The sequence below is a fragment of the Galendromus occidentalis genome, unplaced genomic scaffold (assembly GCF_000255335.2).
Source record: "Galendromus occidentalis unplaced genomic scaffold, Mocc_1.1 scf7180000076951, whole genome shotgun sequence".
Lineage (NCBI taxonomy): Eukaryota > Metazoa > Arthropoda > Arachnida > Mesostigmata > Phytoseiidae > Galendromus > Galendromus occidentalis.
In genome coordinates, this window is record NW_003804940.1 from 934,757 (window position 1) to 990,682 (window position 55,926).

At 51.3% G+C, this 55,926-nt stretch overlaps 3 protein-coding genes across 3 annotated transcripts; 1 reads left to right on the forward strand and 2 right to left on the reverse strand.

Moving 5' to 3' along the window:
• Positions 1-1,245: 1,245 nt before the first annotated feature.
• Positions 1,246-10,075, forward strand: Khc (kinesin heavy chain). Its single transcript, XM_029110667.1, has 10 exons — positions 1,246-1,643; positions 4,669-4,756; positions 4,861-5,144; positions 5,308-5,590; positions 5,697-6,935; positions 7,098-7,329; positions 7,785-7,905; positions 8,038-8,178; positions 8,716-8,932; positions 9,051-10,075. The coding sequence occupies exons 1-10, from the start codon at positions 1,479-1,481 to the stop codon at positions 9,122-9,124; spliced, it is 2,844 nt and encodes a 947-aa protein (XP_028966500.1). The 5' UTR covers positions 1,246-1,478; the 3' UTR covers positions 9,125-10,075.
• A 4,594-nt stretch (positions 10,076-14,669) lies between these two features.
• Positions 14,670-30,697, reverse strand: LOC100897766 (cAMP-dependent protein kinase catalytic subunit PRKX). The gene is made up of 9 exons (XM_003740468.1): positions 30,662-30,697; positions 29,109-29,296; positions 18,890-18,987; positions 18,484-18,545; positions 17,745-17,924; positions 17,467-17,612; positions 15,611-15,789; positions 15,382-15,495; positions 14,670-14,888 (listed from the first exon to the last, which is right to left on the reverse strand). The coding sequence occupies exons 2-9, from the start codon at positions 29,185-29,187 to the stop codon at positions 14,763-14,765; spliced, it is 984 nt and encodes a 327-aa protein (XP_003740516.1). The 5' UTR covers positions 29,188-29,296; positions 30,662-30,697; the 3' UTR covers positions 14,670-14,762.
• Positions 30,698-46,445: 15,748 nt separating this feature from the next.
• Positions 46,446-51,685, reverse strand: LOC100897913 (AMMECR1-like protein). The gene is made up of 5 exons (XM_018638411.1): positions 51,437-51,685; positions 48,370-48,559; positions 47,947-48,172; positions 47,679-47,823; positions 46,446-47,562 (listed from the first exon to the last, which is right to left on the reverse strand). Exons 2-5 carry the CDS (start codon positions 48,531-48,533, stop codon positions 47,447-47,449), a joined length of 651 nt encoding a protein of 216 aa, XP_018493927.1. The 5' UTR covers positions 48,534-48,559; positions 51,437-51,685; the 3' UTR covers positions 46,446-47,446.
• Positions 51,686-55,926: the final 4,241 nt, after the last annotated feature.

Genomic DNA, 55,926 nt, shown 5'->3' on the forward strand with positions numbered 1-55,926 from the left:
CGGCCGACACACATGCTTAATCAGTGGCCTAAGTTAGTCCAAGCGAAGTCATATCGAGTTCTGCGTCGACGGGTACGAGGAGTAGTGGGAAATTGCATGCTGAATTAGGAGGAAATCTAGTATATTCGAAGGGGGGAAGAAAGCAGAACTTCCTCCAGAGGCTAAACACTCGTTGGTGCCTGTCTATCTGAGCGGTCAAATCGTAAATGCTGCATATCGGTTTCCGTGCAAGAATCATGTCGGACTCGGGATTCTTCCGGTGAACATCCTGTCCAAAGCAGAACGTATATGCGAGGATGAATATACGAAGATGTCCAGCGAAGATCCTTGCCGCGATGATAGAGTTCTCAATGATTCGCTGAAATGGCCACGTCCTCAGAACTCTCGAAATTCGCGTCGGACTGCAGCATGCGTGCACGAGAAATGTCCGCAAAGGAGTCAGACAGCGCAGGCGGCCACGACGCGACCGTGCTCCGTGGCGCATACCCAACCCTCGAGACAGTTTCCTCCATGGATGTACCGAAAAGAGACTTCATATGATAAGTAGGGACGCCTCCGAAGACGCTAGCGGGTTCTCGATCCATTGCAACTTATTTCTCATTGAGGAGCTGAGCCAGTGTATCTCGGGTTTCTCGCTCCGTCCCACGTTTCACATGTTTTCCTGGCAAGCATCCTGGCAGCATTTGCCCTGCCACCAGAGGTAACGTGTAAATTCCAGTCAGCTGAGAGAACGAAGACTGGCCTCTTCAGAAAAATGGCTAAGAACCCCGAATCGATCGTGGACATTCCTCCCGTCGAAGTCACATGACCTTTACCACATCTTGTCTGAGCCCTTCGATATGGAACGGCGCCGATTTACTGCGTTTGGAGGAGCATAAAGCGGACAAGACGAATCTCTATCTCGGCGATTTTCCCCCCGGGGCATAGCCCTCCGGATCGCGTCATCCTATCTTCTGTTCGACGGAGCAATCACCCGTCAAGATAAGCCCGCCACCGTATTCATCGAGCGCTTTACGCGGATTGACTCATCGAAGACACTCCGGCCGGCGTTGGATCATTGCATTCTCATTCGTGAACGCGCGCTCGACTATGTCCCCAGTCCACCGTACTCGGAGCGCAGCGATCGAGGCTGTCTCTTTCGAAATTACCGCGCGTGACTCACCCCTGGGCGTAGCCGAGCGCCCGGCAAGGATCATTGTGTGTGGTACCACCACCACGTCTTCATGGCCGCCTTGTTGTGTTCGTCGTCGGCTGTGGTGCGGCAGCAGCAGCAGCAACAGCAGCAGCAGCGAAGAAAAACCCAACCCACCCGACAAAGAAAAAGCAGATTTCCGCTGGAAATCTCGTAGCCTGTCTTCGGGCGGAGAGCTGGTGTCGCAGTGCTGAATGCTGTGTCCGCAGTGCACGCGGTGAATCCGGATCGAATTAGTTCACATTCTACAGAGGCGCTACGGCTGCCCAGAGAGTGACTGACGAAAATGAATGTTTCTGCCTTGGGGGCCCTGCCGGGCTCGAACCCCGGTGAGGACTGCAACATTCGAGTTGTGTGTAGAGTACGGCCTTTGAACGACATCGAGAAGGGCAAGGAATCCAAGTTCGTCGTCAAGTTTCACGATGACAACGAGGGACAGATCAGCCTCAACGTAAGTAGACAGCAGTCCACCGTCATTTTACTTCATGATCTCATTCCCCTCTCGAAGCCCTCGCCTCCGAGGCCTAGGGGCGCGGAATCTCGGAATTATCTCGCCGCTTACCGCTAGATGCCCGACCGCTATCGTATGCGCTGAAAGGCTTGGTTTCCGGCGATTTGTCACTTGCGCCGGACGGAGAAATCTGTCTGGAAGCTAAGATGCGGTCATCTCATCCGTCCCAAAAGCAGATGTCACATTACCTCTTTTGACGGTCCTGTCTTCCTACTGCCCAGAGACAATCCCGATGTGTCGGGCAATGCCCTGAAAAAACCCAGGGACGATTGATGCCCATTTTCGCAAGCCCACCCGCTCGCAAGATCTATGTAATATGCATCGTCTTCAGTGCTCTCATTCGATGATCAGATTCGAATCAGAGCTGCTCTGCATGCTTGTCGGTTAAGCTCTCAGAAACAATAGATCGCACGATCGCGACATCCCGAGTGGAGTCGAATACGGGGTGTGTTCACTCTTCTGAAAACGCCCAGCCTCTCATGACAACAAATCGTAGCGCTCCCTGCGTGGGTCCAATCGCTCGATGTTCCATTGCATTCCTACAAGGGTCAGTGGTCATCGTAGCGATGAAAGGGGGGAGGGGGTTCCGACATTAATCTTGCTTAGCACAGAGTGAATTATTTACACAGCCCGCAAGCCGAGCTCTGAACCGTAATCTGACAAGTGTTTCACCGGGTGCTCGCTCAACTCCCAAGTCATCCGAGTGTGTTGCCCGTCGATAGAGAATGATTGTCTGCGGATTGTCTCTGGATGAGCATGCATCTATCCGACATTCCATGATTTTGATCGCACTAAATCCTGGCGGGCAGATCCGAGTCCCCCGATTCGATGACAACGGATGCGGACAGTTTTCGGACGGAACTATATGACGCGGATGAATCTCTCAGCGGAGGAGCGTGTTCAAGACGGAGCCGCGTGCGAATTCGATGCCTGCAGTCAAGTCTAGTCGGGAGGACCCTATGAATCATCTTTGAGAAATCGAAGAATAAGCGAAAACGTCTCGCTCTTCGAGAGTGGTACCTTCCTAAGGCTTAAGGTATTAACCCGGTATTCGGGTCTGCCGTCATGGCAGCTTCCCCTATAGAGTTTTGGGCTTAGCTACTGCCGCTACTGAGGAGAGCATTGCAGTTGCGGCGGCGACGGCTATTCTGTCAATAAGAAAAGAAGGGCTAGCGTGCCATGATGCAACCGACGAATCGTTGTTTGATGTGTCTCTCTCAACTGCGCCGACAAGTCGAGGGATTCTTCTCTCGTCTCCGTTCGCTCCCCCTCATCTAGATGGTAAAGACCACGGGGCGCTCATCTTCATTCTGTCGAGTGTCCCGGAGCTCTCCAGCGGATTACGTCTGCTTCCAATGTCATTGCGGTGTTTCCCAGATATTCTTGGTTGTCGCGGCGTCCGTTATTCTAGTACTAGCTCAGCGGAAATGCCTGGGTGAGGTTCGCCAACGCGGCGTCCAGCGTTCCACCAAGCGGCATCGTCAGAGAGCAGAAAGCAACCATTTACGTCGGACATCTGGACATTCATCTATCCACGGTCAGCAGCAGCGACCGAGACACCGGACGGAGTCTATGGAGCGTGCAATTCAGCCGTCGACTTTCGGCTCCAGCCCGCTCTTTCGTTGTGTAATTGTCAACGGAATGATTTTATTCAGAACAAGCGACATGAAAGTCGATCGCATCGTCAAACCAAGCTCCGTCGCTCAATGGCTCTCCCAATTGCGGTTGGATAGGCCACCGGGATCTGCTGGGATCTACACCGGGATGCCTAATCCGCGCGGCGCTATAAAAACCGACTTTCGGTTACCAAAACCACCTTATCGCCAAAGATAAGGCCACTGAGGAACCCGCTACGCTAGTATTCGTTCCGAGCCTTGCTCATGGAGTCCTAATGAGTGAGTGGGGAAGTTCCACGAGCTGATTGAAGAACCGACATTTAATCGAGCCTCTGAAGTAAAACGCCGCGCCGTGTAGAAATCCGGAAAAATAAAGTTCGTTGGGCTCGAGCTTTCCAAATTTCCCATGCAATTCAATGAACATCACACCCCCTCGATCGCATGATGATGTTTCTATACGAGCGATACGCCTCGTGCGGGCTCATCATGAGATAAGGGATTCCGACACGCGTTCTTCTCCGACCCGATGAGTCTTTCTGCCTGTTTTTTATCTCTGTTTTTCATGGCTGTGCTCCATCAGTACTTCTTGACGAAGCCGCCCGAGACTCCTGTCGTGCGGCCGCAATACTTTCGTGGCGTGAGTTTATCATCGTTTCGGTCGACGATGACTCATTTTCTCGGAAAGTTGACGAAAGAAATTCTAGATGGGAGCCGCAAGAAAAGTCGTCTCGGAGGTATGTAAAACTCGAGTCACAGCTCGTAAACGAACGTAGTTTCGAATCACCTTCGAGAGACCGTCATTCACCACGAGGTTTGTCGATGCGCTCCCATGAGAGAGCCGATCGAAAGATTTTCGTGGCTCGTGAGAGTCCTCGGCAATGGTCCGAGCCTTCTCCGCTGCACAGAAGTCGGAGTTGATTAGGGCCCGACCGATGGTATCGAAGAAGTTTCGAGAAACAGAAGATGCCGGGGCATCGCGCGGACACCACCAGAAATAACTGGAAACACTGTTTATACCTGCTCCGATCTTGATTTACGCCATGGTTCCTGTGAGATCAGGGTGTGGCACTCCGGCGACATCGAACGGGAAATCGGCTCTGAGTCGAAGTCACTCGATGGGCAGATTTTAATTGAGAATTGCGGCGCTCATACTGTCCCATAATAAACCTTGAAGACGTTGTTGGACGTTCTGGCCAATCGGTGATTTGGTGATCATGTCCGACCAAGATGAACTTCATAGAGGCAATAAATCCATGGTTAATACTAAGGCTCTCCGAATCGACCGCAACGTAGATATTCGGGATGTATACAACTCGAAATCGAAACTAGAGGACGCGTTTTCTCTCCAGAACCGAACGTACCAGTTCGACAAGATCTTCAAACCGTCGGCGTCGCAGGAATTCGTCTACAATGGTGCAGCCAAAGAAATCGTGAACTGTAAGTAATAGCGAGGAGTATTTTCTGTTCTGAAAAATATATTTGATAGTCGGGAGTACTCGATAAGGGAGCGCGAACAATTTCCGAAATCGTGAATTCCGCAGACGTGCTCAATGGCTTCAACGGAACCATCTTCGCCTACGGAATGACGTCATCAGGAAAGACCCACACGATGGAAGGCGTCCTGCAAGAACCCGATCTTCAGGGAATCATACCCAGAATTGTTCAGGACATCTTCAACCACATTTATTTGATGGACAAGGATGCGGTCATTACCATCTCTGTGTCTTATTACGAAATCCATCTAGACAAAATTCGTGATCTGCTCGACAGTTCCAAAACGAATCTCAGCGTGCACGAGGATAGCAACAAAGTGCCTTACGTCAAGGTGAGCTGATTACTCATCCGAGTGTTTGCGGATCTGTAGGCGAGAATACTCCGGTTCGAGCATGGTGATATGCTCTCTGTTGGAGTTGGAACGGTCCCCCGATTTGTAGTCTATCGACTATCCTTGGTCCCCTCGATTGATCAAGTTATTGTCCAATTTCCAGGGAGCCAGCGAGCGTTTCGTTGCAACCGCTGAAGAGCTTCTCATCACAATCGAAGAAGGAAAATCTATCAGAGCGATTGCAGGAACGAATATGAACGAACACTCATCGCGATCACATGCCATCTTCCAAATTAATATAAAACAGGAGTTCGAGGATGAGAGGAAGCTCTCTGGAAGACTGTACCTCGTTGATTTGGCTGGTTCGGAGAAAGTCTCGAAGACCGGAGCTTCGGGAACTACGCTGGATGAGGCCAAAAATATTAATAAATCCCTGCACGTACTCGGTGGGTATCGTCGAGTCCGTAGATCGACAGGAATGATCGAGCTGACTCTTCCCGATATGTGGGGTGCAAGTCACCGAGCTGAAATTCTCCTTTGCCAATCTTACAGGTCAAGTAATTTCGGCTCTAGCCGACGGGAAACCTTTCGTCCCCTATCGAGACTCGAAGTTGACCCGAGTTTTACAGCAGTCTCTTGGAGGCAATTCTCGTACAACGATCATCATTTGCATTTCGCCCGCGTCGTTCAATGAAGAAGAATCTCGGTCAACCCTCGACTTCGGTCGACGGGCAAAGACCATCAAGAACGTTGTGGTTGTGAACGAAGAACTCACAGCCGAGGAGTGGAAGCGACGGTACATGCGAGAGAAGGAAACATCGACGAAGCTCGCAGCGCAACTTGCGCAAGTACAGGCTGAACTGCAGAAATGGCGGAATGGCGAAAGCGTCAACAAGGACGACCAGGTCAGCATCGAGATGGCTGCTTCAACGACCAACATCATCGAGCAGACCAAGGCGATGGTTGCCGCTAAGAATCCCCTGGCGACGGATGAAAGAGCCGAACTGTACCGTCAATTGGATGAGAAGGACGACGAAATCGCTCAGACGTGTGTGCTGATCGAGAAACTCAGAGAACAACTCAACGAGCAGGAAGAGAGCGTCAATAGCATCCGAAGGGAGAAGGAACAGGTTCAACAAGACATGAACGAACTCCAAGGGCAGTTCCTGCGCGCGAGAGAAGAAGTCGAAGATGTGCTCAAAGCGCTCGAAGAATTGGCCGTGAACTACGACCAGAAGAGCGAGGAAGCCGCCTCGCAAACCAAGCAGCTCGATCAACTGAACGAGGAACTCAATACCAAGAGCCAGCAAGTGACGACGTTCCAGAACGAGTTGCAGCAGCTGAAGGATTTCTCAAACCATCAGAAACGCAAAATCGACGAAGCTCTCGGAGGTCTTCTGAGAGACCTCGGGGAAATCGGGGTTGTGATGCGCGTTGGCGAGCTCAAGGTTCCGGCTTTAGAGAGTGGTAAAGGAATCGAGGACGAGTTCACGATGGCTCGGTTGTACGTGACCAAGATGAAATCAGAGATCTCCGCGATGTCTCAACGTTGCAAGGAACTTGAAGACAGTCAAGGGGATACGAACAAACGAATGGAGGACAATGACAAAGCTTTGCAGGACGCAAAACTTCTCATTCAACAGCACGAGGCCAAGCTCAAGAGTCAGCAGGATCACGTCAAGGAATTGGATAGTAAAAAGAGAGAACTAGAAGAGAAAATCGACGGCTTGACAGCGGAAGTGTCCAAATTGAAGGCAGCCGAAGAGATGAACTCCAAGGAGAAAGCCAAGGGTTCGTTCACACCCATACGTATCATATCTATCTATCTGTCTATATATTGTATGATCCGTGTCGATTCCAGAGTTACGAAAATAATTTTCTCCGTGCTATTCCGCGAATGGATCACCCTTGTCCCGTCCCGAATTTTCCAAAACAGGATCTTTCCCATTACAGGGAGCTCGGATGAAATCAAGGCCGCCCTTGAGGAACAAATTGAGAAGCACCGAGAATCCTACCAGAAGCAAATCGCTGCATTGCGTGATGAGGTCAGTCAACATCTGATAACCATCGGTAACACTTCCGACGAACTGCAAAAACTCAAGTTGGAGCACGAGGCGCTCAAGGAGCAACACCAGAAGCTCGTCGAAGAGGAACAAGCCAAGGCTAAGCAGCTGCAAGAACTCCAGTAAGTTCCCCGATTCATCCGATCGTTTTCCGATTCCAGATGACGTTCTGTTCGTTATCCAGCTCCTCATTCGTCACTATTCGATGGAGTTCGGTTCATAGAATTCGTAAAACGGGTTCGCTCGATCGAATTCCGCACATTCCCCTCATGATGGTCGGCGGGCGCCCATGCATTTTCAAAAGACGGGCGAGTCTCTCTTGGTGTCTGGGATCTAACTCACAACTCGAGCGAGGAATGAGGTCGAGTCGTGCCTATGTGCGAAGTTTCCGAAGGTTCAATCGACCCGAGAATTATGAGAGAAGAATCCGATGAATACTAAATTCGCACAGGGGTAGCACTTTTAGAGAACGAGACTTGTCAATGTCACCCACCTCGGTCACCTTTTTTTCACGTCGAGTTTCCTCCCTCCTTCGTCTGCATGTGCTCGTTCACTGACAGAAAGGTTCCAACCTTAGATTCTCCTTCAGGTCGTTGAATGCTCGCCGGGAGCAGGCCCGTCAAGACCTCAAGGGTCTCGAAGAGACGGTGTCGAAAGAACTTCAAACCCTGCACAACCTCAGGAAGCTATTTGTACAGGTATGTGCGTCCGAGGCAACGGACGTCGCTCCGGGGATCCTTTCGGAAGCGAGTCTGGGGTCCGATATCGTCAATGAGGGTTCATTAGCGCCTCTTGAAGGGTGCTCAGACTCTCACTCCATGAATTTACAGGATCTTCAGAGTCGCGTGAAGAAGTCGAATGTGATTGAGGCTTCCGACGGTGAAGCAGATGCTGGAGGATCTCCCGCGCAGAAGCAGAAAATTGCTTTCCTCGAAAACAACCTCGATCAGTTGACGAAAGTTCACAAGCAGGTACGTTCGTTTCTGACGTGTTTTTTCCTAATCTCCCTATATACCATCCTCACCCATTGGTTAGCTCCTGCACCGTCAGAGTGCCCCTGGTCGGGTGGATACACTCCACTGGTGATTAATTCATCAGACGAAATTCCGAGGCGATTCTTTTCAAGTAGACTTACGTTTGACTGAACGACCCTGCTCGTTGCGCCCAGAATTTATCGTTGCATCCTCTACATTATATTTTTTCGTTCGAGTTGAGCCGATATTCCCGAGCTCTTAACCAGAAAGTGAGAGAATGAATGAGGTTGTGCACATATTTTGGTTGAGAATGAGCTGTTTTGCAAGGCTTATGTGTTGGATATGCAAGAGCGAATAAATTGATTTTTCATGGAAGTCGTGCCTGCCTCCCCCTGCCTCGGTCCGAGGCTCAATCTCAATAAACGCTCTGTTCCTTACTCACGCTGACGAGAACCCCACAAAACCCCCTTCCAAAACTCAGTGAGAAACGTCATTAACGACGTCGGTTTTTCACTTCCTTCCTCCTCACCGTAGTTGGTGAGAGACAACGCAGATCTCCGGTGTGAGCTCCCTAAATTGGAGAAACGTCTCCGGGCGACCATGGAGCGGGTCAAAGCACTGGAAAGCGCCTTGAAAGAAGCCAAGGAATCAGCTATGCGGGACCGGAAGCGGTATCAGACCGAGGTGGACCGTATAAAGGAGGCCGTTCGACAGAAGAATATGGCACGCAGAGGACATGTGGCGCTCATCGGTGAGTCATTATATTCATTTCCGGTGCACTCACGTATACATAGCGTCAATCGCTATTCGTATGGTCGTTTCTAGCAATGAAGCACCGGAAGAGGAGTATAAGTTTGTTTTTCTTTCAGCGAAACCTATCCGTGCTGGACCAGGGTCTGGACAACCGAGCATCACTATCCGAGCGGGTGAAGGAGCTTCATAGGGACCCATAGATGGTGGTTGAGGGTGTCGAGCGTAGGTAGAGTAGCACAAAAATCAACCGAAGCAAGCGAAGGTGAAATGGACTCAAAGCACGGACGGGGAGCACTGACTGTTGGAAATCAGTCATGCACCAACAGAAAAAACGCATTCAACCTCTAAGCAGGTTGGCGGAGACAACGATGACGACAATACAGCACCGAGTCACTTTTTAGATTTGACGTAACGGGGCGACACGTTCAACATCTAATGAATGTCGGAACCATTCTCAAAATATATATTCACACAAAGGACCCGGGCTGCCAGGGGAGCGGAGATCATAGTGTCGTTCTCTCAAGATGCGAGGTTCGACCCCTTGTTTGCGGGCCCGATTCAGATTTCTTTGAGTACAACGGTGTTATTTATATTTTCGGAAGGACGCGACGAGCGGCCCCGAGTGGTCTGAATGTAATATACAAACAGTGACGTTGAATTCCGTCTTGGTGAGCGCGAACGAATTCAGTGAAACTCCAACCAAACTGTGGCCTTATACAGACCGAGGAGAACCTGATGCGTCCGAGCAGGTAATCACTATCAAACGTTGTTGAATCGATTCATTTCTATTTAGGCGAGAGAGATTTGTATTTTTTTCCTCTTGAACGTATTGTTTCTGATTCGCCGCGTCCCTTTGAACGCGCTGACCCCCTGCTAGTGGACGCAGCCGGTTCTTCTGTCGCAAGTCGCGCTATTGACTTTGCTAGAAAAACAAATAAAAAAAATCAAATTAATATACAAACGAAACCACTCCTCCGCCGCGTGGTCCCGCTCTCGTGGCTTCTCGCTCGGGAGGGGGCCTGTGTGCCGTCAGAAGGAGGACTACTCGGTAGTGAGCCAGAAGTATCTTGTCGACCTTCAATGCGCTTCGTCAGCGCGGGATGAGAGTCGACAATGAGCGAGGTGCTCGGAAGACGACCGGGACCCCGGGGCTTGGATCTTGTCCACCGTCCAAGAATCCACAAGCATAGGAACAAACGAGTATGTTGCGATAAGACCTCGCTAATTAGCTCGGCAAGCGTTCAGCCCTAAGGTTTCGGCACTAAGTTGCGCTTTAACTAATTTTACACACCACGGAAAGCTGAAAAATGGGAAGCGATGGGAAAAGAGAAAGGTGAAAATTCAATGGTATTTTAGCCTTATGTTGTGAAGTGTGATACCTAAGTGTCCGAGAGGATATTATGAAAATGATAATTGAAAGAGGGAAGAAATAAATTCAGAGTGCGGCAGATTTTCCTCTGTGCGCTTATCCAGGAGACGCGTCTTTCCATGAATGGTCGACACGGTTTATGGAAGAAGAAAGACTGACGTGACCGTCGGGTGGATCGGGAGTCGAGGGTTTCCGCCGGATGACGTAGCCTCAAGATATTTGAATCCAGTTTAGTCGTGAATCAACCCGGTGAACTCGTGAGTCGAGATTCACTTGAACCAGGAGCCTCGATTGGAGAAAACTTCCGGATCGGATGAAACAATGTCAGAAGAGATGAAACGATAGAATGTGCTGCCTCCGGGAAGATCGAGACTCTAATGTTCAGCCCCAAGATGCACTCGATACAAGTCGAGATCCGGCGTTTTTCATTTCTTATCCAATGTAGAATCAGTGGAAATCGAGTGTTCAGTCTCGCGAAACGAAACCTCAGAAATGAGAGCCACCCGATCATCTCTCCAGGAGAGCCCCTCGTTGCCTTCGAACATTTCATCGGTCGTGCGCAGAAGATTCTCATTGTTGCATTTCGACTCGATACCTATCGGAATGCTTCAGCAGCGGAGCAGACGATTAGAGTGGCTACTGGACAGTGTTCTCCAGTTGTACGTTCGGATTGAATGACTTGAATACATAGGATCAGATCACGCCTGAGAAATCAGGAAACTCCCGGATAGTTGAGCAGCCCATAGATCCACAGATCCGGATCCGACGAAGGGACTGAAAGGGACGAATCGATACTCCATTATTGCTAATGCCTCAAGAAATTCAAACTGTAGCACCCCTTGAATAAAGTGAGCATACCATAAGAGCGTCTTCTACGAAAAAAATGACTGTTTCCATCCTCCTGAGAAGAAGGACTCCAAGGAACGAGTGTGCTCTAACTATTAACAAATCTCGCTTTCGTTCTGAACTCTCAATTTCAGCTGAACTTACCTGAGTGTTGAGGATCGCCGTCCAAAAGGGTTTCTCTTCGGCTGAATTTGAAAATATGAGTATCTCAACCACGAATCATATCTTCGAGGTCCCGGCCGGCGGCCCTCGAGCTCAAGCTCCAATATCACGCCGGTAGTCCATAATGAGCGGCTTTGAAACAGCGACGAGTATTGAAGATATGCAACACATAGCGAGAAAATTTCAGATGTCAGCGTGAACTCAGATGAAATCTGCGAAAACTTGCTGCCAAGGCCCTGCACCGTCGATCGGAGGCGGATCATTTCCCCAAAGAAGAGAGGCACGCTCCAGTCAGCGACACTAGGGGAGATTGTCTATCCGTGCGGTCGACGAACGATGTCGTGAGCCTTTGGAGCAGGGAAAACATAAAACGGACCCGGAAGAGAATCTGAATGACGAGCCTCAGTCGACCCGATGACCTCACCAAGCTATTACTCTCGTCACGTTAAGGCCTATCGTACAGGTGTGCCGCCGAGGCCGCTGAAAGAGTCGAGACGTCCATTCCTGCGGATCAGAGCTCGAAATTGTATTTAGGCCCCGAATATAAATAATCGCCGATGTCTCCGCGGTTGCGAACACATTCGCTCGTGACTGATAGGTGTTGAGGCTCTTGTCACGCGAACCTGTCGCTCTCCCCCCCGAGGCGGTTCGGAGCTCCGAGCAGGGAAGTAAGCGGTGAGCAAGAGACATCTGTCGATCATGCTCTCGACCGAATGCTCCATGTTAGCCTCACCCCTAGCCCCGGAATTCCTCGGACATAAGAATTTCACGGACGCAGCTCATCCTTGAGCGATTTGAGAGATCCTGAGTCATTTCCCTCCACGCGCGGCGCATGCGGGTGCCCATGATCGGATCACGAAGCATCCGAGCAAGGCTCGGAGGGTGAGATCTCTGGGCCTTCGTGAGATCGGCCGATACCCTTAGGCCGTCAGGTCTACCGTGAACTTGATTTTGAGAATGTGATTGGAGCCGAACGAATGGATGAACGAGGAGCTTCTCTGGAACGAAAAGCTCGCAGCCGGTGCACTTCCAGGCTCGAAAGGCCCAGTTTTACCATGCATGAATCATTTATCCTGGCATCTCAATGAAATTCCCTCGCCTCTGAGGATTACAGACGGCTTGCGTGGCTGAGCCCGCGCAGCTACAGTCTATCACGATCCATGGGCACGGTCGACCGTCCGAAGGTGGAGCGTTTGCTCTCAGATCGGGGTCATCGACTCCTTCGAGACATCGCGTACTCAGGACCTACCGGGACAAGGATTTTCATGGACGAAGGTAGACTCCGAATCGCATAAACAAGAGTCGCATGCGAAAGTTTTGATTGCGCTCCGTATCGAATGCGACTCACGGGTATGAGCTCCGCGTGGACTTTCAGGGAAAAGGTCGCCGTATGTTCTACGTTGCGAGACGGGCGAACTCAAACAATGGATGAAATCGACACCATGGATATTGGAATCCTGCCCTCTAACGATCACAATAATTGTCTCAGCAGCCGAACGAAATCGTCGTCCCATCCTGGGGGTTAATTCATCGGAAGCCATTCTGAATGCTAAAACGGACGTGCTAAAAATTATCGTTAGCCTTGAGCCGAAGGTTATTCGCCGATGAATCGATGACACTCTCGTTTGATCGGATAATAATTACCAAAGTTTCCACGGTATATCCGACAAAGAAGGAGCCGTCACTCCTCTTCTCTCTGAATTCGATCGGATGTCATCTCGCTCTCGTCACATTCCGACTCTTGACCTGGTTGTCAGAGCGTATAGCTGTCGAAGGCACAGCGACATCATGTCCAATAGATATTTTTAGACTCAACTATGTTTGCAGCTCGTCATGTACGACCGGATGGCGGGAATCGGAGTGAGAATCCGAGAAGCTCGGCACAGATCTTCGGGAGAGGTTCAGCTCGGCAGAGGAACATTTTTGCATAATGAGAATTTGGAACATTTTTGCGTCACAGCTCAAGTCATGCCAAACGGAGCCCCGCTGATCCTGCGCGGATAGTCCCGTTGAGGTTTGGAATCTTAAGGGATTCGACACGACCGACCTAATGGCGAATCGGAATCTCGACGCGATGCTGAGCACATGGATCAGAGACTCGATGTGTCTCATTCCGGGAAGTTTTTCGCGATGGTCAGGAAACCCTCTTCGATGGGCCTGGAAGAATCGGATCGAGTCGCTTTTCAGCGTCACACGTGTCCGCCTCCGAACCTTGGTCGGGCTGTAGCGCGAATCAAATCACAATTAGTCGGAGTCCCGGCTGGAAACTCCTTTTGTCTCGTGACAGCTTCGGAGTTTCCAAACCTTGGGTTCGGGATGGAGTAAGGAACTTCGACGTTACTTACATACGTTACTACGACGTTCGGGAGGAAAGCAAAAACCAACTTTGTGCACGCTGTCTGAGGTTGTTGGCAAGAGCTTTGTCACTGCCCTCTGTTGCTCGCTCTTGTGAGAACATTTGCATCGCAGCCGCAAGGGATGACGTTCCGAGTAGCGACGGCCCGTGGACGGCGACTACGACAACAAGTCAGTCAGCAGGCGAAACGATGGTGAGAGAAAATTCGTCCGAGTGCAGAGAAATGAAAATAACAGTCGATTTATTCTGCTTCCTAGAAAGGCTCCTGCTCGTGGACATCCATTCCCGCGCTATCTCTTCCTTGCGGCTCTCCGTAAGCCCCATCCCTCGAGATCCGGTGGAGGGGAACTCGAGCATAGAGGCCAGACGTCTTCGGTCGGCAGCAACATCCGACGCATGGAGAACGTCGGCGCGCCGTGTAATTTAAATAGAGATTTTCTCCTGTCGGTACAATCGAGCCAGCGGGAATGTTCCCCTTTCTGGAAATTCGATCCTCTTCCAGAGAACTCATAACGCAGCGCTCACGCTACCAGGCTACCAGAGAGGACGAGACCTCGTGCGACCTCCATGTCGCATGCTCTCACCGGGACCGAATCAGCTCCCGCACTCCTTGTATCCCTCGAGTCGATCAGATCTCCTCATCGAGCCCGTTGGGCATATTGAGCTCAGATCCGAGACTTTCTGGCTGAGATCCGGCCCCCTTCCCGGTGTGCCCGAAAATATCATATGTCCAGTATCTGATGACGAAAGGAATATGCGTCCGGAAAGAAAGACGCTGGCGTTGCGAGGTAAGCATTGTTTATTTTAAACTGAGATTCACTCGTATCGCCGGGGATCATGCTCCGGTCGGGAACGGTAACAAACCGTATAGACGGAAATCATAACAGTTCGGAGACTCTCGTTCCCCAGAAAGAGTTTCACAAGGTCCTAAGACCGATCGATGTATTCGAAGAGTATGCATCGGTAATAGTAATAGACATTCGATTTCAGTTTTATCACAAATAGCCTCCGCTTTGTCGTTTCGTCTGCGAGGTATATAAACATATTTCTTATGGTCTTCTCCATCTTGTACATATATTTATTTATATTCAACGCCTAGAAGTCACCGAAAAACGAGTCGTCGTCACTGTCAACATCGTCGCGTAAGTCGACTTCTTTTTCGTCGTACTCGTCGAAATTCGTCGTGTCGCCATCGAACGAAACGGATGGCACGAAGGGCGGCTGTAAAGGAAGTATTATCATCATCATCATTGACAGCTTTCCGTGCGGCATCGTCGCCAGCTGTTGTCATCGTGACGAACAACGACACCTTGAGTGGAAGCTTCGAGGACTTCTGAATTTTAAAGTACGAGGCCGTGAGATGGCATTCCACCCTGGGGTTGCTCCTTATACCACCCTATCGGAAGCCCGAAGAAGCTCTGTACTTTTCGGGGTTTCCAAAGTTATGACGGAGACTTCGTGCATGGCCAAAACTTTGCTGCCCGGAAGCGATTTGCACCCCAGACCTCATCAAATAACCCGCTGCGCTCCATTGTCGGTCTTCCCGGTGGGAGCCGCGCGGAGCAAAAAGAGCAAACCAATTCACTAATCCATGACCTTGATCTCCATTCGCACGCAGTGTCATGGCGCTTTATCATAGAGACCAAGCGCTAGAACCTCCTGAGTGGATTAGACGAATGCGAAAGTTCTCCTGATGGCGAATAGACATACTTACTCGAACTCGTTTCATGTAGACGTGGTGCCAATTCACCAATGAAAACCACCGATGCCGTTTGACATCGTCGGCGCCGTTTTTCATCGATCCCAGCCGCTTCGATCGTTCGACAACCTTGAAGGAGTCGAGGTTTCATTGAATTCCATTGGAGGAGGAGCCTAGACCGAGCTCAGGCGCGAACTCTCTCTTTCGCCACAAAATGCCGCTGCGGTAGCGCTCTCGAACTTACCAGAAGTCTTTTGATAATGTCCCTAGCGTCTGCGACGAGATGTTTTGGCCAGTCGATATTTCCGGCGAGAATTTTCTCGTAAATCCCGAAAGGGTTATCGTCGTAGAACGGGGGATGCCCACATAGCATTTCGAAAATGAGAATGCCGAGCGCCCACCAGTCTACGGCTTTGTTGTGACCTGGAGAATGACGGAACGAGGAACGTTAGGCTCGATTCTCCATAGGATTGGCTTGGCATGGAATAGTATTTTAGAAACGAGGAGCTCCTCAGCGGCCTTCGCCTCCTGGATCGAAGTCCAGGCAATCGTTCAACGAATCGCCCGCTCTGAGCTGCCTTCAGAATACGATACGCAGAAACGACGAATCCACAAAGCCATCGATCACCCACAAGTGGATTCAGGAACGAACGTAAGAGCTCGGAGGGATATTCCTGTCTCGGGGAAATTAGCGCCTTTGGGCCCCGGGATCTCTCGTTGGATTTCTATGGTCACTACGAGAAGGCTGTCTTGTACCGAGAGTCCTGAATCGAGTCTCCTTATTCGTTTAGAATCTCAGGGCTCCGAGATGAGCCCAATGCACCGATCCGCAAGATGCGAGTTTGGCCCATGCGTGAGGAAATATACATAAGGCGATCGCGACCAGTCATTCGATCCGACGGTGACTGCTGCTTGGGTCAACACGATCCGCGCAATACAGCTTTGACGGAGCCGAGGCTTGGAGACCGAAAGTGTGAGGGAGCGCACAGTTTGGCGCCTTGTCAAGTAATTACTCGATAATTCTCGCGGCTCGGCTGCGTCGTTGGTACGTACGGAGACAATTACGTCTTCCACACGCGTGTACGTATGGATTATTTTCGACGCGGCGGAGCCAACAGAGAGTGCCCTCCAGCGACCCAGCCTTCTCTTCGCTCTCCGTTAAACCTCTCTTAGGCATCCTGCGGTCTCCAGTCCGTCGCGTTTCTCTCCGTCCTCATGTGATCAACATCATCGGCCTAGCCCTCATGTTTCTCTCCGTCCGGGAAACACCTAAGACCTCGCACATGGCACGAGAGTGACAAGCGAAGCTGGGAGCAATGCAAGTGAGATGACGTGGAGGAAGACCCTCGCAGACAGGGACTCTGTCATCCATCTCTGTTGGCAGTAATGCATACCCATCCAAAGGTCGGCGTCCGCCTCGCGCATGTTTCCTCATCGCATTTTCAAAGGAAGCAATCTTCTCGAAAACAACCCTCGCGAAACCCGATCAAAACCTCCTCGGGCTAGAAGTCCGCGAACGTGACTTGAATCCCCAGATCACCCCTACGATTCGGCTCCACGTGAGGCACATAAATTCAGCGGGCAAGCCTATCGCTCTATTCCCTTATTTTTTCTACTGTCAAACCCGAGAATCTACTAGAGTCTGCGCCGGGCCAGAAACACGATTCGAAGCGGATACCGTGTGGCCCACCCATCTCCTTTCCTGGGCCTGATTGGCTTCCTTCCTGAGCTGCTCCTCGAACGCTTCCTGCGGCCGACGCGGTGTCGGGTTAATCGTACGGCTCAGCTCGCGGAAAGTCGGATCGATAAGATCTTCAGTCTCTACTCTCTACCTTCGGAGCCGTTATCGTCGCTGGCGATGTCTATTTAATCACGTAAGTGCTGCATACAGTCCGGTCAATGCGTGCATCTGTCACGCCTATGCTCTGCTTTTTACCGTTTCCAAAGGGTACGCCCTTCCAACTCGGATGCCGCAGCCTGCTTATCTCGAAAGGCAGCTTATCTCTGCCATTGGAACCGGATGCCCGACTCGAATCGACGGTTCGCGGAAGTCGAAAAATTATCACATTTTATTCTATCTCCCGTCAACGTGGGACACACCTTTACTCTGGATGATTTCGGGAGCGAGGTACTCTGGTGTCCCGCACAAGGTCCATGTTCGGTCCGTAAGCTGCTTGGCAAACCCGAAGTCCGTTACTTTCAGGTGGCCGGCTGTGTCGAGGAGCAGATTCTCTGGTTTGAGATCTCTACAAGGGAAGGGGAGACGAGAGTCACGACAGACCTTCTGGCCAAGGAAAATATATTACGCCGACACTATTCCTCCTCCTTCAGAGGGGGACACGTCCAGCGAGACGGGCAAAATTTAGGGCGGTACCCACCGGTAGACAATGTTTTTCGAATGGAGGTACTCCAGGGCTAGAACGATTTCGCTGGCGTAAAAAATGGCCGCAGCATTTGAGAACTTTCCCGCATTCCGTAGATAAGTAAATAGTTCGCCGCCGGCGACGTATTCGAGCAGCATGTAGAGAGCGCTATTACTGTGATGGGTCCACAGGAGCCTGCAACGTAAGGGTGTATCTCTCAGAAACTGCAACTTTCTTCCGCTCAACGGCGATCGGCAACCAACGAGCGCTCGGAAAACCTTTCTTCGTCGCCGCCGAACCCAGTCTCGCACGCCTCCCTTGACCACTTGTATCACTCGCTACAGAGCATCCCCCGAGAAAAGCTCAGGCGGTGGGTGCCAGGATTTTGTAGCTGACAGATGCTCATCCCAGAAGGTAGGTACGTCCGAGAGCTTTTCAGCGATATAATCCGCGAGGGAGAATCCGTAGAGACGCAAATCTGGGGCAGGGCGGGCTTGACTCATTTTGATCCGTCGAGACTGCATCCCGCGAATAGCAGACAGCTCCGGTTGCGAAACCAAGTCTTATCCAACATCATCTACTTCGTCGGCCACGAGAAAGCTGCTCGAAAGTATCAATAACACTCTCCTCGATCAGACTATCGATGACTGGCCCCTTCCTAGCGACGTCCGATTTTAGTCGGAGGTCAGGCTCCCACGCTAAGATTATTCCCCTCCGCTCATATTCATTCCGATTCTCCCTGCCCGATACTCACTTTATGATGAAGGGGTGGTGCACATGCTGAAGAATCGTTTTCTCGCTCCGCACATGATCGACCTGCGGTAAAAATAGTCCAATCAATGCCTTCTATCAGTCGGCGATTGAAAATCTAATTTCAGTGGACAGTTCGACGAATTACGAGCAGAGATTAGGACACTCGGGATCGGGAGAGATGCGGCATTGTTACCGCCACGGCGAATCGTGAAGACTCCCGTAACTCATGAGTGGAGGGGAGGATGAAAATTCGATTTCAAGGATATCTGACTGCACGTGGAACGGGAATGCCGGGATCCAGAGATGTATTATGGCTGCCTATAGCGTATGGCAGCGTTGAAAAGCGCTGCGGAAGGATCGCAACTTCTGTGGGGAGCGGATTACTCCCGCCGAGAGCGTTTACTCACCTGTTTGAGGCGTATCACGTCTTCTATGCGCATTATTTTCAAAGCATAGAATTCGTTGCGGGCTCGGCATAGGCAAACTCTTCCGAAGGTTCCGGTGCCTGGAAGGAAACGCAAACTTCAACAATACAATCGTTGGAATGCGGGTGGAATCACATCCGGCGGAAGGGGCATGTGATGAGAGCGCCTCGACCGCTAGAGTTCTGCAGGAACTTTTATGAAAACAGAGGGGACGAGGGAATATTTGGAGAATATCTCAGACTTAGAAAAAATCTCAGAGCTCCCTGATCGTTCGAGCAACACACGCTGCTCGAGTCCCACCGTCTATTGATGGTCGCATGCCAAGCTCCGAATTCAATGAAATCTTCAAGTGTTGAGCTGCGACGAACTTTCCGACGCTCCAGCGGATTACATGCCCACCCAGACGGGGGACGCGCCAGAGAAGTCGTCATTCAGCGACGATAAACGAATGCCTTGTCTATCGTACGAACACTCGTCTTGCGGAATTATTGCCTCCGTCCATAGCCATTAAGGCGACCCACTCGAATATTAAAGTGAGCCCGGAGAAGGCTTTTGGTACCGCCGAGACCACTCGGCCCAGCCAGCCAGCTAGCCGGCAAGCTACGTTGTACCGTCATCGGTGAGAGACCGACGCTTTGAGATGCGAACAGTTCTACGAGGTACGAGCTTCGAGACGCCTGTTGTCAAAGTTCCGACTTGTGGCCAAGTGGGCCATACTAATTCAAGCCTCCACACAAATGAGAACTGTAGATGCTCGCGCATATGGCAGCACGTAGGTTTCGTATGAAGGCTCGAATGCCTATTTCCCGAGCCAAAGGCCGAAGCTAGACCCAGACGGGGACTTCTTCCGATCCTCGACATCAAACCACTCGAGACGCTGACGACGAGGGACGAGAGGGTGTTCGTCGTCTTCTTGTCGGCGTTGAGGAGTTCATTCCGAAGAACTGGATTCCCACGTCGTCGATTTTCGCTGTCTGCGACAATCTCTTCTCACGCTATGTGCGGCAGTCGGTATCAATCAATTATTCCCAGCTGGACGGGTACAGCGATTATCCTTCCCCATCCCCGCGGGATCTATCCGCGGCATTAGGGCGCACACGCTCCTATCATTAAACGAGCGCGGAGCCTGAGCCACGAGCTGTTAAGCAAGCGGCTGAGTGGATAGCGAGCCAAACTTGGTGAATGACCACCCGGGAGTTGCGAATTGTTCTCGGGAGGTCCGCTACGGCCTCCAAAAGTGTCTGACCTCGATGCAGATGTGGAATATCAGATCCATCTGCGTATTAACTACGCCCGCAAAGGCCACCCACATCTCGCTGCCGGAGCTGCTGCCGCCGTCGGTGTTGCTAGCGCCGAAACTTATTTACTCGAAGAATCCGATTTTGCTCATAACGTCATTTATGGAAACGGGGCAGGTACCTGCATATGTACGTATGAAGCACTCATTTTACGCACGGCAACAGTGTCTCTCAGCGATGGATGTATTTATTTTCGCTGCGGCGAAAAATCGGAAGACTTTCCCGCTCGAACATGGAGACGGAGGGTGACTGGCGAACAGATCGAGTAGCTAGCAGGAACGTCCTGGTGGACGGGACCACTCTCAGCAACAACAGGTAGCCTCGATTTCCGGTCCAGGGCCCCGACACAGAGATTTCTATTCATAACTCTGATTGTCTATCTCTCCCTGCATACGAATCTCCGGAAAGTCATGGGACGAGTCGGACATCCATCCCAGACAGCCTGATACACCCTTCAATCTGGGGCAGCCATATAAAAATACCCTATTCCCTCATTTTCACCCCTCGTGGAGGAGATGTTCGTTGTGCCAGAAGAGACTCGACGGGAGGTGACTTAATTGTGATCAGCTTAACAACTTGCGCTGTAATTGTGTGACCGACCGAATTTGACACAGCTCCCAACGAGCTTCCCTACGGCTGCAAGGTTCCGCTCTGTTTCTCTCGGAGCTCTGTCAGCTTGGTCTACGGCTCGACTTCCATTACCGGGACTCCGCGGCGAAGGACCTCCCCCTGGAGGTGATAACCGATGAACTATCTGACGTTCCTCTAGCCTCAAACTCAGGACCATCTTGAGCGTGTCCCGTTCGTGTAGACTAATAACGGAGCATGGGAGCCATCAGTGGATACCAGTGGAAATTGTCAAATTATTGCTCGGCCGCCTTTCATTGAGAGACTCGAGTTCTTCCAAGAGTCCCGACTGCTCCCAGGGCCTCGAGGGATTTTCTCTGCATCGCAGCTCGCGTGAATTCGTTTCCAGCCATCATTTACGATTCCCGCCCCGGAAGTCTGACACAGATCGTGGGTAGTCTCGGCTAACATCAGGTTCCCATAGAAATGCCGAGCGCGGGGCTGCCCTGAAGGATGCGGAAAAGTTATGGAATACGTCGAAAATGAGGGGATTCCAAACAAGTACGTCGGCTGGGAGTGATGAAAGTTCCTCAAGGATGCTCATTCCTCTTTATGAATTCACTCCGCAAAGCGAGTTAGCGTAAGCAGTACAGCGCGAATTAATGAACGCATCCTTGGAGATTCAGGTCGGGACTGCGCGAACTTCCCCGCCGTCCCAACTGGCGGCCTATCACCGACCTACCGGGAACTGCGGATCCAGACTGGGCGAAAACTTCTGAAAAATTCCACTTCATGATCATCGAACGTGCCTGGAACAAGCTGGGGCTCGAAACAGCGGCTCGTGTGACGCTCGGCTGATCTTCCACGAATTTGAACGTTTCCGCTTATCCATGGTTCAAGGGATTCGCTTGATAACTTTAGTTCGTTTGTTGTTTGGTCTGCGTGCGTTCGTGCATCGGTTCGTGTGTCTCGCGGTAAGAGCACCGGCCGCAGCACTAACTCATGCAGCGATGGGCGGTGCAAATGCACACTAAACGCTCTAATGGTTTTGTCGGCCAAACAGAGCGAGCTGATGACGCGGGCGTTTCATTCTCCAAGGCCTCGTCGCACTGCTCATTTCACCGGTCAGACTCCTTTAGCCATAAATTGAGACGATGTCTCGCTTTCCGTTCAACACGTTGTTTCGTAATTCAAGCAAGGAGGCGGAGCCCTCAACGTTCGGCGTCGTCTATTTGTTTGTCGCTCTGTACGTCTCGGGCTGCGCTTCTTTTGCGACGACAATGCTCTCGCCTCCAACTCAGCTATGTTCCCGATGTCGTCTTAACACTCGATATCATCTGCGCTAGCCATCTGTTCGCTTAGCGGCTTTTTCCATGCACTCAGCTGAAGAATTCCCGAAAGATATTTTCTTGACAAAAGCACTCGGACGATGCGACGTATACGCACTCCAGCTCTAGGATATTTCGTCTCGTCCCGGGTTTCCCGTCACTCCCTCCGCTGTCCGAGATTCCCAGTACGGATTGGCTCAAGGGTCAATCCCTGTCGAGTACACGTTTGAGCTTGTACATTCGATCGGCGACATCAATTAGTCGGAGCCCAGTGTTTGTCGGATTCGCTCTTGGATCTCCGACACTTTCTCTCGTCAATGACAGACCATCAGGGAAACGAAACAAAAAGGTGCAACAAACAAGGAGAAAAAACTCTGATCGCTCTGAAAGTGGGATCTAACTCCCTCGGAGCACCGTTCTGAGCCGTGGGTCTTCCCAGTCGGGGGAATTTATCGACACCGCGCGGAATGGATAAAAAATTTATTGTTCCTAAGATGTCCGAGGGTTTAACCCTCGTTGCCCACGCTTAGTGTGACGACCCGGAATCGCCCCTCGAATTGACGGTGAATCATCCAGAGCCTCCGCGGAGTTCCTACGATTTTCACCAGGCCGGAGGCCAACAAGGAGCTGCCCCGCGGTTTTCGAGTCTTATTTTCCTCATCTCCTCTATCGCCGCGAAACTGCGTAGCTGGTCGATCGATCCGACCAACCGACGGAGAGATTGTATCGATTGTGTGAATATTTCAAGAGTTGTTTCCTCATACGAGAGAAGTATGTGTACACGCCGGCGATGAAACCTTGTCGATAAAACCCACACTTTCCATCACGAACCTTTCCCAGCTTTTCCGATCAAGCGGATTTCGAGGCCAGACCACCCTCAAAGATACGAGGTGATCTGAATGAGCTCAGTGAATGAGGAGAAGAACAGCCTCATTAGGCTGGTTTGTTCCAGCAGAGCGAATCGTAGCACAGTTGTCTGGTTAGCACGCCACCTTGAAAGGCGACCGCAAACCCAGGTATCTCTTCCTGTGCTTCTCGACACCATTAAACAATTGCCAAGCTTCCCCGACGATGACGGTGATGACTACGACAGCCGCAGCGAGAAAGATGATTTTTGTGATCTGCTAGAAACGTCGCACTGACCACCACCTCTCGCAGCTCATCTCTCGGCGGCGGCTGGTTGAAACAACCACTTCTTACTCATTGGTCCAAAGATAGCGAAATGATGTAGCCTCACCCACCACTCTGAAGCAACTCCAAGAACACGGTCGCTTCTGCTTCCTGTCAAGCGTGTTTATCTTTACGCTTTATCGCGTGGTGGTGAGCCAGTGAGACCGCAGAATCGCGGGTGCTCGCTCGTCCACCCGCGACCGCTAGCTGAACGGGTTGGCGAACGGGTATAGGAACCGGTACGCACGAGAGCACGCTCACACGTACACGCAAACGTTCATTCTTTCGTCTGCTGCTCCTGCCTCTTCCACAAGGCAGCCTAAACGATGTGAACGATACATCGGCGGCACAAAAATCATCGCTTTGTATGAATCCGTCGATCGGTTCGGGTAGAACTACACAACGATTATTATCGTAAGTACAATATACTTCCCCAGCGAAGCTTTCGGCTCAGGCTCATCGTGAAACACGCGAGAGCTATAGAGACTGTACGAGAGTCGGGGAGTGGCTCTGATGAGTAAGAAGTGTCACTGCGAGAGACGTCTGTTACAATATATTTCCCGGCACGCGCGGACGAACGATGAGGAGCAATCGTATGAATGAACGGTCGAGGCACAGCAGACGTGGCATTCATGGGAGCGAAAATCATGGGGCTACTGTCGATGCCTCCCAGGTTCCCTCGATCCCGATAAGGCAATAAGGAATACAGCACGATATTAGGTCAGATGAACGAGATCGAGAGCGCGTGCAGGCCCCAAAGAGCTCGGGCCACAAGGAATAAGAACGATAAGCATAATGTCGGTCTCCGATGCCCGAGCACCTCTTGATATTTCGCGCTGAGCGCCATTCCCTTTCCTGTCAGTGAGCTTGTTCCCATCGTGGAATAATATCCTCCGAAACTCTTCAGGGAAGCCGGTCGATGGGCGAGCTCATTCGTTCGCTGGAGAGGAAGGGTGAGCGTTTGCCGTTCATTGGCGACAAACGATCAGCTCTCTCAAGGTCGTTCCTCCAGGCCTATCTTCTCCGAGACAGCGCGGTCCCAAAATACAGTGGAGGGCTCTGACCCACCGAAGAAAGCGGCTATAGCGATTGTTGTTCACCACCCACGGTAGAGAAGATTAAACCGCATCTTCTTCTCCATTGATCGTAATCTGCGGTGTTACCGACCCCCAATGCGATGTTCGCTGCCCGGTCGGATCCAGACGCCGCTCCACTGACGGGTCTGAGGCGGCACAAAAGGGACCTTGGAGGAGCTCAAGGGTCCTGACCTTAAGTTTTCTGAGCGTTCGCATCTTGCCCGATGTCTAGGTCCGCGAGTACTTCGAGAAAGGGTCCACGATCAGTTCATCTTGGGGAAAAAATCGCCGACATTCGATTTCATCCTATCTTTAGTATCTCGGATGGTTTTCGGTTAAGATTTAGGAGATCGCGTTTTTGTTGCTAGCTCAACACTCCCTGTATGATATCGAGTCGCCGCAGCGCCACCGCTGCCGCCATAGGAGAAGGCCGACCGCAGAAATGACTGACGTCAGCGAATGATCGTCTGACTGACTGAGACCTGTCTCACGACAACACGCTCGAAGCCGTGGGAACCCGCAGCGATGTTTATATGCAGTCAGTTCTACGCTTGCTCGCCAGCTTGGTCGATCGAACAATCACTTCGTTCCTCCATCCGTCATCAATCTTGCCGCTGACGAGCAGGTCGACAGGTCGATGATTTGGCCTTCGATCAGATTTCATAGGCAATCACGCAGCGAGAGACTGTAAAGTCGCTCGCCGCAGGCTCCCTTGTTGCTGTCAGATGTCCCAAAGGGAGCCTGATTCGGCGACGATCTCTAGCCTCAATGGCGTTTTAATCAAAAGTTTTGGTGACATGTCACGAGTAGGAATTCATTCTGAGATGGTCGCGTGCCATCGTAAGACGAGAAGCTGCCGTGGTTGAAGCCTAAATGTCAACCGCAAGGACCGAGACAATAATCGGCGCCTTGCACTTGATGAGCACACGAGACGAGCGACCTCGAGCGAGATCAGCAGCGGAAATCGATTTCCGAGGGAACGCTATCCGAACCTCATCGATGGTAAGGCAGCTCCGGAGATATCTCACTCTCGAGGCGAACTCCCGCTGAAACTAACACGGGGATCCCGATTTCAGCGAGAGCTTGACTGGAAATTTTGATGTTTGATTGACGGACTGACAAGTTTCATAGACACTTCCAGACCCAGAGGCGCCTTCTCGTTCTCAAAACATCCGGAGACCTCGGTCTCGATAGCGGGAGCCCGGGGGCAAAGCAAAAGCGCGACATGGGATTTTGCACTTTGCAGGTGTCCATTCCTTTGACCTTTCCGTCGACGGCTGGGAATGCCTATACGCACTCGACGCGAGACGCCATTCATCGGAGTCCACGTGGCATTGACGGAGAGCGCCGGCAGCAATGTGTAAACATTCTGAACTATCTGGTCTCGCTCGTTCGCTCCCGGAATTCCGTCTGAGATGCCGGTGGAGCTCTCGTCGTCTCAGAGTAGGTGTCACAGTTTCCAGTCGAGGATCCCCACCCACCCACGACGGGCGGCGCATTCCTCTCGACCCGTTCATTTATTCTGGCTCGGGAAACAATTCAAGAGTTACGACCCACGGTATCCGACAAGGGCTTGCAGCAGGCTATTAGGAATTCAGCGACGTTCCATGGAATTTACGTGGTCATATCAAACGCGCTCGTGATGGCCTTGGCCGTGGCCGCCACCAGAAGGGTCGATCGATACTAGCTTCAAGGTCTCATCAGTCAGAGTCTCTCTGTGCGGCGCAATTTAATGACGAAGTCATTCATGGATACGAACACGAACAAAAGAAGCTTCGTCTTCGATATCCGCTGAATATGACAAAAGCTTCCATTTAGATGATTGCCGAGAAGGCTATGAAGCCGAGACACGTAGCTCTGAATCAGTCGGTGAGACGAATGAAATAATGTTTGTGTTTGATTGACCGAGTGAATGAATGAAGAGAGAATGCTATTGACACGACAATACAGTCTGGAAAATTTTCGTTTCGTTCCGTCAGGAACTTCTTCCTCTTCTCTAGAGATTCCCCAACGCAGATCTTGGAGCCTCAAACCGATGACATGGTCGACGTTTTCCCTTTCGGATTCGTGTACCTATACGCCGGAAAGACTGACGACGAGCTCGAGGTTGCGAGGAAGTCGAGATTCGAACGAGTCCTCGACAGGACTCAAAGAACTTCAGTCCCATGCCACTCTTCTCCAAGTGGGCGAGAGTTTTCCGTTTTCACGCCGGAGTTCATTAGGCGAGTCATTTGTGGGGCTGATGATGATTTCAAGCGACGACGAGTCTGAATCGACCGATGATGTGAAACGGAAAAACGGCGCTTCGGACGCTCGAAAGACGCTCGCATTCGAAATGATTTCCGTGTGAAAAGTAACTAGGCATTTGTCAGGCCTCGGGACTCGGGTGGTAGGCAGAGAGGGGGTGAATGAACTTCACTCAGGTCTCGGCTCGCGACTTCAATAGGGACAATTTTGATGAGCAGTCGCGGATGTCTCACGTTTTAAGAAGCGATTCCGAGGAGGACCGAATGAGTTCCGGACGGCAATGGGAGCTGAGTCGAGTCGTGTTCGCTGGCGCCCATGGATAAGCTCCGTCTCAGTCATCATCAGTCTCCAGAGCTTCATCTTCTACGTCGATGTCGCCGTAGAGACCCAACGAACATTCCTAATGGGGATGGCTCGCTCGCTGGTGTCTTTTGGCGACTGTCGCAATCCGATTTGCGATCTAATTCTCTCGGACATCTTTGTTTTTCTCCGGTGGGAAGCTGTGGGCCCGATGCGCAGATTGTTGATTCTCCCCTTGTTTTCTTGAGCCTGACGAAGCAACGACCTGAGTGCCTCTCTGTCCCTTCGCCGGCTTGCGTGGTTGCTCGCATCGCCCAACCAATAATCCCTGCTCCTTTTGGACACTTCCGGGTGTGACGATGTGGCTGCTCGCGTCGGCGACGAAACCAATAAGAAGTGGCCAGATTCGTCGATTCTCTGCGGATTTGCTCTCACGCAAAAGGAATTATCGCAGCTGAAAGCCAGAGGAGGAATACCCGGAAGGCCACCTGACTGTCAGGCTAATTGAGCAATCGTCATAGCTAACCACGAGGACTGGTCGGTTATTGCCACTTTCGGGCACTGTCCGCGGATCATTTCTTTGTGTTCCGTCGAGTCTCATCCGGTTGTTGCACCCATCGAGACATCTCTCCGGCAAGCGTTTCCGGTGTGCGGCATAGCGGATAGATTATTCCGACTGCGAGAAGCCGCCTCGTTCCTTCTTCTTCTTCTTCTCCGTCTTGACGTTTGCGATGAGAACCCCCGTCTGCTGACACTTGCACCGAACCGATGAAATTAGATTCAGCGGAATAATTGCCGACAGCATAGTTGTGGTTGCGGAAGAGATTTTCTCCTCCGATGGAACTCTTCATCAGCCGAAGGGAAACAGCTCGCTCTAAGGATCCGTGGGCTAGTGCGTCAGCACAACGTTGGGACCTCGGGGCGCCACCAGCGCGAGACACGTCAAAGCCACCATTATCGCGGCGAAACCCGAAAGGAACGGTGTTTACATCAGCCGGCTCAATAAAGGGTCCCTATTGAGTCCGAAAATGAAATTTCCTCGAGACATGGATTTCCTTAGATTTTGTTCCGCTCCGTTCGAAAAGCGTGGGCTCGCGCTGACCCGCTGTACGCGCGAAGCCCTTCCTCGGATGTCGTGAACAGCGACACTGAATGAGACAGGCTGGGACCCAGTGGATCGATAGGCGAGAAAGACTTCTCTGGAACCTACATTGCGACGAGAGGAGAATGGGAATGAAAGCGGAGCTGCGAGATTCTATGGAGTGTCTCTCTTCTAGTGCGCCTCACTCTAGTCTGACCTCGGCCTTGTTTGGGAATAATAGAGACGACAGCAGAAATCGTCGTTGAAACAGAATAGAATGCATTCTCTGGGTGAATCTGTCTCAGCTGCGGCTCACTTCCACCGCGTGGAAACCGAATGTCGATTTTTCCAGCCGCCAGCTTATTAAAAAGGCATTATGCGCCTGGCTAGCACAGGAGTCGTCGAGCAGGGCTCTGAGGAGAAACAGCTCCTGTCTTCATCCGTGACCTCATTCACCAGCTCCCTGGAGGTCACTTGAGTCGGGAAAGACCACACTGGGAACGAGTTTTCCGCAGTTTTGTTCTTATCTGGCCTTCCTGAATCGAGTATACGTTCTGGCTCCGGGTAAGCCCTTCCCGTGCCTTCTCGTCGGCAGGTGGCAGGTCTGCTAATAAGGGCCCGTGATCTTCGAGATGAATGGATTAAAACTCTGGAAGCCTCCACCTGGTGTTCCGGCTCGGGAGAGAATCTGGAAACGGGAATCGCTCCCGCAGAACTCGTTCTTACTTTGAGGGAAGTTCCGCGGCACGCGTCCGCGTCGGTTGGCGGCCTGCGACTGGCCGATGTCTATCTCGGGATTTCTAGGGAAACGACGTCCCAGCAATAGTCGTACGGCGGGAGAGTTCATTACTCTCAGCGTTCGACAACTCTGAATTCAAACGATGACCGTCTATGACAGCGGGGGAGGGAACGCCATCTGCGCGAGGGCGACCGAACAGTACTCTCGACACTCAACACCTTCGTCAACTCTTCGCTACTTGTGCCCGAGATCTTCCCGCCGCCGCCGAGCTTCAAAGTTTCTCGTTTCCTTCGATTCAGGGAACGGTCGAGACGCGATTCTGAGTATCTGTAGTTTTCTCGAAAGTCGCCTCACCTCGTTCTTCCAGAGCTCTGGAAGGAGAAGAAAATACTCACCTATTGTTTTTATAATGCTGAGATCGCGTAGTCTGAAATCTTTTTTGTCCTCTGAGCTATCAGACGCTGTCTGTCCCATCTGATTCCCTTGCTTAACGGTTAGGGTGAACGTGACGTTGGCTTCACCGTTCGAGAGCCGAGGGTTCTCGTCGTCGTAGGAGCTCGACGATGATGAACTTGAACTGCAGCTGCAAGGAACAAGAGATCCATATATAACTGGAGCGAGAGCGCCATCACGGCCCGCTGAAGGCCGGCGAAATGAACTTATCTGGTGCAACATTAATGCTCCACTTGCTGAATCTTGCAGCAGGCAGCATAGCGATATTCTTAACGTCCGAGAGGTCGACCGCAAACAGTTAATAAGTAGTGGCATATTTTATTCATCAGCCGACGTCCTTGGCATTGATTCCTTGATTATGCCGGCACTCGGGAGACCGTTTTTCCGACGAGACGAGGGAAACAAAAACATCAGAATGCACTCGAGCGGCTGACATGCTGAAGAAACCGACGGATCGCCGAAAGGTCAGCGCGGTCTGCTCGTCATATCGGCATTGTCTCGTGCGGGGAATGGCTGGCGGGAATCGAGCAGCCCGTACGGAAGCCATGCGGGAACCGGCGGAACCCGACGGAGCAGAGGCTTCTCTAGAAGAGGCGACAGCTTCATGCTTTCATTAGATTTGTTTAAGAAACCAAATTCTGTCTCTGTCCAATCGGAAACGTGCTCCTCGGGGCGAGGAGCCCTCGCGATAAGGGCTCGTGGCAGATCCTGCTTGATCAAGTGGTGCGATGTCCCAGGGTGCTCTCCGAAAGTGTACACAGGTGCATGCAATGTGAATTCCGGCTCGGTCACTATTTAATTATCGTTAGCGAGCTGATTCCCGGAAATCGTACAGTATGCTGCCGTCAGGGATCTTAAAAGAGAAGGCATGCGGGCTCTGATGGACGGGAAGCAAAACTAGTCACAGAGAGCGGTCAGCTGTTCGGTCGAAGACAAGATTGGCTTTCTATTCCGCTAGAACCGCAACTAGAACGATGGAGAAGCGAGGGACGTCAGCTGTGTCAAAAACCACGCACAACACCTACATTAAATATAGTAGCTAGTTATGCAGACCCGAGCACTCATACATGGCAGTTCCTCCTACGTTCAACACGCCGAGTGACAGCTTCTCTGGGCCTAATCTCGAGATATCCACATCTCAACGAAAAGCAGAAGGGAGCCCACGAGGACTGCAGTCATGCAGCGTCATTCCTCCCCGGTTGAATTCATACAGATCTCACTCAGTCAGTCTCAGCAACGGCGTCGGTCGCGGCGACCTTCCTGCCGTCAGGGGAGCGAAATCCGAGGGGAAAGGCAACATCTCAAGTTCGTGCAGAAAGCTGCCGGCGATGAGCTAGACTTGGAGCTTTTCTGGACGTCGACGGGGGAAGGGCATGCGTGGGCGCGTGCAGTGCTGACGACTCGGCCGTGTTAGTATGACTAAGCATGCGCTTTGAGAGTTGGAAAGTATTATTATGACCTAGATATAAAGAATTCAATTGGGGCGGTTACGAACCTCACGGTGCTCGAGTACGCACTTCTCCGTGGCACAACCACTTCCTCAGGACTAAAGCGGCAATTTCCAGGTTTGTGTTTCTCTTTACAGCACGGCAAGTTCACCCAGCGAGAGCTCGTTTCTTCCGGACCAGCAGCCAGCCTGCGATTGTTGAATTTTGGTGAGCGGCGAATTCAGGTGAGACTGAGAATCAATTTGTTCCGACGACAGTTTTTTTCTTTCATCATCACGTACACGAGAGAATTATCCCCCGACTAGAATCCTTTCGATTCCCGTTTCCCAAAACGCAAAGACGCACGGTCAATGTCAATTGCGGTCGACACGCGGGCGAGCGTAAGAGGCTTGCTTTCTCCGCTAAACCAGTGAAACAGAGCAAGTCGCGCATCCTTGCTTTTTTTGCAGCGTCTCCGTGCAGGAAGTCAATCTTGCAGTTTTGACTCCGGTCGTATATGTAGCTGCACCCAGCGGCGCGTGTGCATTATGTACTGGGCCAGAGAAACACACACGGAGCCCGAGTCCATTATTCATCGCAGTCTCCGAGGCCAGAGCTCCGCGTGTCTTATTGTATTGGACATTTCGTATTCTCGAAACTCGAAATTTATTGAGCGTAGCGGTCTGAGCGCTTTTGTAGCGAAGCCGACCGCGGAGAGTGATCGCTAACGATGTACAAACAAATGTGAGCAGAAAAAAAAAGCCAAAGACACTCCACGCTTCGGGGCCACCGCTGTCCGGGGTCAGTGATCGCGTCACGTCGAGCGGTCATTCTACAAAGTACTGACATTGAGAGCGTTGGAAAGGTCATCCCGGTTATGATTATTCTGAACGTGCAACACGCTCTCGGAGTGAGTGAAACGAGAAAGCATCGGCAACAGGCTTCACTGTTTGCCAAAAATGCCCCGTCTCTTCGTTCCGTCCCATCAGTCGGATCAAAGGCTCGAATCATGCTAAATAAATAAAACTCCCAGAAGCCACCGGCCTTCCCATAGAGGCACTCTCCTGTGTGTTCCTAGAAACAAGTCGAGAACTTCGGCTGTTGCCTCTGTTGAGCCCGAGCTGATTGAGTTTGATTAAGATCATTACCGGGGGCAAGGGGAGTGAGTTCTGTTTTTCCTTCGAGAAAAAACAACAACGCTGGGGCGGTAATAGCGGGTTGTCAGGAGAGCCGGGGATTAATCGAAGATCAAGAGAGAACACAAGCGGACAATAAATCGATTCGAGCGATCACGGGGCGGATTTCGAATCCTATTGGGCGCTCGGATTCTGAAAATCTCGACGAGCAGCAGCAACAGCAGCAGCAGCAGCAGCACAGATAGCAAAACCCTCTTGCGAGGCGTACTCACATTTTCGACCACCGAGAAGTAGTAAGTAGCAGCTGATTTGTGGCCTGAAACAGAGAAGACAGGTCAGGGTTGATTTGAGCGAGCCGGGCTCTGTTACAGACGCGTCGTGGGAGGATGCTACGATGCCCTTTGACACCGCGCTCAAGCGCTTGCCATTCCGTCAGCTAACCGTGTCAGACATCTACTATTTCTACCTTTGCGGAGCTCGGTCGTTCGCCGTCGGGGGCGGTCGTTCGAGAGTCTGGATTATTATGAGGAGCCATGATGGGACTCCGAGAAGGAGTCGGTTGTTGGAATAGGTTTTCATAACAAGATCGATGATTCCAAAATCGATTTTAGAGAAATAGACACGTGGGCAGAGCCGTTCCATAACCGAAGATATTCCGAACAATTCATTTTTCTAGAAAGAGCTCGAAAGCTGGCTCTGCGATTAAATTTCTCGTGACCTTTCGTTTAAACATCTTCTTTCCACCAATAGACCCAGCGAGTCACCGCGCAGCTTCCCGACGGGAAACTTTCTCCTTGCCCGATCTAAACGATCCCGGACTGCGAGCTCGAAATCATGAGGCAATCGTTCCCATGATCGTCTGAATCTGCTTCGGATCGGCTCGCGCTCTCGAACACAGGTTCCAAAACGCAAACATGCTTCGTTTTCAGCTTGTGCGGTACAACAGATCGCGTCTTGCGCAAAGCTTCTCCAGCGAGCGCCGCATCCCCGCGCACTCCGATCCGATGAACACTGTCCTCTCGGAGTGCACTGCCACGTCGGACTAGAGTCGTTTGATGGCAGAATTATGTCGACGACAATGTTAATTCAGGAATATTGGCGTCCTGCGGCGAGCCGACGGGCTCTCCTGGATTCGGGCGCTGGGTAGCAACACTCCGCGGTACGTCGGAAACCTATTCGCCTAATAGCCTCGGGAGATCCCTGAGACAGGAAGTGTTGATGTGTGGAGAAAAAATTGTGCCGCGATCCTCGATCAGACCGGTGATGACGATGCCGCCACCGACACGAGGACGACCGTGATCAATTACCGGTCCGGTGAGCTTCGGATCGCATCTTGAATTATCATCGATACGTCGCGCCGCGGGTCTCATCCAGGAGCCCGAGTGCACTCACCATATGGACCACCGGGGCGCATCCGCTTCCATGGTGGTCCGGGGACGGAGGTAGGACTTCGGCGCGTTCCCCCGCAAAGGAGACGATCGATGCAAGATCCGTTCTGGAGAGCGGGGGGATACTTCGACCCCCAGAACCAATGTTCAGTCTCGAGCAACGAATCGACTACCCGCGCGGATCAAAGGAACCTCTTTCCCTGTCCGAGGACGTCTGAAAACGGTGGAGTATTCCGCCCGGGCAATGACACTTACAACGAGTCAGGCAACACAAAATGCTCGTCCAGGGTCGAGGCGATGCTTACGGTGATCGACCTTGAACGTCTTCAACTATAAACATGGCCATTCAATTAGGTGAGACGTCGGCGCGGAAACAGAGCTGCCAATCGAGCAAGTAATTACCTAGATTCGCCTCTGGCGCTCTCATAGAGCATTCTTGCGCTTTGCTGGAATGGAAATCGGTCACTCGGCCGCCGCTGCTGCGGATCCGAGCGGGTTAGACGACTCCCGGCTCAAGTTCACGGCCTCGGAAGGACAAGCGGTATTAGGGCGACCGCCAACTCTTCACGTCTGGGATCATATGCGAAAATAGGCCCAATAGTTCTTAGTTCTTACAATCGAGTGAAAAATGACGCGTCATCTACACGCTCTGCTTGTGAAGTTCTGGCAAGGTCAGATAAATGTCTCGAATGAAGAAATCCTATCCTAAGTCGACGGGTATCGATCCCAGCGGGCTCATCGAGGCCATTCCGAATCACGGCCATTCCGCTCGATCCACGATCCGAACTTGATTGTCGGACAGCGGATCGCTGCTCATCGTCAGGTGGATGGCTTCCCTCTTTCGTTGTAAGCCGCCGCCCTTTCTCGATCCGTCGCGTGTGCGGAAAAAAGACTCTATTTGTTTGGGGATCATCGCTGCGTTGTTTGTAGAACGCGCAGCGTGACGGTGGCTGAAGATGATGGCGATAATTGTTTCGGATGAGTTAAAATCGTCGACAGACGCGACAGACACGACAGCCGCAGTGTCGATGATCGAGCGTGCCATGACGTTCGGATTGCTTGAACGGCGGGACGCGAATAGGGAGAATACACAGAGTAAGGCTACTCCGTTTTGTATGCAGAAGCACTCCGAGCGAGACCGATCCGCCTGGGAACTGCCCCGGCTCGCTCGCGCGCACGCTCGCACCGGCAACAGGCGAAAAAGAAGTTGTCTCAAATTAGTTCAAGAGTCCGGATGCCTCCGGTAGTCAAGAGATCGACGCTGCCCGATACCGAAATAGTTCTCGAAGTCGGCGAATATTCGAGAAAGCCACCAGACTCGCAGATGAAGAGACTTACGCCCGGAGGAACATCCGGTCTGGAACCCCGAATAGGACTCCTTCATTCCAAACCACCACATGGGAACCGAGAAATACCGCGCTGAGAAACACGGGAGCTTCGCTCGGCGAGATCGTTCTCGCTGACTCGCAAAATGCATCCTTGTATATGAACATTACAGCGATGCGATTTACGAACACTCCCCTCGTTTCTCGTTGTTATTCGTTATGCGATCCGTCGGTGCTGAGTTGAAAATGAATTCCCTCGTGTTTTGCTCTCTGTCCAGGAACCTGTGAACCTCGTCTTCGCGAGAGACGCTGCTCGCCCTTGTATTCGAGTGGAGCCCTTCGGTGATCTCGAAATATTCGAATACCTCTCCGGCGGAGTCTACTTGAGCTGCTGGCGCGGAATTTCCCGGTGAAAGGGATGACAATTTGTCGGAAGATCACTTATTGTGTATTCAGGCTTCTCCGGAGGCTTCCCACGCCTCTTTCGCATTTAGAGAAATCGTTTGTTTATCTTTTAGCTAGACGACGAGATCAGTCTGTTCGCACCCGAGTGCCGCAAGTTCAGCGCTTTTTCCCCAGCTGACATCTGAGCGAACTAGTGGTCTGAAGCGATCTCTGCACGCTCGATTGACATCCCAGCCTGCCATCAATCGATCTCTCTCCCGATATCGCGAATTTCTGTGTTACCCTTATATATTGGTTCGAGCCGGCCTTATCGTAGCACTACGTAGATCATTATTTGCATACGAAGAAGACCCATGACAAAGGGTCTCCCACAAACTCGGACCGATGTACTCCGTCGAATTTCTAATTACACTACTATCCGGTGAGTCCGATCCAATGCGGAGAAGTTCATGGAAAAATCGGAGATACCCCACAAAGTTGGACAGACTCTGAGAATTCATTTGCGACGTCTCCTCAGGCCGGGGAGAAAGTGAGCTGGCTTAACTCCTCGTCTCTCAGGAATTAGGAATGGAGCCCCGCAATTAATGCGGTAAACTTGTCGATGGATAACGAGCAGTGTCCGCTTTCCGAATCACGAGCACAATAATCGATCGGAAGCTCCTCCGAAACGTTCATCAAGATTAGCATATGAACCCATCCGCGGCAATTTTCGTATGCAACAAGCGGACTGGCAATAATCACACGGAACGGTTCCAACGGGGTGAACATTCTGTTTCACCACGGCGGCGCACGCACTGGCTGCTATGGGAGTTCCAACTCTGGATATAAGCCGGATTTTCAGCTGGGAAAATCACTCGAATCTGTATCGGACAGCTTCAACGTATATGTGCTTTCCGAGTTCATTCAGCGAAAAATGATCCCAACAGGAATTCGGGACGCCGGGTCTGCGGAACTCTCGGGGGAATGAAAGGCTTACTTCCATCGATGAATGCAAACATGAATCCTGTTCTCGAATCATCAATTTCGTTTCCATCCGATCCTCCCGTGGATCCGAAATTGATTCCCTCATCTCGTATCGTCACTCAAGAGCCTGTCTTCTCTCAGACACAATTTTTTTGCGGAGAGAGCCCGATAGAGTCGATCGAAAAACGATGCTGAACTTGAGTACGTATGTACACGTTCTCGATGGCTCGGCATCTCGCTCGATCTACGTCCCAAACCAGGAGTGGGAGTGAAGATCCGGAACATTGTGGATGGATAAGGGAGCACGGGTCTCCTGGATTCTCCCCGACTGGGCTGGAGAAGCTTCCGTTCTCTCGCGAGACCTCATCAATGCGAGATCCATCGAAAGTCATCGGAGATCCGAAACAGGTTTGTGGATCATCCCGATCCGTAGCTCTTGACGAGTCTGTCGCCGAAAATCGGGCGCAACTACACCTATCCGAGCTCAACTTCCTATTCCGGTACATCCATGTATCCCATCAGTTTTCGAGCTGGGGAAACAATAAGTACGTGAGAGATCGTGGCAGCGCCAGAAGTTCAAGTCGTCGATATGGCGTGATCAATGGCGCCTGAAGCCTCGTCGGTCTCGGTAACTCCCCCGCTCACTGAGCATCGGAATGCCGGTTCATGTACATATATGTAATATGACCCCAAATATATCCACAGCCCACGTAGCTGTCACTAAAGCTAGTTCCATAACAGCGAGCTGTAGAGCTGACATGAATAAACGCTCGAATGTACACCGGCACACATGCTATTACTTAAGCCGGGCTCCACGCCGAACAATGATGCTCCAGCTCGCGCGGAGACGTCTCTGACTCGGCACCTCACGGATGTTCCGATGCTGGCTGCTGTGCCTCGTTCCGGAACACAAGGCCATGTGGTGTCGGATGATACTTCATCGTCTCTAACGACGCGAGCCTCTCGAGAATCGCGATTTCACTAACGGGGCTCAAGGAGCCATCGAATTCGCAAACTCATCCCGCCACTGTCATCGTCTCCAAACAAGCGAACGATAGCTATACACTTACTTTTCTCGAGCCAGAGGTCGGTGGATCAGCTTGAAGACCAGTCAAGCAGCGCGAGAACAAGCACGAACGCTACGTCGACCGTTCGTTAAGCTCTGTTACACTTTGGATCCAGAGATGTAACTGTCGCCACCGCCGGTGAAGTCTCTGCCGTTCTAGTCGACTGCGTGGTCGACCGTCACTTCTAGGCGCAACCGAAGAACTATGAACTAGAGCCTAGGACCCGGCGAGGCAAGGCGAGCTGCCAGCCGGAGGAAACTCTCTAACTGAGTAAAAGAGGGAGGGTAAAACGGCGAAGGGTCGAGGTTCAACGCGAAGACAACGTGCTTCTCCACGTAGGCTTTCTGTTTGGAGTGTAGAAATCTTCGCAGTTCAACGTGCAGCAGCTTGAGCTACAACGCGATTAAAGATATACCCGTCTTGAAAACATACTTTCCACACCATCGGTTCGAGAGCAGGCGAGGGCCGAGCGGCTTTGCCGCGGCGAGCGCAAATGATTCAAAGCAATGCATCAGTGGACGCGACGATGCCAACTTGATGTACACCACCAATGGATGTTCTGGCGAATGAAACCACATTCACTCTAGGTCTGATTCGCGAACCCGTGCCTTTGGTTCCCCGCTAAGCGGCCGCCTGCGAGGTCGCCGAGGCCCAGGAACTGTCATCGAAAAGAGCCTCACTTGTTCGGCGGTATCTGTTGAGACGTGACGTGAGTAGTTCCGTAGGGTTTAAGTCGGAGACAAAGTGAGAGCTCCGACGAACAAAGAACAATGCACGGAGGGCCATCAGAATCCCCCGTCGTAACTGGGATCGCAGGAAACTCTCCGAACTCCGAGCAAAGAGTAGATACGATTTGGATCCAATCCAAATGATCCGAGGCCGTCGAATCGGCAATTCCTTCAGGACATAGCTCGGCCTGGGACCGATCGACGACGGCTCAATGACACGAGCGAAAAACAAGACGCTTTGATAACTTGTCGGATGGGTTGTTTTTCAGCTTCTAGGAGGAACAGGGTGCGTCGCAGTTCCGAAGAATGACTGCGAACTGAGGATGGAAACCCTTCCAACTTTTCGGCAAACTTCGAAACCCTTCTCGAAAGGAAACCTTGACCAGAGACCCCTCAAGGGAGGTACCGGCTTATGGGGATTGCATATGGGGGTGCCTAATCCAATAACTGAACAAAGAACACCGAAGCTAGGCTCCGGTCGGAACTCAGGCTACTGTAGACTCAACTTCGCTGCAGCAGCCAGTGGGCTCTCCGAACATTCCGGAACAAATCTCTCAGACTTCGATAACGAGGAGAAAACTCGCTCAGACTCCGGAAACAAACAGCGGATAGCATCGAACTTTTTTAGAGGACGTTCCGAAAGTAGGCTCACTCCGTCCACTTATTGTTGGATGGTGAGTGACGCGCCCCGGGGTTCAACTTCGCCCCCGTGGGCTCCATCCATGGGAGGACGCAAAATGCGCGAAATTGGAATTTTGGTAGGATACGGTCGCATATTGTAGCCCACCGATGTTTTGAGTTTGAAAATCGGGTGCTCGGGCGAGTGCTTGTGATTCGAGCCTCATCCTACGGCGACTCCCGTGGGGCGAGGTCCCGGGAGCTCGGCGGGGGTTCCCGTCGGAGGTTTCAGGTTGGAGTTCCCGTTAGAGGGTTAGGGTTGTTTCTCATTCCAGATCTCGCCCGCGTACCAGTCGACGGTGCGAAACGTCTCTCGAGCGAGCCGGGTCGAGATTTCTGGCTTCCCCAATCAGTTCTGGAGAACTTCTATTCCATATTCCCGTACCGGCGAGTCTTGCCGAGCAATTTAGTAAATGGTAGCGAACTTTGCGGTCAGCAACGGATTCGTTTTTTTATGAGGTCCGAATCTCTCTACAACGCCCACGTCTCAAACCCCGCCGTACCGCGCTCTGTACAATCTGATGAGAGCGGCCTGAAATCATCCATACCTTGAGGAGATTAACAGCTACCCGAGCGGAGCTCAACGTTCCGAATGTGGGATTGTCGACGAAAACACTTAAATTACTCTGGACCGCCGCCGGCATCGCCTTGATGTTTGTCCCGACGGGAGACAAAGAGCCAGAACCCCGATAGTGAGCTGAGACCCGCGTTGTTTCCGGAGAATAGGGGAGAGCGGCGCTCAGCTGCCAGAAGACAGGCGACTGCATCGAATACCTACACGTCAATTCGATTGCGCTCTGCGGTGAGCGCCGGATGCCCACGTCCTCGATGAACGGGGGTCGGTTAACTTCATTTACGACTGCATTTCTGTCATCGGAGCCAATTAATTCCCCGCTGCTCCTTGAACGAAAGTCGCCTCTCGACGCACATTGATGTGTCGTAGCTCATGATCCGATTATTCACTTAGAGCCCAACATGTTCCCATCGAGTTCCTCCGTCGCGCTGATACGAGTTGACGTTCGACAATCTCTCCTCGCTCGATCGTATGCAAATGAATGAATAGTACCGCAACCCTTCGTCTGATTAGTGATCTGCGATTAGCTGAGCCACGGACGTTTAGACACTCGAGCCGAAGGAGCCAAGAGACCGGACAGGGAGGCAGTGCGGGACCCGCGACGAGTCATCGAGAGTCATGTAGCCTAGCGACCGTGACAATATGAGGTCGTCGACCTGATCGTATGCCCTAGGGCATTCAATGAAAGTAAGAGCAAATACGGCCGGCGGAGGGAATCGAGCCAACGAGATCCAGTAAATCCTACCTGTTGCACAATTTCGACTTGGCTACGACCAAATGGAATAGATAGTCGCCCGCCGAACGATGGCTATCAACGTGGATGGACATAAACTCCGGGAGACGATATCTCTATTCCGCTGCCCTCAACACTTCCGTTTACTATTCCGTGGAGCCGCTGGCTCTAGCCATTCTCGGACTACATAGTACATGGTTTTTATAGGCTCAGTGCCAACGAGCTGTATAAGAACGAATCCACGGCGTCTCGATGTCACCTCTAACGAGGATGCCGTGCATTGAGCAGGACAGCGACTCTCCGGCAAAAGAGCAATTTCATCTCATACCAGTATGCATTCATCAATTTTCTGAGGACATTGAACTCGACATGCGAAGTCGCTCTGAAGCATGAGTTCCCCTTCGCAATGTCCTAGATCATGGTCGATCACGAACAACTCTTCTTCGAGTCTGCGGAGATTAGGAAGCTCCTTGGAAAGCTCGCCCAAAACTCGTAGTCGATTATTTCTCATTCGTCGTCAATCGAAAGCTCTGAGGCTGGAGAAGCCTCGAATAGAATATCTACCGAAGCGCTCCTTTGAATATTCGAGGAAGGTATTCGCCCTACGTACCGGTAATTGAAAGGCTCCTCTGTACTCGCCTACTCGGCGATTTTTCAAGTGAATCCGTACGAGAGCTCTCGTTGTCCCGAGACGACTCTCCGGAGTCCAGCTTCGTCTCGATCTTCAAATATAGACTCAGGAACTTTCTTGGCTCCGTGAAATTCCACTAGTAGACTTAATCGGCTCACAGTTCCCCCTCGGGGTCGGAACCAGCCCTCTTCGCGACGCCAGTTTCCACGTCACGATCGAGCAGTGGAACCGTAAACAATTCAACGCTCTCACAGAGTCCGAGATCAGGCGGCGGAAATGCTCGTACACAATTAGTTGGGTTCAGCCTGGTCGGAAAAAAATCTAGAGACTCCGCTTATAAACTCCCACGAGATGCAATATTCAAGCATTTGTTTGCATATGTCACTCCGGACTCCGGACCCTCACTCGGTACTCTGGAACTGAGGCAGCGTTTCCGAGTCCTTTTACGCACTTGACGGAGGCTTTCCACGTTGAAGACTTCATCACAGGGAAGCTTCCGTGGAAAGCAAGTGGTTCCCTTCTCAGCATCTGCTCGCTGAGCTCTGCGACGAAAATTCATGGGGAGAGGTTTTCGCAGCAATCCATGACTTTCGCGATCTCGAGGAAGATTGAAGAAATTGCATCCGTGCATAGCGAAGCAATCGAGGCACTAGATGAATAGATTGAAAAGTGAACAGAGAAATCCTCAGAACCCATCATCTCGATTTTCGCTAGCTACCGAGCTCAAGACGCTACGACGTTCTCGACACGACATACTCGATGCAGATTATCCCTGAATCTTGATTGTTTGGAGCGGAGCTTTCACTCACGGGATTTCCACGCAGTTGGTATCTTGGGAAGCGCTCGACGAGTCTCCCAAGCCGGCAGTGGAATCACAAGGATTGTCATCGGTGACGAGTTATGCACGACAATTGGGAAATCGAATTCAGCGACCGCGCATTGGGACTATGCTCAGTTTGGTTCCGACTCTGCTCGAACTCTACATTAGTTCTCTCAACAACTCCTCTCGAGGCCCGGTCGGCTTCTTGAAAACCGAATGTTAGGTATATCATGCTTCATGTCAGCTCGGCAGTTCTGGAATTCGCTCCCGACGTGAGGAGAAGCTGAGCTCCTTCCTGAGGATCTCATGTTTATAACTTATCACCGACTCTGATGATATTCCTCCTGACTGGAGTACCACAAGGAAGGTCTGAATGTGAGTCCCGACTCCCGACCCATCACAGCATCTCGGGGTCGGCAACCCTCACCCTCCAGCGTCGACCCTCCAGCACTTGCGAAGTCAAGAATGAAGGACATCGATGCAAAGAGCGATTCCGAAGTTCATCATCGAGATTGCGAATTCCATAATCTCCAGCAAAGATGAATTGTCGGAGAATTAACTCGTTTCACGGAGTTAAGGGGCTCGAGGGGCCCGGAAATTTTTTTTCCCGAGCACCACGAAAGCCCCATCGATTGCGGTCATTTCGGGTGAAACCGTCTCAGTAGATGATAAATGGTGGTTCGAGAACAGGGCGCGTGGCGTTAAACATCACATTCGAACAACGACGTCTTCGCTCGCGCCATCAAGAATCAAACCCTCTAGATGGAACAACGAGCCTCGCTGCTCATCAGCCTTCGAGCACGAGAGACTGCGGGAGGAACTCAAAGCCGCGAGCGCCGAGTCGGTCAGTGAGATGTGGATTGATTTTCGATTGATGTCAGGCACCGCAAGGCTTCGATGGCCACGACTGCGACGCGTGGTAAGCGGTGGATCCCTAAGCCTTCAGTGGTACAGGCGAGGCGCTCGCCGGAGGCCAATACGGAAGCGATTTACCCGGTTACTGACTCGAGTCCACGGTGACCCTCGCCGTTGACTACAACCCTGCCCCCGGCCACGCCCGCGAAGTCGACCGAAGACTCGAGCTGGCGATAATAGACCGAGGAGGTTATGCCGCAAGACGCCACGACAGGGATCATTCGTCGTCGACGTCACCGAGCATCGAAGTTCAACATGGAGCCGAGTAGGATTATCTCCCAAATTTTCGAGCCGAGGGAGAGTGACGCGATTCGGAAACTTAGTGTGGTCAGCAGGGTGGAATCACTTCTCTCCGATCGGTTCGCCAATGGTCTGACAGTGAATTCGCTCTGACAGCTGGTCACAGTCGCCAAGGATAGCTACAATTTCTGAGCTTATTCTGAGCCTGCCTCAAATCCCGTCGTCGCCAGAACGGACGGCGCCGGACGTCCCTCGAAGATCTCATATCCACAGCGAGCTTTACGCAAGGGTAGCTCGGCTCTCGCGCTAAGCTTCTCGGACACGTCAGTCAATTCGCCTGATCGAGCGATAGATCAAAGAACCGTTAGCTCGCTGCCCCGTTGGTCCCAGCACTTGAAGACGACGTCAAAGACGATTTTCTGGTTGAGGTAGTGGGCACAATGCCTCACCCATATGCAACAGTCGCTATTCACGTTGTGAGGCATGGAGTAAACCATGAATATCAATGGTATCGCTCATGCCAGCTGACGGTAGAATGTTCGGCAAACCAAGCGGGAGGAACGCGCGCTCAGGTCCCCGACAGGGAAAGATGTTTCTCCCGAGCCAGACCGTGCTCGATTAGTTCACTTAGAGATGCGACCAACGGAAGATGGAGCGTTCGGCGAGACGAATAACAAAAGACGTAACAAACGATTACCTGACATAACTAAGCGAGCGGGGTAACGAGTAACAAGATTGCTCAGACAAAATGAAAAGCAACTAAATTTTCGTAATCACGAAGTCGTCTCTTTTACAGGCTCTGCAGCGACTCTTCTGTCCGGGTCGCTCGCGTGACGGCTGAAGCGTCCCCCACATGGCACCTCTCGCTCGCTCTCGCTTGAACTTCCGCAATGAGTCTTTTGTGTATTCCTACATATTCCACAGAGATTGCATGACTCGCTCAGCATATTCGTGCTGAGGGAAATCCCTGATCGAATCTTTCGGTTTTTATCCCTTCGGCGTGATTCGACGTGAAGCAGAATAATACTCGCGGACGCTGGTATCGCGATCTGCTCAGTTTCCCGCTACGATGCATCAGAACAAGAACTGCTCGTGCAGGAGTCTCTTTGCGATGTCTACGAGTGGCACGTTATTCCCGGGCGATGATTCTATTTACTAATGTAACGAACACAGGGTCGATACGCGTGACAAAGTGCATGCACTCATTGGCCATCTGTAAGCGACACTCGTTCTTCTCGTCAATGCTATCATATTATACTTGAACCGGGGCTTACCGACGCAGAATACAATCCCAGAACCACGATAACACTGACGGTCTCCTTACGGCTCACAGGCTAGCCCGTGAGAAATCCAAGCGAACGGGGTGTATGAGACTGAAGAATTGCGGTCGCTTTCGCAGGTTCGGTCCGAAGCGGTCCGCGCACCTTCACCCACCAGCACACGATGCAGTCAGCTGTTTCGAAGAACGTCTGAGCTGAAGTCCACGACAGCCTTGATTTCAATGTCTTACCCGTTCTGCGCGACTGTTTTTAGCTACTGCTGCCGCTGCCGCTTTTCGGAGCTGTGAACGGGGCTAATATCATTTCGAAATATGACGACAACATAACTGTTGTAAATGCGCTCACCGCTGTTCTCCAGGGGAGATCACAATGCGTAAGATGCGGCCGGTGCGCTATTCCACCGCGAGAACGCCTGGCTCCAGCGAGTCGCATCCAACGAACGGGAATCACCTTTGTTTCATCTTCGTAAGCTGGAAGGGGAACCCTATGACAACAGAAACGAAGAAAGGAGGAACTACTGGCTCTGTTCAATAGAAACCCTAGAACTTCTGTTTCTATACAGACGGTCGTCGTACGGCGAGACTTCAGAGTGAACCCCTTTCCTCTCTATCTTTTCATTTGTCTGCATCCAATGATATTACCAGAAGTCTAGTCTAGCAGGCTCAATCCGATTTATTATCCGGGGAATCTTCAATGCCACGCAGAAGAAGAAGGAAATGAAGGAGTCCTGCCATTCAGACCGGATACGAGAAAATTATCGGGAGACTTCCCCTCGGATTGAACGATTCCGGACACTGAAAGCTATCCGTAGGCTTCCATGAAAATTTCGGGAAAGAAACCCGTAAAGTGAGAAGATACTCGCTGCCTATATCCGTGACCGTTTTGTTAAGTGATATCACCTCCCGTTTTTGGATCACCTTCACCATCGCGACGTCGGCCCGGACGGTCACTTCGTCCCGAGGTCTCCCGTCGTTCCGCGGAGCTCGATTTTCCCCAATGGACAGGCTTTTCCTCGCGGCTGATGACAGTAAATTCAACTCTCGATGAGCTCTGGGACCGGCGTCATCATCTCGCGATTCGCACGCCAGGGGCTTACGAGTCGGTGCTTCGAAAATTATCGGTCCGGTTGGCTCACTCCTAAGCTTTGGCTCTCCCCTGGTGGAGGAAGGACTGCGTGTACACAGAGGCGTCGTCGTACCCATGAAAGAAAAAAATCATAGAGACTGAGGAATTCTCCATGGCGATTGCAGATTCCACTGGGTCCGCGACTTTCGAAATTTTCATGGACTTCCGCGAATTTCGTCATTTTTACTGTTGATAAGTCATTCGTTTCATGTTTCTCGGTGGCTCACAGAATAAACGAAACATTTGATCCGGGCGTTGACTTCTTGGAAAGCCATCGCAATCGAATTTGCTCTGGATTTCTACGGGGGTCGGCGTGATCTCCCACATTCACAAGTCTGGCAACAGCCCAAAGTCTATTTTCCTCTCTCGCTTCTGAGAGGAGAGCCGGAGCAAACTCTTCGTCTAGGGATGCACCTGTAGAGTTGCAGGAAGCCCCCCCTCCTTCCCTCCCCGCCGTGATTCTGCGCGAAGTAGGCGATACCTCGAAGTGACGAGCAAATCCTGCTCCCATTCCGCCGTGGCGTCTTCCCAGACTTCCGATGCTGCTTGCTCCTGATCAGTCCCGTGTCGGCGGATCGAATGTTATTGTCCATATGAAAGGCACGAGCAGAACTGCTCCTGGTCTCAGCGCGACACACTGAGTGGGGAGTTGCATGAGCTGTATTGGATAAGCCGGTTCATCTTCGCGCTCATACTTCGCGCGACCAAGTCGATCGCGAATGGCTTCTCGAGGAGTCGAGGGAACCATGGATGAAATCCAGATGTAATCATCGACGGCGATCAACATACGAAATTGGCCTTCGTGTGGTACGGGAAGAGATGCGATCGAACGAGTCGTCCGAACGGAAAAGCCGGCTGCGATTTCGTCGACTGGCGGGCAGTTGAAGGAAGAATTCTTCAGATGAAAAACATCTGGTATTTTTTCGGGACTAGTATTCTATGGACTGCGGTGTACGGATTTTCCGTCCCCTCTTCCCGCGAGGACGATGTTCTCCCGCGCGCCCCGATGACTGGGTGCTTGTCGCGAAACAATGATCCGCCGAAAGCCCATGCGTGGGAGGAAATAATTCGACAAACTGTTTGGCGTTTCGGAATGTGGAGTCCGGGGGTCGATTCCCCGAGAATCCACGCGATAAGCCGACTGAGCGCGGCTCATGTCGAGGTATCCTTCGACCAGTGGCGGATTCTTCCAAGTGATTTTTTGTGAATGGTCTCTATTGGATCCATATGGTCGTCAGTTGAAACACAAGGACTCAGGAAACCAAGAGAGGAGGCTGGTATTCCTCCGCGGAGTGATTCCAACGAGCTCCGTGTATTGCATGGTCGCAGTGACTGAAAACTTTGAAACCGCCTTGGACGCAAAAAAATAATGATAGTCCTGTGACGCGGCGTGTACTCCTCGTCGAGTCTCCGTCATCTTGAAAGGAGACATCTTCGGAAGCCAACTTCTCCACAAGGCGCGGCTATCAAAACTTGGAGTTTGGAGCTCCATGGGACGAATCTCAGATTCGGATTTCTCTCAACTTGAGCGGATTTCGCATTCAGAAAGTTTCAAGTTGTCCGTGTAAACTGACCTTCGCCATCGCTCCGTCGTGTTTTTCCCGAGAACGGAGAGTTTTCTCGGTGGGCTTGACCAGCGCACGTCTCCAAATACCGAAACCTTTGACTCTTGGACCTTATTATTCTGAATGAAAAGCGTCGCGACTCCCGGGAGCCAAATGGCCGCTCCCTGAAAGCAGAAACTATCATCGAAGTTGCATCAGGAGAGATCTTTTTCGGGAACGATTGTGGAAATCAATCGATCTAATTTACGACACCTCTGGGAGACAAATTTATTCATGTGAGAACTATCGATCTAATTTATTGAGAGTTTGAGTCTAAATTCTTCCGAACGTCTCCCTGCCTCTCGACGATTCTCGCTTACTTCCGCAAGAAAGAAACATTCATCATCATTTATCATGATAGCGCTTATTCGTAATCAGTAATCAGCTATAACATGTAGGGATTATCAGTATTCACCAAGCAATGTTGCTTGCAACGATGTTGCTCCCATCCTGGGAATATGCTCTCTCGACCCACACACCGTCGAATCAATCAATCGTTAAGCATTGCCCCACAAATCGGGTCGAGGGTACCTCCGAACGGCCGATATTGTCTCCTCGCGGATTTCCCGCTTCGTAAGCTTGAACATTCTCCACCAAACACTCCGGGACTCTCTCTTGTTCCCTCATTTCCTACGCTTAATCTTAATACACACCGATCGAGCATCCCGAATTCAGAAATTAAATCATTAATTCAATATATTCCCGCATTATGTAGAGAAACATCAGCAGATTTGTGAACATTATCTTCCAGAAGAGTTCAAGCAGTCAACTTCATTCTGCACCGAGACGCAAGCGAGCTGGATAGAAATAGAACTTGACGGGCGAGGTCGAGTAGAAATCGAATTGTCTTCCGACGAGCTCGGTCTGATCGTGGGGACTTTAATGATAGTAGCTGAGGCGCGGAATGCAAATCGACATTCCTGACGGAGCTAGTGCAGAATAGGAATAGTTTGCCATTTATTGTTTTCGCCGTCGTTTCCGTAATCGAGTCTCATTCGAGCGCTGCGCTCGGCGACGCACACCTAATTATATCTTTGAGAAGCGACACTCAGGGGCTGTCACCCCATCGAGCACATACTGGGGAGAAATCTATATTGATCCGGCTTCATGAGGCAACGCCAGGAGAAATGAGATAAACGTCAGGAAGCTTCAAATGTCGTATACGAAGTGCTCGATGGAATTTCTCGACCGTTTTGTGCTTGGTCGACTGGACAGCCCTTCCTCACATCAAAAAAGGGTGCCTAGCCACAGTGGATGGCTTCGATATGCTCCCGATACTCCTGCCAGGAAGCATGCACTTTCTCAGATTGATAACGGACGACCTTGATGGATTTCCGCACATCCGAACTGATGTTGCCTGAAATCGAGTTTCCCGATTAGAGATCGCAGTGAGGAAGCCCGATCATCACCGATTCTGATTCAACCCAACGGATATTTGACGAGTCTTGGGTCCGAATCCCCTTCCTTACTCACCGCGGAATCCTCCTTTTCGTAGAAGAGCATCGATTGTTTGAACGTGGTCCCAATCTAGCTCTGCAGCTACTTCGGGCAGGAAAGTCGCACTCCGATGACAACCCTTCTCAGTTTCGAACTCGATGCGTACTCCATGAGTGCCGATCTGTGAGGGAAAGATATTAGGAAACAACGCTTCGCCCCGTTCGTGTTGATCCCTCAAAAGCAGTCAGGTGATTCGAAAGAACTCCCCAGTCGGAAATGTCGAAGTTTCTGTCGTGATAGTTACCTCCCAATCGAGATAATCCTTGGCGTCCTCGAAATTCGTGAGGAGGGACACAGCACAAGTGAGACGGGGCAGTTCGTCCTTACTAATGGGTTCGAACCTCGAATCCTTTAATGCACTCGTGAGCGCGTAATCTTTCAAACCATTGTGCAATTTCGTCGGAATGAAAGTTCCTATGCAGCCTCGTAAGCGCTTTTCGAGACCCACTTTCCACGTAACGAACAGCGGACTGGAAAATGTGAAGCAGGGTGAATGTCCAATCTTCGGAGCGTTTCGTCCTTGTCGCTGAAGCGCTGCCGTCGCGCCCGAAAAGCGATCGTGAGAGATAGGTACTCTTAGTGAGCCACTCCGCTTTGGGGAACTGAGTTTTCCCTCTTCCCCAGCAAAAGAGAGGGGGTCACAATATTGATAGTCGAATGCACTCACTAGCTCTCGTTGGTGAACTTAGGCTCAGACGGGGACTCCATGTGATGGAGATTATTGTACAGGACATCGAAACAATAGAAACACATCTCTTTCCTGGCGACGCGCGATGGTTCTAGGTTTCCATTCGCCAGTTTGGCTTTCTTGGCCGATTTTGGCGAATCCATGACCTTCTTCAGGTGGTGAAAAAATCCTGGAATAGAGAACATCGAGCTTGTAAAGATCTGAATTCGAGAGGAGCCTGAATGCGCCGCTCTGAGGGGAAGTCACGCATTCGGAATGACGATTGATCCCGGGGGACAAAGAAAACCTTCTTGGCGTTTGGCCTCGGCACAGAATCTGGAGCTTCACCGAATGCTTATGTTCGGACTCCTTCGGAAATATCCGATCCGATGGCAGCTCCTTGTAAATCGACTCAGAGTGAATAAAATCGTCGACGAAGAAATATCCTGCACTCTGGAGTGTCTTGGCAGATGCTCGGAATGCTATTGGATAGACAACACCCAGAAACACGGAGGATTGCGACAATGATCTATTTATATTGTGAAGTCCGTTTCCCCCCAGAGAGAGAGGGCGGTGAAACTCCGATACTTGGATAGAGATGTGTATCCTCTGGAGGAGCTTGATTCGCGCTCGTCGATGCTCGGTTATTCGACGCTCGAAACGTCCCAGGACAAAGTCGAAGGTGTGGAAACGCAGGTAAGGGCTCGTGGCTGTGGACGGCGGTACATGACGATTCGGCGCGGACGATTCGGCGCGAGACGATTCGGCGCGAGACGATTCGGCGCGAGACGATTCGGCGCAAAGGATGATTCGGCGCGAGACGATTCGGCGCAAAGGATGATTCGGCGCAAAGGATGATTCGGCGCAAAAGATGATTCGGCGCAAAGGATGATTCGGCGATAATCAATGAGAAAGGAAAACACAGGGATCCCAGGTCAAGTCATCTCACGTAATTTTATCATGTTTCTCACAAGCAAGGAAGGTTCTCAAACCGATAGAGAACTGGGAAGAAGGGAGGATGGTTTCCAGTGAGACTCCCGTGAGGATTAATTAACCGGTCGAACGGAAAGAAATTACGCGAAGGATTGACTTACGGCCACGGCCTCCTCAGAGTTCTTGTCTGCGATTTCTGGCGGAAACACTGATACGCAGTTGCGATGTCGAAAAGACTGATCAGAGGCATCCCAGCACTCAAAGCTAATGTATTCAGAAACGGGACCTGCAAGCATCAGGTGCACACGTGGAACCAAAATGTTACCGATGTTCCTCACTTCACTGCGCACAACATTAGGATTTGCGAGGTTTGCAGCGAAAAGTAGACCGTGAAATTCGACTTCACTCTGACGATTCCGTCGCTAAACCATCGTTAATTTTTCTCAACCGTGATATGCTTCCTCTTCGATCGCTAAGCGACCGGATCCTTTCTATCCAGCGCTCCGGATCTACCTTTGCGCCGAATCATCTTCCGCGCCGAACCATCCGTTGCGCCGAATTGTCCGGCGCCGAATCATCCTTTGCGCCGAATCGTCTCGCGCCGAATCGTCCTGCGCCGAATCGTCTCGCGCCGAATCGTCCGCGCCGAATCGTCCTGTTCCGGTGGACGGAGGCAAATTCACCACGGGCGTAATGAATGTTTTCTCTCCGGTGCCGAACGAGCTCGCTGTCGAGAAACGAATTCGACAGCTATACTCGGAGTTCCCCCGATGGCAATAGTCCTTGAACAAAGGTCAGCGGCGGGGCAAGCACAATCACTTCTCGATTCTCAAGGCACTTCGTGTAAAAGTGATGCTGTTGAAACGACGAGCGCTCGTCGATGATCGCCGAACCTTCCTCGAACTAGGTTCGCGCTTACGTTGCCTTGTCAGGTCGTTTCCCTGCTCCGCGTTCGCGTCATTTTCGGAAGAAAGAACGGAATTTCGGCGGGGGAAACTCAGGTCCGCGGATGACGGCTAGGCATTCCTTTATTACTTCCCCTCTGAGCCGTCGTCCTCCGAAGCCAATCGCCAGAACTCCCCGAGTCTTTCCAGAGGTCCAACGACTCTCGGAACATGCAAACGACTCGACCTACGCGAAACCTCTGAAGTGCTTCGTGCTCCGCGAGTCCCGGAGTCGAATCACCAGAGGACGTTTAATCGGGCTTTGGCCTTCGTCCGGTACGAGTTCGTTGCTCTTGCAGAGTAGATGAACGCGGACAACGGCATCGCTGATCGGGACCTAGCTCTCCCGGCTTCGAGAGCAAGTGCATGAGTCGATCGGCGACTTGGGATATGACAGACGATCGCGGTTTCTTGCAAAGTCATGGAGAGATCGTCACAATGAGTCTTATCCCACTTCCCTGATCTCGAGTTCCCCCTCCCGACCTACCTCAAGTGGAGTCTCTCGCTGAGCAATACGCATGGGGGTCTAGTCATTATATAGTAATGATGATGATATCAGTTATAACAATCATATAATAGGTACATGAATTATCATTATGAATATTATTATATTGGATCTTCGTGTCGATTGTCCATGGAAGATATCAATTTCAAACGGCTTGAACCGGCTGCGTTCGCACTCATCGAACGCGAAAAACTGTCCTGGCAAAGGACTACGGCTCCACCGCGCCTTTCCCCGCACCGAAGCGGGCTCTTCTTTTGATTTGAGATACACGTCATGAGGGAGCCCACTCATCGTCAGCTATCTGAAGGAGAAGCCGATCATCGGCGCGGGAGCTGCTCGCGCATGCACGGCGAATTTTCCGAATGACCCGCAGCATACACAGCAAATGTTCGAGGATTCGAAACCGCGACCTTCGCATTCGCGAAATCCGCAGCAGTTCACCGTAGGCGAGGCAATAGAAGATGCAGAAAACGCTTCTGAGCCGAACTAGGTAATGTCTGCATGGGAAATACGGGAAAAGCAAAACTAGGCAGAACTATCGCATGGCCCTAAATCCTTCAGCTCTAGTTATGAGAAAGAATTTTCCTACTCTTCGATTGAAAAACACCGACTACGTTCAGAGAATAGAAATTGAGGAGCTGGAACGTACTTCAAATTTCACACGTAGGTAGAAGAAGCCACTCACGATATGTCGCTCACTGTTCCTGGGAAGGCTTGTGTCGTCAAGCGGATACGACTCTTCTCATGAATAACTGCGTTCCAAAAAGTTCGTCGTATTCCAAGATCAGCGACAGCGTTGCCGCCGAAGAGTGATTCAGAACCAAGGCTCTCGAGAGAGTTACCAGAAATCATATGAGAGTTCCCGCATCGTTGTTCGTTTCTCCGCCCATCTAATCTCCCCTGACCAGCTGAGGTCGGAAAGAGAAGAAAGAGTCCAGGACCGTATCGGGGAGTATGACGCCACTCATAAATCCCCGAAGACATCGAGCTAGGCTGCTCTGTCCCTCGGAATCGACCCGCGTCTGGGTCTCCATTCGATCCTAGCGAAGAACCGAGCCCCTGGCGGAGCTGGAATCCGATCCGAATCGGCTCCGCGAGCGGCCGAGAATCTCCAGCGGAGAATTTGGTTTATAGGAGCTCGGCTGGAAGTTCCAAGGGGCTCTTGACTGCGGAGGAACGCTTCTGGAAGTGTTGGATCTTGAGCGCATCTTTGCGCTCAGCTTCGAACACTGCCGTACTCAGTTGAACGTGCACTCACCCCTGGGTGCCGAAATGACTGCGGCTGATTGGGGACCGTTCCCTGGGAAACAGGCGAAAACGTCAATCTTCCTCACACAGCCGAGCTGGTTTCAAACGGAGGCCCCTGAGCCCAAGCTACGAACAGCTGAAGGAAGTGACGTCATGAGCAGAGCAAAGGTCCAACGACTTTCATAGAAGCCTCGGGAGAGGCCGCATAGAAGGATGGCGCGATTACAGGCGCGAAGAGTTTTCGCGGGAAATTCATGCACTGCACATGGGAATGGGAGACCAGGAAGAGCGAATAATGAGTCTCGGTAGCTTGTGGAGTTCTCAGTAAGTTGTTCGCGAATTCATCAGGAGCCAATGAGACACTCACGAGTTGAGATCGCCGCTGAAATTCACCTCCCATTGCCCTGGGCTGCGATGCTGCAGACCGTCAGAAAGGCTGGGTATCGTTTGCCCGAATTCCGTCTGCCGGAATCCCGAATGCTTGAATTACATTTGCCTAGATCTCGGATGGCCGAATTTAATTTACCGGAATCTCGGAGGCCTCAATCCGAGATGCCAGAATGCCTCAAAAGTCCCGCGCTTCGATCTCACACAGAAAACCTCCTCGTGACTCGTGATAGAAGGTTCAATCCGCCTCATTCTTTCTCGGATTGTAAGACCCCTACAGCATGAGTCCATTGGAGACCCCAAGTCTCCGTGGTACAACTGCTGATGGTCGTACGATTTGATGGTTATCGGCATACGTGATCAAAAATGCCTCATGAGGACAATTTGTTTTTTCTTCCTTGAATTTTCTTCGTCAAAGCAACTCGTAAAGGGGTGACCCTATGATTCTCAAAAGAAACGGCGAGTGCGGAGGACGGGATGACTGAATGGAATATGAGGGAAATGCATTGGCGCAGGACTCAGAGGAGTGGAAAAATCATCTGCAGCGTAGGGCTCATGGGAAGAATACCCCATTCAAACCGCCCCCCCCCTCATTCGTGAAGAGAAACCTATGGCCTTTAAGGGACCCTTCTCCCTTTTCGTGTGTAGGAGGGAAGCCATGCAAGGAGAGAGCATTTCGTAGACGCGGGGGGGGGGGGGGGTAAGTTTATTCAGCTCTCGAGACAAGTTTTCGAGTCTACTGATAGCAAGGTAGCAAGTCCAACGATGGTAATCTAGCATCCATCGTTTTTCTCACACCACATCAAGTGCCTCTCCGGCCATATTCAGCTACTCATGACCCATGACATCCCCACTGCTATTTCACATTGATTTTCATCTAGTCTAAACAGGGAAAATTCTCCCTCGCGCACATTCAAGGAGGATGTACAAAGCGTCGGTACCGAAAGGATTTTTTCGAATGAAAGGATCATGAGGCATCCTCAAGAGCCACTGTTCCTGAGAGAATCGGTATGCAAGTTGGAAGTCACCGCGGTCACATACCGCATCAGAGAAATTTCGCTTGATTCATACTTCTCGACGAGTTCCATCAGGTTTTCATTCAACTTTCGATACTTTCTGGCAGGCGGGGAAGGTGCTTGGCCCATCCTTAGTGGCGGCATGAGAATCCTATACTTTTGTTCTTGATGCTGGAGTCGCTTGATCATTTCGAAAACATTAACATGATTCATACGGCGATTTCGAAGTCCAATCGGAAGCTCTTGGAATCGAAGGCTTTGCCGATCGACGAAGCGAAATTCTTCACGTGTACGAACATGCGCCGATAGGTGTCCTTTCGTTTGTCCGGTAGCAAAAAAAAGCCAGAGGAACTATCTGGCCTCGGTAGAAGGCGTGTAAGCTGTAGAGTTGTAGGAACAATTCAGGAAGTACTCGAAAAGTGCCATCCATGAAGACAGTGTCTGCTTCAAACAGAGCGAAAAAAGATCTTCCCTGCCGTCACAGAGAGTGCCAACGGCCGGGATTCTCCGATTTCCGGGGAGAACTGAGGGACGCCGGCGTCCCCCAGTGCCACCTAATATGTTATGAGCAGGAAGGGTTCGCCGTCAAGAGTCTTCGTCCAAACGTCGTCAAGTTCAATGTCACTCCTGCACATCGGGAGCCGTGGCCTTAAAGACCCACGCTTGCGATGTCAAGCACTTCGCACCGATGCGAAAATCGGCACAGGAAGTCCGATTTCCTCTTCATTGAGATCATCTCGCAGCTCCGATACGACCGAGATTAGAGATTCTGCGTAGACCCGCTTCATTCCTCCATCTTGCTGATCAACGACGGCTTTCTTCATTTTTGCTCCCGCTGACAATTTCAGGAATTTCCCGTCGTCTGGGTCGTGATTGTGCGAGCCTGAGAGTTTGACTATGGTGGGTTCCGGTGCCACTGCATAAGAGAGATAAATGGAACGCATAAGAGAGCCATATCATCGCAAGAATGACTGGTTGGAGAGCTGTATTAGTCATTATTCATAACAATATGAACAAATCTCACTTTGCAGAGAATTTCGCCATATTCCGCAAGGACAGTACAGCTTCTCGAGGATTTTTTCTCAACCTCATAGAGGAATCCCTTCACTCGATAAAGAGATCGACCCTTCGACGATTCGACTGATTGTACACTCATATTCGGAGGACTTCTTTAAAAGAGTGAATATCTGATACCTGCTCAACTCACAACGGTCACTTTGATGGAAATGACTTGGCGACTTCGGAGGAGGATGTCACATCGCAGACAGCACATTGTAAGATTGGAGCACGCTTCGTTGTCAGCCGCGCCCGAATGATAAATGATAACAATGAAGGCAACTTGCAGCGTTGCGAGTTGCGAGCCGCAAATTGCAAGCTTTGTCGCAAGAAATCTTCCTTCCGAGCTCGTTGAGTTCAATCATTGCAGGATATCAAGAGCCAAGAGTTTGCGCGATCTTCAAAATCTGCGATGTAAAAATTCGCGATTTTGTGCGTCCTCGTAGAATATCCTGGCTCGCAGGAGAACTCCGCCTTTGATATACGATATACGACGGAGGATAGTGAAGGGAATGTGATGATGACGATATATTTCATGGAATGAAGCCGAAGAAATAATAATCTCTTCGAGTAGTCTCTACGAGCTCAACTCTAGGTCTAGAAGAGTCTCTTCATGCTTTTTTCTCCGAAGTTTCCAATTGACTAGCAAAAGAAAAATGCTAATAAGGCGTCATGCGAAGCCTTGCGTTCCGCAATCGTTTCGTGCTGTGGGTTTATGTATGTATATGAAGATATAGACGGACTGAACCTTCTATCACGAGTAACTAGAAGGTATCCTCGTATCCTGTTCGGAATCGAGGCACGGAAGGAGTCAGTCGAGACATTCGGGCATCTGGGATTCCGGCATCCGAGATTCCGTCAAACGGAGTTCGGCCGTCCGAGATTCCGGTAAATGTTATTTAGGCATATGAGATTCCGGCAAATGTTATTTAGGCAGATGAGATTCCGGCAAACGGTATTCGGGCATCCAGGATTCCGGCAAGTGAAGTTCGAGCATCCAGGATTCTTGCAAGTAAAATTCGAGCATCCGGGATTCCGGCAAACGGTATCCAGCCCCACACTTGATGGTGGGATCGGTGGAAAAGTCCCTCCTCAGTACGGCCGCTGGACCTCCGAGGAGCTGATTCCTATGGCACCAGTCCAATGTGCATCCTCGCGATGAACTATTAAGTCACAGTTTCCGGGGCCCTATGGCTCAATCGAGCCCATGCTGGGAAGGAATCCAGAATCTCCACTGGCCGTCGACCAAGATATCAGCAGGAAAATTATTCTTAACTGCGGCTCCCAGCACCAGATTGTATATTTAAATCGGCACGAAATTCTCATAGCTTCGACTTCACCAATCAGCCTCCTCACCTTGTTCGCCGATTCTTCCCGACTCCTCCGCGCGAAAATCCGCTTTAAGCATCTCCCTCGACTGCGCACTGTGTGCATAGAGTGCGGCAACACACTGAGACTTCTTCCAATC

What these genes read in the sequence shown, in the direction of transcription:
- Khc (XM_029110667.1), top strand. Translation starts at nt 1,479, where the DNA reads ATGAATGTTTCTGCCTTGGGGGCCCTGCCGGGCTCGAACCCCGGTGAG. An exon ending in CTCCAAGGAGAAAGCCAAGG is followed by an intron (nt 6,936 to 7,097) that starts GTTCGTTCACAC and finishes TTCCCATTACAG; the next exon opens with GGAGCTCGGATGAAATCAAG. An exon ending in AGGACATGTGGCGCTCATCG is followed by an intron (nt 8,933 to 9,050) that starts GTGAGTCATTAT and finishes TTTTTCTTTCAG; the next exon opens with CGAAACCTATCCGTGCTGGA.
- LOC100897766 (XM_003740468.1), bottom strand. Translation starts at nt 29,187, where the DNA reads ATGGGACAGACAGCGTCTGATAGCTCAGAGGACAAAAAAGATTTCAGA. An exon ending in CGAAATCATCCAGAGTAAAG is followed by an intron (nt 15,790 to 17,466) that starts GTGTGTCCCACG and finishes GTCATTCTCCAG; the next exon opens with GTCACAACAAAGCCGTAGAC. An exon ending in ACATTATCAAAAGACTTCTG is followed by an intron (nt 15,496 to 15,610) that starts GTAAGTTCGAGA and finishes GACTCCTTCAAG; the next exon opens with GTTGTCGAACGATCGAAGCG.
- LOC100897913 (XM_018638411.1), bottom strand. Translation starts at nt 48,533, where the DNA reads ATGGATTCGCCAAAATCGGCCAAGAAAGCCAAACTGGCGAATGGAAAC. An exon ending in AAGTTCACCAACGAGAGCTA is followed by an intron (nt 48,173 to 48,369) that starts GTGAGTGCATTC and finishes CACATTTTCCAG; the next exon opens with TCCGCTGTTCGTTACGTGGA. An exon ending in ACGAAAAGGAGGATTCCGCG is followed by an intron (nt 47,563 to 47,678) that starts GTGAGTAAGGAA and finishes ACTCGATTTCAG; the next exon opens with GCAACATCAGTTCGGATGTG.